Source organism: Phoenix dactylifera, chromosome 16 (assembly GCF_009389715.1).
Source record: "Phoenix dactylifera cultivar Barhee BC4 chromosome 16, palm_55x_up_171113_PBpolish2nd_filt_p, whole genome shotgun sequence".
Taxonomy (NCBI): Eukaryota; Viridiplantae; Streptophyta; class Magnoliopsida; order Arecales; family Arecaceae; genus Phoenix; species Phoenix dactylifera.
This window is the reverse complement of record NC_052407.1, coordinates 10615491-10676121: the sequence shown is the minus strand read 5'-3', so window position 1 is coordinate 10676121 and position 60631 is coordinate 10615491. Positions and strand designations below refer to the sequence as shown.

General features: G+C 37.3%; 3 protein-coding genes across 5 annotated transcripts; all 3 read left to right on the top strand.

Annotated features, from left to right (window-relative positions):
- The first annotated feature begins 200 nt into the window (after positions 1–200).
- LOC103719298 (DExH-box ATP-dependent RNA helicase DExH6-like) lies at positions 201–30300 on the top strand. Of its 3 annotated transcripts, none has more exons than XM_008808481.4 (14): positions 201–487; positions 9885–9975; positions 13614–13929; positions 14054–14128; positions 14794–14838; positions 17804–17894; positions 17991–18049; positions 19613–19774; positions 24427–24479; positions 25977–26010; positions 26139–26228; positions 26320–27324; positions 27404–28477; positions 28689–29029. In XM_008808481.4, the coding sequence occupies exons 1-14, from the start codon at positions 367–369 to the stop codon at positions 28770–28772; spliced, it is 3300 nt and encodes a 1099-aa protein (XP_008806703.2). In that variant the 5' UTR covers positions 201–366; the 3' UTR covers positions 28773–29029. The 3 variants fall into 3 exon arrangements, with proteins under 3 accessions (XP_008806703.2, XP_008806702.2, XP_008806704.2); XM_008808480.4 differs by lacking the exon at positions 28689–29029 and adding an exon at positions 29141–30300 and having other exon boundaries at positions 203–487; XM_008808482.4 differs by lacking the exons at positions 201–487; positions 28689–29029 and adding an exon at positions 29141–29570 and having other exon boundaries at positions 9885–9953.
- Positions 30301–33652: 3352 nt separating this feature from the next.
- On the top strand, positions 33653–37421 carry LOC113463539 (protein argonaute 2-like). The gene is made up of 3 exons (XM_026809319.2): positions 33653–33970; positions 34069–35209; positions 35639–37421. Exons 1-3 carry the CDS (start codon positions 33664–33666, stop codon positions 37101–37103), a joined length of 2913 nt encoding a protein of 970 aa, XP_026665120.2. The 5' UTR covers positions 33653–33663; the 3' UTR covers positions 37104–37421.
- A 13329-nt stretch (positions 37422–50750) lies between these two features.
- Positions 50751–57463, top strand: LOC103719294 (BTB/POZ domain and ankyrin repeat-containing protein NPR2). The gene is given in 5 exon segments (XM_008808475.4): positions 50751–52028; positions 52877–53627; positions 55752–55946; positions 56840–57102; positions 57104–57463. Coding segments are annotated over 5 exon segments (1821 nt in total). The 5' UTR covers positions 50751–51467; the 3' UTR covers positions 57155–57463.
- Positions 57464–60631: the final 3168 nt, after the last annotated feature.

Below are 60631 nucleotides of genomic sequence, written 5' to 3'. Positions count from 1 at the left end.
AGCCGAGCCCGAGCTTGGCATGGTCCTCCCATAAATGAAAAAAGATTTGAAGACTGGAAGGAGGGGGGATCGAGCCGGTGGGTATTTCCGGTCCAGACCGGCCCGGTCCGCTGTGCAATCCCTATTCATCACGGTTTTCTGTCCCCTCTTTAGGGCTCTCTTTCTCCACATATAAAAGGTCGGGAGAGAGAGAGAGAGCCCTCCTTGTTCTCTAGAGACGACGACTGGGGGGCCGTAGAAACCCTCGAATTCGAAGAAGCCGAGAACCAAGCAGGCGAGACTCTCGGAGCTCCCACTCTCCCTCTCGCGCTCGCCTCAGTGGCGAAGTAGAAGCGAAGAAGAAGAGGGAGAGAGGAGGCGAGAAAGATGGGGAGGAAGGGGCAGAAGAAGGGGAATGGAGGGGAGCAGCAGCCGGTCGTCGTCACCGAGGCCACCCGCATTCAAATAGGCAAAATCCTCGAGGAGTTCCGAGTCTCAGATGCGAAAGGTCCTCTCCTTATCTCTTTCTAAAAGAAAAAGTTCGATTTTTGATTCTGTATGTAATTTTTCTTATACTTGGTTGGCTGGATTTGGTATTGGGTTTTGAATTCAACCAAGGAAGTCCGGAAAGTTTGGGCCTTACGAGTTACTCGAATACTTATTTCAGAGTTTTTTTTTTTGGTGAGTTTTGATGGGGTTTTTGTAGCTTTGCGGGTACTAAGTATATTTTGCTGGTATAGATTCTTGCTTGCTATTTTTGTTTCTTTTATTTGTTTGATGGAGTGTATCTTTCTTACTTTGGCTGTGTACTGGATAATTAATTGGGTATAGTTCTTTTTGTTGTTTCTTCCCTGTTTTATTAGTTGCATGATAATCTTCTGGATGCTCGTATAGCGTTTGAATTAAGAAATTAAACATTTGGTCATGTGGGCATTTGGCATATTATGGGTTAAATTGTGTTATTGAGAGGGGGAGTCAGAAAAGTGAATTCCTTCTAGTTAGTGGTGGGAAAATGAGGATACTGGTTGTAAATTGCAAAGAAGTGCATCCCACTTTCTGTGATGAAATTTTATGGATATATGCTTGAGTGATGAGAATGATTTATTGACTTCAGTAATATTTTAGTACTTTTTGGTCAAGCAACTCGCTTAATAATATCTTAATTATCAATAGACGGCTTATGCACTGAGAAGTTGAATTACGGGTTATGCTGATGTTTAGAATGTCATTGATGTACTAAGAAGCCTCTCCCTCTAAAATTATTGACCATCCAGTATGGAGTAGAAGAAGTATTAAAAAGTGTGGAAAACATCTAAAGCATTGGACTTTGGTGGACATGGGTTCTGACATGTAGTTTCAAAAACTATTATGCAGGTGGGTTTGGTGCTAATATTGACACACTTGTAGATATTGCAGGGAGACTATCGAGATAGTATGTTGTGTTTGGTAGTTTGAATTGGTCAAAACACTTATCCACTGTTAATTCACCCATCCTACTCATTTGTTGGTGGAATGACACTTCAAGTATTTTTCTTGAGAGGTTGTTGATCAGTCACACGCACGTACATGCACTCCACCATCAATTTGTTTTGGAAGATCAATCTGGTCATACTTAAAGAACCATAATATCACAACTAAAGTGGTGGATCACAGCCTTGCCTTGTTCATTCAAGATTCACCAGGTTAGATTTGTAATATGTTGTGGTTATGCGGTATCTATCCAAGATAGTTTTCTATGGAAATGTTTCCATGTCCATCATAATATTTTAGATTGAATTGCTCCAGGTGCCACCTATGTTTTCGAGACTGCTACCCATATTTGTCACCATCATCGGGCTCCTCCTTTTTTGTGGAGTAGTCCTAAGCCAGGTTTGCCGAACTGGTGCCCAAGATCGTACCAATTGATGACCAGTTCAGTACAATATGATTTTGTACTTGCTGCACTAAGGCATACTGAAAATACGGATAAGGAGGAGGAGAGGGGGAGGGAGAGAGAGGGAGAGAGAGGGTGGGAGGGAGGGAGTGAGGAAGGGGGAGAAAGGGAGGAGGGCCAAAATCTGGGTGGGAGGGCCGCCGTGGACGCGGGGGAGAGAGAGATGGGGAGAAGAAACCTCTATTTTGAACCCTATCTTTTCCTAGTGGCGAAGAAGCGGTGGCAGCCGGAAGCCGTGGACATGGGAGAGGGGAAAGTGAGAGAAATAGAGATTGGGAGAAGAATCCCCAATTTTTTCGAACCCTAGCTCTTTCCGATGGAGAAGTGGCAGCAACAAAGGAGGGAGCCATCATGGATGCAAGGGGGGAGAGAGGGGGGAGGTTACCGGTTAAACGAATGGCATCTGGCAGTGAAGGAGACCCTCAAAGCATCGAACACGAACGGGAGAGCCCTTCAAGAGCCATCGAACGGGGTGAGGGAGATGAATTTATAGCTGAATTGACCTGACTTGCTGACCCATTCTAGGTCAGTGTTGGTTCGGGTTGGTACGACAATCATTAGTCCTGAAGCTTATCTTCACCTCCCTAGTCGACCTACCTTTTTTTCTTGTTTCCTCCAGTAGATTTAGACAACCATCTCTATAAAGGACTTGTTTTGGTGTATTGTGGGACAGGAAATTTAAACACTACATAGATCAGTTCTGAATTTCTCCTTATTGGGCAACCTCCTCTGTTTGGGAACTACCTAAGGAATCCTCTCCATGTCTCATCTGCACCGAGACGATCTACATCATGAGAATGGGATCTTTCCAGCTATAAAGTTTAGTTGAGTTGTGTCCGTGATGAATCTTGCAATTGTCTCACCTACTAGTGCGGACTGGGAAGCATTATATGGGCTGAGGCAGGCAGCCATATTGTGGCATGTGCTGACGTATTCGAAGGATGGAATTTGTTAGAGGCTGAGGTGAAGTTTATACTCCGCGGAGTGGAGTTACCTCTTGGAATCTGTTTCACTTATCTATAGGTTGGAACTACCCTGCCGTGGCATGTAACACAAATTCTGGCCAATGTTTCAGCCATTTGTCGTTGGCTTGTTGCTTTACGGTATATTGCCTCCGCAACTGAAGCTCATGAAACTTGTAGGCTGACTTACTAATGTGGCAAAGACTATTATTCTGTTATACTGAGTTTCCTTTCCTTCCTGTAACCCAAAGAGTTAGTTAGGGGGAGCCCGTAACTTATCTCCAATATTGCAATGAAAGCATAATGGCCACTTTTGTCAATAAAGAACAGGATATTCTTATGGAAAGTGGTGTCAGCATGACATTAGCATTTATTGGCTGGCTTGTTAGCTAGAAGTCAGCTCAAGTGTCCTCATTCCAGTCTTGGATAAAGTAAGGTTAGAACACCACGTGGAATTCTGGAGTTGTTAATAGAGTAGGACCTAAATCCTGTTAGTTAGATGTCACTAGGATCCATACCAATCTACCGTGTTATAGTGTTATCTGATTGAAAGTGAGCAAGAGTTACTTCTTTGAATGATTTGGGTAGATTTTCTTACTACTTGTATGAGTCACAGAGCTACAACAATTCTTGGAAAACCACAGCAATAACACTATATTTTAGTTTAAGAGATATGTTAACTGAAATTTAGTTTTGCGGGCTTTTTTTAATTGCTTTTTCTTAGTTCGGTTTTGATGTTGTATTGCACCCTTTTGCATCAATAATGTGGCTGTGTAAGAACATCTTTGTGATAACTCTAACTTACATCATGTAATATCAACTTTTTTAACATGAATTTGCTGTGATGGAGATCTTGGTCATCTGCTAAATAAAGCATGCAAGAAAGCTGCAGAATTCATGGCTCATGGGATCTAAAGCTTGGAGTCCAGTTGACTATGATTAAAGGATCTCATGCAATGGCATAGGCTGGCTTTTAGAAATTTTAATTGTTGCCGTGTGCTCATATGGAATTGCTGTAATTTAGATACCATGTCAATATTTATTTGCATGTCATGTTGATTATTCCAATGGTTAGGTTATATAGATTCCACATGTGACTTAGATACTCCATTTAAAAGTGACTCTCAAGCTTATTTATGTATGCTTTGATACAAGGTTAACCAAACTGATACTGTGACCTATAGAAGTCGGCTTCTGGTTCAGCACGGCATTGGTTCAGTACCGTACCAACATATGGTACGGTGTACATGCCAGTTTGGAACCAACACGCCATTTTTTTGTTTTTTATTTTTTTAAGATTTAATAAAAAGTAATTATTTTTATTTTTTGAATGATTTTAAGTCTCATTTGATATTTTTTAATGTCTTTTGATTTTTTATCATCTGATACACCTTGAATGATACTTCTTGGAGAAATTTTCTGCATTATTGTGGCATTCCTTTGAGACAATGCTACCTTGGGAAGGCAAAAAGTTGGCAAATTTGTGCTATTAGGTTTGCTACCTTCAGCTTTTTGTGTGAGTATCAGGTCAAAATCAAAATATAAAGGAAAAAGCCAGAAATCCTAACTTCGTGAGAAGCAAAATGAAATATGCTAAAATTAATTAATGAAATACAAAATATTCAATGATACAATCAATTAGATGTATTTAAAGTACGCATACATACCAACATCTAAAATCTCGTCGAGTGGTGATGTCTCTCATAGATATCGGGATCATTAGCACAATCATAAGGCACATTAGCCCATCCCTCGAACCAAGTGGTGCTGTAGCCCTGTACACTCATTTCGTAAGATACGCGCTTTAGATTATAATCGGTCTTGGATCTTTTACTTAAGCTCTGGCTTTGGAATGTATACTCTGATTGATAATACGGCCGTGGAGGGGTCTATTTGAATATGCTGGTAGCAAAGTCCGATCTGTAAGGTGCTCCCGGCTACGTAGGATAGTAACAACTGGAAGATGATGCCACAGATACACCATATCTATATCTATATGGATCATAGGCTACCTGTAGTTGTCAGTAATAAAATTTAGCATACAACTCGGAATATGATACGTTTATAAATTCTACCCTATGTGCGAGATCATCTGTAACTATATCGTGTCCTTTTGAACAACCTCGAAAAGTCCGTCTTCTGTATGCAATCGTATTCTTGCAGGATCTACCAGCTCGTGCACCGTAATTTGTACTCTATGTGGCATGCGTAAACTAGAACTCACTAGTGACTCGAAAACTATCCTGTGGCCGTGTCTTATAAATGATCTCATGTTCTCTACTTCCTCCCTGGCCACTAGATTTATAATCATCAGAATTGTTATCATTGCTTTGCCTAGTCTAAGTCTGAGCGAATTGAATCCTTTACTTTCTCCATTAGGGCTGCAACTGCCTTTTTTTTTTCTGGTAATGCTGAGCAGGTGCCTGTTTTTTTTTATGCCCCTCTCTACCTGGCTATGATGGGAGCATAGACATTGTCCTTCTGATTGAGTTGATCGGATCGTGTGGCGGTCTTGTTAAGCAACTCTTGGTCATATTTCTAGGAGGATATCTCGGACACGGAGTTATGTGATGATGGCTTTTCACTAACCCTTGTGGCTGTAGTTCATTAGCTAGGAAGCATGTGCTGCATGTTGTGATCTGCCCATTGCTCTGCATCCATCCTAGCCTCGCTGGCTATGAAATTGTCCAGTTGTAGAGGCGATCTTGGCTCATCGAGCTCTGGCTCCTACTATTGGCTTACAAGCCTTCCAATCATGGGATCATCCTCATCCTGAACAAAAGCATTATTGATTAGATCCGTGTACTTCAACTCTACTTCTTCCGGATATACTTCAACCTTAACTTCAGATTGTAGTGGATATATACAAAGTTGTTGAGGCATCTCTATATCTAACGATTCCTTTGGCTGTGGATGAAGGCAAAGGTGGATCAATTGTGCTCACAACTACTCAAGAAGACCATCTTGGAGAGGATTCGGATGGCTAGCCACTTAAGACTTCATGCCAACAGACCAAAATGAATCCACTATTCATCTTCAAGCATTGAAGAAAATTACACATAAGATAGTATCACATTACTAACTATAAAACATCAAGTAATAGTTGTTGTTGATATGTAATATATTTGGATTTATAGTTTTCATACTTATAACAGTTGTTGAGACTCCAAAGTTGTTAGTGTCCTTCCTAAATATTTTCGTCTTTAAAAAGAGACCGGTTAAAGACACGAGTTAACTTACGCATGCCACTTAAGTTAACTTATCTCTAATGGACATAAAGTCATCGTTTTTAGATCAGGCTCCATCTTATAGATCACATTATATAGGGCAGTCATAAGTGCCTCGTCCATATCGGTCCTAGGTACGGTGTACTAGAATCTCAGGTTTAGGTAATAAGCTGCATATAGAGTTTATAATTATTTTAGTAAAATTTTACAAGTACAGAGGCAATCAAATTTTTAATGTTTTTACTTACCTACTAGATGTAACTTTCTATCCATTTGGTAATCCCACATTTGCTCAATGATGTTGATGTACTCTTGTGCATGCTTTGGATTTGCCTCCTTGATCTGAATTTTTGCCCTCTACATCATATAATATAGAAAGTCCATGTGGGGTTATCTCTCGCTATCCATGATCCGAAGAACTTCATATAATGGCTGATAGCCTTCGCTATCTTCTCGGCCTATTGTTAGAACGTCTACCTTGTCACCAAGTTCTCCACATGGTGTCCTTCAATGCCAACCCTTGCAAATATGCTCTTCGTCCATGCGATATCGTCAAACATCTGACGCAGGTCTACTTTCCTTTTAAGGAGGCTATCAAGTGATATGTAGTTAGTAGCAAATTGCACCATATCTGATCTCAAGGTCTTCACCTTGCGTACCTTCTCATTAGTTATAGGATTCATGTATGGTTATAAATAAAATTGGTGATGGACTAGGCTATCTCTACTATCTGCTGTACTCTATGAATCTTCCCAATCTTCATTAGTACGAGGTTGATATCATGTGTAGTATATGGGGTCCAGAAAATGTGGTTGCCGTTCCATCAAGATTTTGTTGGCAACTTTATATTGTGGTCTGTTATTAGTGATGACCCAAACGACATTTTTCTTTCCAATCGATTAATCACCTTCATCTTTCCGAGGATGTACATGGTGGCGTGCACCTGAACGAAAGTATCAACTAACTTCTGGAAGAAAGTTTTTGTGTCACAGTATGTTAAGAAGATGATGCACTATCTGGTAGGATTGATCCAACCATCACACATTACCGTTGATCCATATGTAGGCCACTTATTTTGGTATGAGACAATCTATTTCTGTAGCTTCTTATTGTTGTCAAGAAGCTCGCCATCGATATTCTTCAGTCTTAAAGGATCTACACCCGATCGGTAGCCTATATAGAGGAAATGACAGATCTATAATACGTGTTGTCTGCCATATTCGCTGGAATATGGCTGAAGTAGAATCAAAATCCAATAACTTTTCATATATCCTTTATCTTATCCTTTTTCAGCATGATATCAACTCTCTGCTGCTTCAAATTTCTACTAGGAAAGGTATATGGATATAGATCAGGGATGGTGGCTCTTAGTGGAATCTCTCTAGAGAACTTTTTCATGCTGCCAAAAGTATCCAACATAGATGCAATACAGCTACCATCTCTATTGATGGCCTTCTTGATTGAAAAGTTCCTCTTGAACTGTGAATCTACCTCTTCGGTTTTGGAATCAAAGTCCGACTCGTAGTGTGGGGGCTCAAACCGAGCCTTATGTCTGGCTACCTCATCCTACTACCACTGATAATCTAAGCTCGCCTGAATGACAACTTGGATTTGTGCCTCATCATTTAGAGCGGAGGCCTCCTTTGACTCCCTAGAGTAATAAGAATATAGCTCTGCTTTTCGGTGGTCTACCTTTGCCTTCTTTTGTGCAATCCTCTTCTTTGTTGCTTTGAAATCAGCAAAGTGCTTTTTTATCAGTTGTCAGACCTCCTGTGAGTATTTTCGGGTACATAGATACGTTGGGATAACCACCAACCAGATGCTGCTTCAATCTGATTATTTCTCATCTCTTAAGTGTTGCACCAGTTGTGCCTTTAGCGGTGCTAATTTAAGAACACTTTTTTTTTTGATTCTAACTAATATCACTCTTTGGGTCTTTTTTTCTCGATTGATCCATCTCTATAGATTTATCAAACATGCTAGTTGTTAATTATTTAAAAATAGTAAAATTTTTATTATGATTAAAAAATATATTTTCTACTTTAGAAAATACTTTTGAATTATCTAATACGTAGTACTATTTTTTTATTTTTTATGTTATTTATATATTTTTAATATTATCTAAATTTAAAATAATTTTAGTTATCAAAAATTTATAAAAATATATTCTGTACTTCAGAAACTACTTTTGAATTATTTAACACGTAGTACTAATTTTCATATTTTTTTATTTATTATATATTTTCAATAATTTTTTAAATTAAAATAATTTTTAAATGCAAAAATTTCAGCATATTAATTTGTGCTTAGATCTATGTAAAATTCTACCATGGTTGCTATATAGTTTTTTCTCAGCCTATGGGTATGCGTCGAAGGTTACTTATTTTTTAATTTTATTCAAATTTGGGCCTAAGCCATTGTACGTATGATAATATCCAAATTTGAATAAATAGATACTAAATTTTTGTTGAGAGTAGCTTGTATGCCCCTAAACAAACTTCTAATTTTACAGTTATTTTTTGGATTTTATTTTATTTTTAATTTTTAATCCAAGAATATATTTTTAAATTTAAAAATATAGATTTAATGAAAATTAAAGGTTTTAGTATCATTGTGGAAATCACCCGTAGATCTACAACATATCATGAAATCATACCAAATTCAAAAATTTTGGCATAATTTCTCCTTATTTTCTTATTTTTTGGGCATTTTTTGATGTTAAAGAGAGAAAAAAAGAAGAAATGAGTGGGAGAGAGCCACCTTACCTTGTTTTGGGTTGGATCTTTCTTTATTGTTGAAATCACCTGCTTTTTGGCAAAATTGTTGGGGGGGCGGGGGGTTGGGTTGGGGTGGGGTGGGGTTTGAAAAGAAAAATGAAAATAAGACCTGAGAAGCCTCCAGAGGCCTGAACCGGTTAAAACTATCTAGTTCGTAGCGGTTCTCGTCATTTAGCCAAAAAAAGCTCCGAATCATGCTGGTTTCGCATCAGTTTGGTTCAATATGGGGTGAATCGGGCGGTTCAGCTTGGTTCGGCCCGATTCGGTAGACTATGCTTTAATATAATGCTTGTAACCTAGATTTTGGTTGAAGTAGGGTTGATGAGGTCCTGGGACCATTCTACTCTTTGCCAGAACTGTATTTGTTCCTTTGTATTTGGATTGATATGAATTTATTCATATATACTGAGAATAGTGGTGAGGGTATAACCCATGAGAATTACCTAAGCCAAACTCTTAGGAAACACTTCTCAGAATTAAGCATAGAACTTCTTCCAAGTAGAGGGCTGCAACCATTAGGCTATAGTCCAGTTTTAGTCTAATAGAAATTTTCAGTTGATTATTCTGTCTTTGGACATAATCATGATGCACAGTAGGCTGCACACCAATCCTGCATATCCTTTTTGTTTTTCTCAGTTTGAGTTTCTTTTGAGTATGTTCTATTTTTAATTTTTATTACTTCTTTTTCCTTTTTTTGTTGCATGTGTGGATCAATTTTCTAAATCCTCTTTTTTTCTTGCAAATTTGAAAAAGATCTGTTGTTGTATCACATTTAGTATGGCTGTCCTTAGTTTGACCTCTGATAACACCTATGCTACTAGTTTTCCTTAGACCATCAGTTAGTGAATAATTTCATATGCATATGCATCATAATGCTTGAGTTTATGAGGATTGCCATTCTATATAGAGATTTTAGTCTTTGAGATAGCTTATTATACAAGTCTACTTCTCAAGTCCATATTTTAGATTACCATCTTGTTTGTATGATGCAAACTTTGCCTTGCAGTTTACACATTTGAACCTGGTTTGTCGAAGCATGAACGAGCTGCAATTCATGAAATGTGCAGAAAAATTGGTATGATATCAAAAAGTTCTGGGTGAGTGTTAGAGTACTTTTGGCAATTTCGAAATGGAAGATGTCATACATAACCACACCTTTGAGCAATAACATGTTTTGTTTATTTCTACAATGCAGTCCCTGGCTTACACCAGAATCTTTGATTTCATTGTCACACTTTGGGTTTAGTGATGAAGCATATTTCTTATCTTTATTTTCCCTGAAGTTTGATTTTCCTGCTAACTTTGAACCTTCTTGCATATGTGTTGGGAATCTTTGCAAACTTTGCATTCCTTCAATTTTGGAAAATTTTAACTTAAATACTTGTATATTAAAATTTGTGGTCTTAATTCAGGAAGGAGTCCATTTCATTTTACTTTATTCTTTGTCTATATGTATGTATGTACGTATGTTTGGATGGATGGATATACACATAATTACATACATGCAAGATGATCCTCAAGTCTAGGACTTTGCTAATTTTAATGTCTCATGCATGGTTGGTATGGGAGATCCTCTAGTCTGGGACTTTGCTAATTTTAATGTTTCATGCATGGTTGGTATGGGAGATCCTCTCTAGTCTGGGAATTTTAATGTTTCATTTATGGTTGGTATGGGATCCTCAGACTACTTACCTATATCATTCCACAGCTTAATCGTGTAAGCAAAGAAATCCATAATGCTAATCAACTATACTTTTTAACATGTAAATCAACTAAATGTTAGAAGATTGTAATAATCTCAAAAGAGTAGAAATAATGATGATAAGATAATCGGGCACTTTGCACCTCAAATATGCTTAAAAAAGTCAAATCCACCATAAAGTTCTAAGAAAATTCATACTCATTGACAGACAGTCTCATGGTTTTGGCTGTCTTGTATTATATGCTAGATTTGTGGATGAAGTTTTCAATATTCAACTTTCCATCTTCCCCTCTTTTCTTTCTGAGTCTAGTGCATCTTAGATAGTTGTTCAATGTTTTCAACTGTTAGTCACTTTGGAACCACTATGTTTTTGCCTATGATTTGTTGATATTGTCAAAGGCAGCCACCTATTCATTTGCCACTTTCGTAGTTATCAAGCAGGAATTTGGTCCCACCTTGGTGCTTAAAGGCCATCTGATGCTCAGCCTGCAGCTTTGTGGTTGACTATTTAACAGCAGACCAGTAGCTCTAACTCTTGTTTTTATAGTATGGTGATAAAGTGACTTGCCTCCTATTTGATTCTCTCTAAATAATGTTTTAGATAGAATCAATTGAAGTATATAATTTAAAAGTGAGTCAATTAATCCATACATTATTGGTTAATGAGATATTGTGATCATAAAATTCTCCATCTTCTCCTTTTCCTTCTTGAATGAAAGATATTTCTTTATTTTCTGTATGCAAAATATAATTACAAATTTAACATAAATTTATGTGTCCCATCATATTTTAGCACACTAGTGCTATTGATACCACTCGTTTTTATACTCAGTTGATGTATAATTAGAGGCCACCAAAATACATTAATTTTGGTTTCTAGTAATTTGTTGCAGTATAGATCATTGTTAATGGTATGAAACTTCAATTTTTTATGTGCACGTGTATGTATGAGTGATGTAGGAAGCCTTGATTAGGGAAACTTAGGGATGCTTAGTGGGTTGTTTTGGAATAAAACATTAGGTAATTGTGTAAGAAGCTAGGGTTTATGTTGGTATATGGATGGGGGCGACTTGGTTGTAAACTAGAGTCAAAAAGATGGATTTTGAGGGTTTTATGTGAGTTGGAAGTAGAAAAACAGGAATAACAAAATTGTTTGTTTTGTGAATGTGAAGGCTAATTGATGGATGGGTGCTATGGATTTTGTTGCTTTTGGTTGCAAGGGTTTAGTGGGGATGGAATCAGATCTGAATTTGAGATTTTAGAGTGCTGTAATTAAAGAGAAGAAGAAGAAAGAGAGAATTTTGTAAGCATCACACCTATGGTCAGAATTGCATCACACAACTCTAAAAGAAAGTATAATTGCTTAGAAAAATTCTCTAAAATTTTGACTGCTTTTTTAATGAGAGAATACGTCCCTATTTATAGAGTTCTAGTACTCATACTCCTACTAGGACTTGGACTACAAATAACAAATCTGTAATGTTGACTAATAAAACCCAACTAAAGACCATAACTAAAGCCCCAAGATACAATAGACCTAATATACAAGCCATGAACCATATTGCCCATGTCCAGAAAATCTGGACAATTAGAAAAATAACCCTAACTCCACATCATCCAACACATTCTAAATCAAGGCTTGAGCATTAGAACCAGCTTTAGGATGCCTTTTATAGGTTTTCAATGGCTGCTGCCAACATCCTCCATCAATATATATATATATGTATGTATGTATATGTTTATATATATATGTGCATGCATTCATGTATGTATCTATTTATATATGCATGTATAAAACTTCAAGTTCCCACCTAATTCTGTATGTGTTTCACCTATTCTTTTACAAGGGTCACTGCCTATGACAATATGAGTGATTTGACAACTGTGTGATTTATGACTAAATATAATAGTGCATCTTCTAAAGTCCCTTCACACATGAAACTAGAAGGACGCTCGAGGCCAACCTTTGATATAGGCTCAATTTAATGAAAGTCTTACCCCTTTAACAGCGACTCCTTCACTTGCTTCTGCCACCTCAAATGCATGTGTCTATTATTCTTGGTGTTACTTTTTGATGGACCTTTGGTTAGTGCTTTAAACCTGTCTAGGACATAACCTGCTTCTATAAACACAAATTCTGTGTATTTTTTACAATATCAATTTTGAAACGGAGATTGTGCATCTATTTGGAAATAATCCATGTGTTTTCTCCATATGCAAATTGGCATTCTGATTTTATACGTGGAAGCAAGGAAGGTGGAACCGTCCCGAATTGTCCAGTTCGGGGCGTATTGAGCCGTACCAGGAGCAGAGCGGGATGGTTCCAACAATGAAATCGAGAAAATGGCGAGGGAGAAGGAAAGAGAGGACGAGAGAGAGAGAGAGAGGGAGAGAGAGGAGAGGGTGGCGGTAAGGCATGGCTATTGGAGCAGGGCTGAAGGAGAAGGGGAGAGAGAGCTTTCAGAATAGTGGCTGCCGATTTCACTTAAAAAAATCAAAAAAATATAAAAAGGGGCCAAAGCCTTTGTTTCTTTTCGAAATAGGGGTTTCAAATGTCCTCTCTTCCCCCTCTCTTAGCCTTGTTCCGGTAGCCACCGCTCACTGCCATCCTCTCCCTCTCTCTCCCTCCCACCCTCTCTCTCTCTCTCTCTCTCTTTTCCTTTCTTTCCTTCTCTTTCGCCCCCTCCCTCCACCTCTCTCTCTCTCTCTCTCTCTCCACTATGCTTTTATGCTCCCTCTCTCCCTTTCTCCCCCTCCCTCCCTCTCTCTCTTTTTCTCTCTCTCCTTCTTCCTCTCCCCCTCTCTTGCTGGTTTCCATCGGTTCACACCAGAACGACACGGTATGGTGGTATACCGTACTGTACCGCCAGCCTACCGGCATAGGTGCTGGTTCCGGTATTGCGGATCTTGCGAACCTTGGATGGGAGGATGATAGATTTGGATGCATTATCTCTTGTATTCCATAAGCCAACTTGTATTGTGGAAGATTGCTAATCAAACTTTAAATTGACTTATCAACTTAAATTTTGATAGGTATGGAGAACGTAGATGTCTTTCTGTATACAAAAACAGAAAGAAACAGGGAGCTATTAAGAATGAAGAAGAGACTGTTACTTGCTTGAAATTTTCAGAAGAAACAAAAAATGTCTTACGGGACCTATTTACACGTTTTCCTCCTGATGATGGGGAGTTGAGGGAAGAAGCACTCAGGAGTTCTAGCAAAAAGGCCGGTAAACGGCAATGGAAGCAAGATAGTAGCTTTTTCAAACCATCAATGCACAAGTCTGAAATTGCAAAGAAGGTGGATCAGCTTACATCTAAGATAAATGGGTCTGCACAGCTGAAAAAGGTTATCCCCTTATGCCAAACTTAATTGGAAATTCCAAGTTCTTCTGCTTCTTATCTCATGTGATGTGTTGTAGACAGCTGTTCAAGGTTTTGATTTGACAAACTATGAATGGATATATATGCAGATCATGGAAGACAGAGCTAAACTTCCAATTGCATCCTTCAAGGATGTCATCACATCAACATTGGAAACTAACCAGGTCCCTCTATTCCTGTTGCTATCTATCCTCGTTTTTTATGAAGTTCAACCTTGAATGTCCAAACCTCTCAAATTGATCATGCCACCAATTTAACCTAGTTTTTGATGGGTAATTCTTCTATATGAATAAATCCTGAAACAATAGTGTTTTGTTTTACCAAAAGGAATCTAAAAGATGCTCATCCCTTCAGATTACACTATCTAAAAGATTACATAGTGGTGTTACATAAATTTACTAAATTGTACATGTGGTGCATCAATAACTAATAAATATGTACTTAATATTTAATTACTTTACTCAATAAAGTCCACATATATAACATAGCATGCGCATCTACACTAGCTTTCACAAGCTTATGTAGCAACCGAGATGAATAAGCCATTAATTTAGAGCAACATCACAATTCAAGTATCAAAGGGTGAATAGTTCTGTGGGTAAGGACAAAATTTATTGATCTCACTTAAACAAATTCATGATGTTGCTGTTTCACAGTTTTATTTAACTGGCAACTTCTTTGAGTATTTTTTAACATTTTATTGCCTGAGCGGCCTGAGGTTATACTTTTTTCTTTTTATATTAGTTTTAGAATATGTAGAAGGGTTGATTTTTTGAACTTTGTACATAGCTGATGACAATTCTTCATTTTTCTGTTCGTTAATATCCAGGTGGTGCTGATTTCTGGTGCGACTGGTTGCGGTAAAACTACTCAGGTTGCTGGTTATTTACTTTGTCTTCTTTCTGGTACCTTTGTTGGATCTTGCATAGGAAACTACAGCAAAGATTGTTTCTTGTTACTTCAATGCCTTGTTTTCATGCATATATCTGCATCTCAATGACATGCGGGTTTTATCATTCTAGTCCGATCCACATTTCTAAGTTTGTTATTTTTTTCGATATTGCTTCTTGTGTACATTTTATTTTGTCAAAAATCTATTGCTTCTATTCAAGGAAATAAGAAATTTGTTACTTGAGTCTCTAGTTAATTCCCCACTATGCTAGATTGTTAGTCTTGACTATATAAATGTGCCGGCATGGAAGATAATGACATTCAGATGGATGGTGGCAGAAAATTAGATATTTCTATCTCAAGGAATGATTTATATCTTATGTTAATTTAAAAGTTTTTGGAGTACAAGTTACAATTACCAAGGATCGCCGAACCAGTATCGATAGGCGTATCGATCGACCACCGTATCGGTTTGGACTGGTACTGAACTAGCCAAAAAAGGTCACAGCGCGCGCGACGCGCTGTGGCAGATCGAATCAGACGAAACCGGTCCAGTTCTATCCGGTTCGCTCTTGTACCAGCCAGGGTCGGAATCGTTTTCTCTGTCCAAACCGACTCGGTCAGAGACCAGATCGGTTCGATATGGGCTGAACCGGCCGGTATGGACTGGATCAGCATTTCTTGACCATTACCCTTGGTAATACATCATCATTTATCATTATCATCTTTGATCCAAGTCGATCACGAGACTACTGGTGGACTACTTTGGGTAGGTCTGTACAGGGTTTAAGAGCAAGACCCACTACATCTGAGGCTAAATTGTGTGTTTAAACTTCTGAAGGCAATAATTTGGTTGTACAACGTCCTATTAAGGTATTCTTTTCTTGAAATTGGGAATTTGAGATGTATGAGGATACAACCACCTTCAAGACATTTGTTATACCCATCTGACATGGGTTGATGACAAGATTTGGGCCTCAAAATGGGCCGGTCAAAAAAGAAAATTTCTTTTCGATAAAACACTGACCATGCATATTTTTTAATCTGGAAGAAATTAGGTCGCACAATATCAGACAAAGTTGATGTAGATGTGGAGATCTAGCTTTAGAAAGATTTAGCTTTTCTGTGATAATTTCTACTGGGGAAAACTATAACCTCTTTTCATTAGAAAAAAAATATCTGTACTGGATTCCAAAAGGGACAGGCCTCACTAGTAACAATAGGGAACCTGTATAATGGTTTTACTCGTCCTTAATGAAAGTAAAGGGATTAACACCCCGCTTTCAGAAATTCTTAATATTCTCTATATTTTATTTTGAGAGATTCAAGTTGGTCAGGTTGAAGAAAATTCTTTCTTCTCTCTTACCAGATAAATCTTATGCTTAGTTCGATGCATGATGTTGGATAATTGATACTAACTTCATATTCCTTTAGGAGAAATGTCGTATTGCAGTTCAGCTATTTCAATGTTGGATTGTCTTAATTATCTGCTAATTTGTAATGTGAAGAATTAATCCTATTAAAGCTATTTCAATACGTGCATGAATATGAGTTTCAGTTAATAGTTCAGCTGTAGCATAATCTTTAACTGCTAATCTGCAAATTATATGGAAATATCGTCTGTATCATGTCCTAATGAACCATCCTACCTTCTAAATATCCATCGGCATTGCCCATGAATCATGATGCATATTTCGAATAAATAAAATTTCTTCTGGAGAGAACATAAAAATTAAAGTGTTTTATTGTTTGGTGGAATCATCATCTTTCAACAAATACTCCTTAAACTTGAATTGCTCACTTGCACTGCCTTGTGATGGGATCACTAAGTAAAACTGTGGTTCTCAACACAAGCAATTGTGGTATCTCGACAGCCTCAGCTTCTTCCAGTGGTTTAATAGGATTTCAGAAACAGTGGAAGGAGATTCGCTGGTACCCTAATTGTAGATGTGATGTTTGTGGCATTTAAGCTGACTGGGTTCATAACCTAGAATTCTGAAATCAAAAATAAAATTTTAAGCCCCATGACGACTCAAAACAAGTTAGTAAAATTTATCATGTAAAAATTTAAGCAGTGTCTGTTACACAAGTGAAGAAATTCTGATGCTTTCCCCCCATTAAGTAATCTTTTCCCTTGATATGTTTTGTTTGAATTTTTGAAACAACATGAAAGTTTTCCCTTCTTCAGAGATATACCTGAAACCTAACAACAAAAAGGATGCACTAGTGAGATATTGCAAATATGCCACTCATCAAGTTAGGTTCATCTTTTTCTTTTTTTTTTTTCCCTCTGCGAGTTCCTTAAAGATTACCTTCTTTAATGTCAAGTTTTAAATGACAAGGGCTAGAAGAATGAAAAACTAGAAGATGGTGTTGATAAGAGGTTCATACTTTTATTTAAATATCTTGGTGCATGCCATGTTAATATTTCACTACATAAATTTTATTCGCTAAGTGAAGCTTTCATTTGAGGGGATTTTCTCACTAGTATATATATTTAATCTGCTTTTTACGAAAATAACTTTGAACCGTCCATGTGCTTATTAAGGTGTTCTTTGTCACATGTGGATGTATCTAAAATATCTTAGCTTGTTATAAATTGGTTCTTACTACCTTAAATTTTTTATCAGTGGATGTAGTAACTCGATATAATGAGTACCATTTTTGTAAAACATGCCAAAGTTCACCTAAGGGCATGTTTGGTTGCCTGTAAGTGGATAAGTCAGCTACAGTGACTTCAGCAACCCACTAGCTGAAGTCACCTTGGGAACTTTTAGTTGGGTTCCTCTGAAAGTGGGACTCCCCCACCCTGGGCCACTTTGGGACAACCAAAGTGTGCTTATTGTCTTGCACAATTGTGCATACACACCCTGAAGATATTAATGGATCTTTGCTTTCCGAGATTGTTTTCTTTCTAGGCTGACTAATTTATCTCCAACAAAATTCAGGTCCCTCAATACATCTTGGATCATATGTGGGCAAAAGGTGAGGCATGTAAAATTGTGTGTACACAACCCAGGCGCATATCAGCCATTTCAGGTGCTTTCACCTTATGATCTTGTATTCGATATAATTCTCCTTTACATGTTTTTTTAGCAAATCTTGTGCTTATCTTTGAACTTATGAAATGAGCAGTTGCTGAGAGAATTGCTTATGAAAGAGGGGAAACTATTGGAGAAAATGTAGGATATAAGGTAATTGATTTTACTTAATATACTTCGATTTCTGCTAATTTTATGACCAGTATATTTATCTATGTCCTTATCAAAAAGGTCTCTGAAACTAATGCTCCAGTTTGTTGTTTATTTAATTCTAATATTTGTGATACTTATTTGCAAAGATTTTTGGAATTTGTCCAGGAGAAGAAAGTTTTATCTTTTTTCAAAGATAAAGATGGGAGTAACTTGCATTACTTAAGTTGATCTAGAATTGAACATACCGTTGCCAAGTTATGCCATGCATTTATCACAATAAAGTGAATTGTGCTAAAAATTGAATATAATGACTATATAGAAATTTAGCTTGACAGAAATTGTGTAATCAGGTATGTTATATAGCAATTGCATACTTCTTTGTCAACTTGAGAGCTAAACAGCATAGCACAAAAGATTTTCATTGTCGCAATGCTCTAAGGTAACCTCGATTAGGAAGTGTAGGGATTCAAGGATCCCTATCTGTAATTTTTAATGTTCAAACAGCGGTTCAAGGCCATGGTAGATGGATTAAAGAAGAGTAGATGATAAAAGAAAAATAACAGGAAGGAGGAAGGAACAAAAGAATGGAGGGATCAGTGACACCAGGATGCCATAAACACCTGAGGCATCTATGTAGTATATAGGTTATTATTTATAATGTATGAGCTATGTAATTAAGTCTAAAATGCAGTAATAACTAATCTACAATCCTCTCGTGCCCATAATAATGTAGATTATCATCACAAGAAAAAAAAAAAGAAGTTAGTGCACGACTGTGAATTATAATTGCCTGCTTCTGCTTAAGCAACTCATAACCATATGCCTTTTGATTCTATAAGTTGCCTCATGTCCTGTGGAGTAATGTAAGAAAACCGCAGCTCATCTTTTCAAATCAACATACTAGGTACTCCTTGATTAAGTATAAGGTGCTGTCGAAACTAAGAATCTATTATTTATGACCAAGCTTTCAGGAACTTGTTCTTTGCAGTCTATCCCGGTTGCCCCAGATTGCGCCAGTAAGGAACCGCAGCCTGGGACAAATCCGGGTCCCCAGGACCTAGTAAACTGGGCATCCTGGTTGATACCAATCTCTTCCAGCCAATGGCTAACGTCTCATATGTCAACCACCAGGCTCCATGAACTATTCTATATCAAGAACACATCATTCTATATCAGTTGCTAATGGTCAACAACTCCTGTATCCACTACCATAAATTGTAAGCACTGGCATGAGACACGGAAAATGCACTTTATTTATGTTCCTGACTGTTACGTCGTGGTTACAATTTTGAAACTTCTTTTCTTTAATTTATGTATGCATCTTGAGTGCTCCACGGATAAGATCTTGTTGGTCAGTCAAATATCTAAAAATTGGTATTTTTCATTCTGTCTTCTTTGAGAGGTTTTTTCTCTTGCTTTTTCTTAAAAAAAAGTTCCTAGCATGTAATATAGTTCATTCCTCAAGACTGATATAGATTGTGTATTTTATAACCGTATTTAGTCACAACTGTATCTGCAGTTGATATATGCTCAGCGATTCAGTATTTGTTTCAAAACTTTTAGATACGTCTGGAGTCTCAAGGCGGAAAGAACTCATCCATAATGTTCTGCACTAATGGAGTTCTTTTGAGATTATTGATCAGCAGAGGTGCAAATTCATCCAAGGCAGAAATGGGAAACAAGAAGCTGGAGGATGGTATCATGGGAATAACCCACATTATTGTGGTAAGTTTAATTTCTATTTCATGTGAAATTGTGAAATCTGTTCCAATGAAGCTATTTGAATATTTGTTGTTATTTGGTTTAGAATTAAAGCTTTTGTAATTTAGATTGATCAGATCTACCTGAACTTAATCGGGGTAATCTATTTCTTTTAGGATATTTGCGTACATACCCGTCCAAAATTGATATTTGCGTAAATACCCGTCCAAAATTGATATTTGCGTGAATACCCTTATCAAACACTTGTTTTGTATGTATACGTTTCTATTTTTTTTTTTTGCATATGTAGCTATGCCATCTAACACCATTAAAAAGTTAGAGTTTTAAAATTGAAATGATGAAATACCAGTAATGAATAAACATGCAAAAAGAAACGTTTATAAGGGTATACATGAAAATAGCAATTTTGGAGAAATTAATATAATTTTATATATTTAAGAAGGTATATACACAAAAATTTCTTGGATTTTGGCATAAATATCCTTCAAATATTGGAATTTGCATGAATGCCTTCCAAATTGATACTTACGTGCATGCCCTTACAAAATACTATTTTTGTATGAATACCTTTGACATAGCGATTCAACTAACGTGATTAGTCAAAATCATATTTATTTAAATTAAAAATTAAGAAAAATTATGAAAGTATCTTTTTATTCTTGAAATGGGTAATAGATTAACAGGTCTCATCGGAAACTAATATCTCTACCTCCTTTGAGAAATTTTTTGATCCCTTTAGACCTTTTTCACTTCTCCATTTGGAATCAAAACCATTTTCTTGGCTCTCTTCACCACCATAGACAGTCCTTCATTATATCCTCTTTTACATTAAGATGGTCAGATCCTGCTTTTAGCTTTATGGATTATTTAAAAAAAAGTGTTGGGACTTGTGAGAGATTTGCATCGTTTATCTTTTAGTGTATGAGATTTGCAATGCTTATCTTTTAGAGTTGGAAAATTTCTCATGTGCAGGCTGGTGGTTGATTTAAAATTACTGAACAAGATGGGCCCCATATACTAGATTTTTTTTCTAGAAAATTGAAGCTTCAAAGAAAAGTGGCTTAAGGTACATAACGTAAGGGGTGACCTTCTACCACATAGCCGTGGAGGTTGTTAATAAGTCTGAAGGGTTCGATCATTCAATGATTTTGCTTGGGGATGATTGATATTGTTCTTCCATTCATGAGCATAGTAGTAGCAAGGAAGCTTGATCATTGCAATCTATTGTGTACCTTTAAGAGATTCTAATTTTTTTTATATTCTAATACATGCCCTCATATATGAATCTATAACAAAAAATATTTTAAGCTATATTTTGATGAAATAAGATATAGTGGTTTTTATAAATAAAGAAGAATAAAGTAGAATAATCCTATGATTAATGAAAGAACTTTCATAACTCTTTTTGTTATCTAATTGTCGAATCAATCTTTTCTTAAGCAATATTTTTATGAAAAATATTGAAGAGCAGGCACTAGACAAATCCATGTGTTAAAGCAGGTTGAAATAGAAAAACATAAAATTAGATTTTTTTTGCATATAAACCCTCCTAAATATGTGAAATTGCATGAATACTCTCGCAAAGTGTTATTTGCATATATACCCTTATAAATGTTTCTTTTTGCATATCTACCCATTGAGGGTATTTCAATCATTTTAATTTTAAAGCGCTAATTCTTAATGACGTTAGATGGTGTGGGCATATATGCAAGAAAAAGAGAAAATGAAGGGTATACGTGCAAAACAAGTATTTTATAAGGGTATACATGCAAATATCAATTTTGGAAGGGTATTCATGCAAATTTCAATATTTAGAAGGATATATATGCAAAAAACCCTTTCATTTATAAATGCTTAAATAAAAATTAATTGGTTTCTAAGAGGCGGCTTCTGTTTGACAAAGTCTTCATGTTGGGTTCATGCAACAATCTTTTATATAAAATTTTCACTTTATCTTTTTATAACAATAAAATAGAGAATTAGATTCTTGTTTAAAGCTTCACAATAAAAGGCGAGGCTCATTTGGAACAAGTTGCAATGTGATCTCGAAAAGGCATACGACAGTCTGAATTTGGACTTCCTTGAGACTATACTATATAAAAAGGGATTTTATTCCCATTGGATTGTTTACCACTCAACCGAGGAATCTTCTTATTTGGGTAGAGGAAGAGGAAAGCTATTAAGACGACTTTTAGCTACAAGCGCCCATTCTTGAAAAACGTACTGAACGGCTTCGGATGCTACACCTGCCTATACAAGAGGGAACCAAAAAACGGGAGGGTACCGCATTGGGCGTCTCCTTGTAGTTGGATCCCCAATTTTTTGAAATGTTCCAAATTCCACTTGAGCATCCAAATCTGGATCAATACCAGCAAAAACATCTCTGAACGATTTCCGGTAGTCATCTATCACGACAATGGATCAACCCGATTTCGAGCGATTGCCTTCGCGGATCCAAACGTGCTCACAAGGCGCACAATAAGAATAAGACCAATAGAGACTCGAATTTTCATTTTTCGCTAGTGGCTACGTGATGTGGAGTTCAGTTTGATTGTGTCGAGACAGCTATGGCTAAATCATTGTTATATTTGTTGGTGAAGGAAATCGAGTTTTTATCTAAAGCTTTCGCTAATAAGTTAGAGTTTTCTTCAGCAGAGCTTTCCCGAATTAAAAAAAAGCCTCTTCTGGTAGTGCCCCTGCCTTTGCTTCAGAGTGAAGCCGCTGGTGGATCAACGCTAAGGGATGCTGGAAGAGGCAAGGATGCTGGCCACAACAGAGAAGAGGGGATGGAACTACGTCTTTCATCCCGTATAGGGTGATTGAGGGATGGAGCTGTTCTCTTGATGGAAGAGAGTAGGGCCGCAAAGTACCGGCAGATCCTACTGAGCAAGAGGAGAAAGTGCCGGGTGAGATAGGCGACAGGTAGCTTGCTTCCAAGCCGGCCCGGCCGCGAGGAATCAAGAGATCTTTGCCGGTGCTGACTTGGATCTCGGGTGACGGCAGAACTTTGAGTTTATCCTTACCGGATCGTTACAATTTTTTTTTCTTTTTGTTTGGAAGTGAAAAAAAAAAATTTGATCTGTATAATTGGTACACCCTATTCCTTTTTCGTAGCAGGTGTCATTGTAGTAGGTAGGGGTGGCAATATATGACCCGACTTGCAACTGACCTGCTTTAGGTAGATTCCTGTTTGGCATAAATAGGTTTGAGTCGTAAATGGGTTGATCTGACCTAACCCAATTATTGAACAGGGCGGGTTCAGGTTTGGAGTCCTTACCTGTTTAACCCATTTTGACCCGTTTAATAGTTGGGTCAGGTCATGGCTCAACTCGTTTAATGACTTGATCTGTTTAAAATGCATTTAACCCATTCAAGTTCTGCTTAACTTGTTCAAACCTGTTTAACATACTTTAACCCATTTATTAAATGGTAATACAGGTTGGGTTACCTTTTACTAAGGGTTGGTTTTTTGTTTTATGATCTGTTTAATGAATGGGTTGGTTTAGGATTGATATATAGTTGACCCGACCTGACCCAATTGCCACCCCTAGCAGTAGGAAACAGAAAAGCTCTATAATATCTAGCAAGAGTCACTCAGGACTTAAAAACTAGCTGATTCTCATTTGTGCTGCTGCGGCGGGCGGCGGGCGGCGGGGGAGGGGGGGGGAGTACCTTATTAAGTATATTTTCATGTCATGTGATATAACCTTTTCTATACACATAGTAATTTACCTGTACATATGCCTCTTGCTGTGTGCTGTCTGGTTTGTTGGTAAATGTCTTTGGAATGTCTATGTAATGGCTTGATGCCTTATATAATGTATGTATGTATGTGTGTACTAGTGAGATGATATGTTGGGAAATCTCCCTTGACAATGATAAGGTCAGATAATTGACTTTTTAAATAGATACACATCCTTTAGCAAGACAAGCATATGCGGTAAGTTGTGTTTTTTCCAAGGTCGGAGGAATTGGTATGGAATGAGTCGGTACGGGCCGTGTCGGGCCTGTACCGAGAGAGGAAAACGTCTGAGCTGGAGAAGGAGAAGAGAGAGAGAGAGAGAGAGAGAGAGAGAGAGAGAGAGCGGGGGAGGGAGAACGAGCGGCGGCGGACGCCGACAGAGGGTCGGTCGAGGCGTGATCTTGTCCCCTTTCGAAACAGGGGACGCGGCCGTGGCCTTGGCCTCCGCCGGCGTCCGCCGCTGCTCGTTCTCACTCCCCCGCTCTCTCTTTCTCTTCTCCTTATCCGGCTCCGGCAGCGAGCCGTTTTCAATGGCGGAACCGTACCGGTGAGCCATTGGTACGGCTTGGAATGGGCGAAACCAGCCGGTTCGGCTCGGTTCCGCATTCCTTGGTTTTTCCAAAAGGGGGAGTGCAGTATTGGTGTCTAATTCCATTTATTGGAGATGGTTGCCCAAATACCTGCAGATACAGACAGAACATCAATATGTGATTTTGCATTTATGAATTGGTAGTGCTAGTTTTAATGCTAGTGCTCGTTTTAACAGTCCTGGATCTGATTTTGTTTTGTAACTTGGAAACTGTCACTGTGTTAGCTTGCAAAAGATCATGCATTGATTGTTGTGTTTTGTTATCTTGTGACATAATATTCTATGACCATGAATGATCTCGTTCTTCTTCTTCTTCTTTTTCAGGATGAAATTCATGAAAGGGACAGGTTTTCTGATTTTATGCTGGCAATTCTCAGGTACTTGAAAAAGGACCACTTTATCTGGTGTCAAGTTACTTCACCATGGTCATAAGTGTCATTATTGGATTTTGTATTGCATTTTATATTATGTATATATAGATTTGGCATAACTTATCTTTATGGTGTAGAAACTTAAAGTTCTGAGGTTTATTGGCTCCTTTATAGGAAAAGAAAAGGGTCATCATGACATAAATTAATATGTTTCGACAAATTACTCAATATTTTTTAAGATGAATGCCCTTCTCCCTTCCAGGTTTGTATATTTGTTTCTAGAATAAGGAGTGTGATAAACACCAAGGCCTAGGCTAGGGGAGTGCATTCATCAAGTAAGAGTTCTGTACTTTAGGATTTGTGATCTTATATCAAACTCTGCATGATAATCTCAGAATGGCTGAATCATCATTGCACCCATATGGGTTCATGTACAAAATATTTAGGTAATGCTTTTCTTTTATTATTAAGATTAAAACACATTTAATCCACCTTTTTCTTGATCATTGAATTCATTGACAAAGCCTTGTGCCATTAATCTTTGCTACTGAATCCAGATTGAGAGGATGATTTGGTGAACTTTTAGGTGTTCAAACACCATGGATGGCCCATTTGACATTAATGTCACCGTGACTGTTGATGCTTTATCATATTAAGCATCATGATATACTCTGTACCCATCATTTGATCTGCTAGGTGCTTCTTTACTGCTAAGGTTGAAAAAGGTGGTTTAGCTTTTGGTTTTGACTAGGCTAAATGAGTTACGGGTTAATGCTTTTGGTGGTTTCAGATTCAGTTTTGGAAGTTTTGGTGGAAAATTATAAAAAAAAAGAATATCAATTGATAATAGAGAAATGGTTTGAAACAATTAAAAAAGTCAAGAAAATAAATAAGATATCATTTTAATACATTTTTTCAGACCTTTAGATGTATGATTTCACTGGCTTCTCACCAAGACAGTCAATATTTTGTTTAAAAGATAATGCTGAAAATTTAACATAGAGAAAATAGTATATCATTTTGATTTTTGATGGCAATCTAACGTATGAAAGTCTGGGAAATAAGATATGAGTCCAAGAACTGCCATACCTTTGTCATAAATTTTATTGTCCCCTAAACCCCTCTGGAACATGATTCTGCAATGGTTCTCAATCCTATCAGAACCTGCCAAATCTAAGTTTAACATAGAGAAAATGTTTTTCCTCATAAAACAATGAGAGGAGTAATGAGAAAGAATGGCATGCATAACTTGTATATGTGAAAAATTTGTCCTCATAAATTAATTTCAGCCAAAAAATTTGGTGGAACAGTTTCAGGTGAATGCATTGGTTTTGGTTCTATAATTTTCAGGCAGAGCTTCAAAGTTTAAACCATGGTTATGACCACCATATGTTGATCAACTTGAGCATATGGTCACAAGAAATTGCCTTTTTTTAAAGTTTCTGTTTAACAACAATTTTGGTTCCCTAACTTCTTTCAATGCCATACGTGGTTTACTTGCAGAGACATCCTGCCTTCATATCCTCATCTTCGAATGGTAAGCACAATTTTTTTATATCGTAATTTTCTTACCAGATAAGCTAATTGCATAATTCAATTATAATTATTCTTGTAAAATAAACTTCTTTCATGTAGTCTAATATTGATCAATGATCTATTCCACAGGTACTCATGAGTGCTACTATTGATGCCGAGCGATTTTCGCAGTACTTCAATGGATGCCCCATTATTCAGGTCCCCGGCTTTACGTATCCAGTAAGAATCGTTCTCATGTGCCTTTGAACTATCTATTCAAGCTCGTAAGCTATATTTAGTCTTTTATAATTCTATAGTGTCTCTTCTTCAGGTCAAAACTTTCTATTTGGAGGATGTCCTTTCTATCTTAAAATCTACAGATGATAATCATCTGGATCGTGTGGCCATAAGTGGTGTGGAGGAAGGTACTTCATTGACAGAAGACTACAAAAATGCCCTAGATGAATCAATCAATCTAGCTTTGTCAAATGATGAATTTGACCCACTGCTAGAACTGATTTCTTCTGAGCAAACACCAAAAGTCTACAACTACCAGCATTCGTTGACTGGTGTATCACCATTGATGGTGTTTGCTGGAAAGGGCAGAATAGGAGATGTATGCATGCTCCTGTCATTTGGTGCTGACTGTTCTTTATGTGCCCAAGATGGAAGCTCCGCTCTGGATTGGGCTCAGCAGGAGAATCAGCTCCGGGTCTGTGAAATTTTAAAAAAACACATAGAGAAAGATATATCAAAGTCAGCAGAGGAGGAGGAGCTACTTGGCACATACCTAGCAAGCATTAACCCGGAGCACGTTGACACTGTACTGATAGAGAGGTTATTAAGAAAAATATGTACTGATTCCAAGGAGGGAGCTATCCTAGTGTTTCTTCCGGGATGGGATGACATAAATCAAATCAGAGAGAGATTGCTTGCTTCTCCATTTTTTCGAGATCCATTGAAGTTTGTGATTCTCTCTCTCCATTCTATGATTCCATCTGCAGAGCAGAAGAAAGTTTTCAAATGTCCACCTGTTGGTGCCCGTAAAATTATTCTCTCAACAAACATTGCAGAGACTGCTGTTACCATTGATGATGTTGTGTATGTGATAAACAGTGGTCGGATGAAAGAGAAAAGTTATGATCCTTATAACAATGTATCTACTCTGCAGTCTTCTTGGGTTTCAAAAGCTAGTGCAAGGCAGCGTGAGGGACGTGCTGGTCGTTGTCAGCCTGGAACTTGTTACCATCTGTACTCGAGAACACGTGCAGCATCTCTACCAGAGTACCAAGTTCCTGAAATAAAACGGATGCCAATTGAGGAACTCTGTTTGCAGGCAAGCTCTTCACTTTTCCTCATCCATTTATGATTTATACTAACATTAAGTGATTTGGCTAAACCTTTTCCCCTGGCAGGTCAAGTTGCTTGATCCAGATTGTGGAATAGTAGACTTTTTGCAGAGAACTTTGGACCCTCCAGTTCCAGAAACTATCCGTAATGCAATCATTGTTCTTCAAGACATTGGTGCCTTAACAGATGATGAAAAGCTTACAGATCTTGGGGAAAAGCTTGGTTCCCTTCCTGTTCATCCATCAACTAGCAAGATGCTATTATTTGCTATCTTGATGAATTGCCTAGATCCTGCATTAACACTAGCATGTGCATCAGATTATCGAGAACCATTTATTCTGCCAATGGCTCCCGATGAGAGGAAGAGAGCTGCAGCAGCCAAAGTTGAACTGGCTTCCTTGTATGGTGGCTATAGTGATCAGCTTGCAATTGTTGCAGCATTTGATTGTTGGAAGCGTGCAAAAGACAGGGGTCAAGAATCACAGTTTTGCTCCAAGTATTTTATCTCTTCAAACACCATGAACATGTTGTCTAACATGCGGAAGCAGCTTCAGAGCGAATTGGCAAGAAATGGTTTTGTTCCTTCAGGTATATCTAACTGTAGTTTAAATGCCCAAGATCCAGGCATCCTGCGGGCGGTCCTCATGGCTGGTACTTATCCAATGGTGGGAAGATTGCTCCCCCCTCGCAAAAATAGTGGTAAAAGAGCTATTGTGGAGACGGCTAGTGGTGCCAAAGTTCGCTTGCATCCACATTCCTTGAACTTTAATTTATCATTTAGCAAATCAACTGGTAGCCCACTTATAATTTATGATGAGGTTACCCGTGGAGATGGGGGGATGTACATAAAAAACTGTTCTCTGGCTGGGCCATATCCATTGTTGTTACTTGCAATGGAGATGGTTGTTGCTCCTGCAGATGACGATGATGAAAGTGATGAAGATGAAGCTTCCAGTGGTGAGGAAGATGAGATGGAAATGAACACATCTTCTGGAAAGAGTGGAGAGGAGATTATGTCTTCTCCTGATAACACTGTATCAGTCGTCGTTGACCGATGGTTAAGATTTGAATCAACAGCACTCGATGTTGCTCAGATTTACTGCTTACGAGAACGGCTATCTACTGCTATCTTATTCAAAGTAAGATTCACTTGTCTGTCATTAACTTTGCATTATTTAGGGGTGGAACCATCTGCTAATTTGTCCTCTTCTTTTACTGCTAGTATCTTCGAACTTTCAGATTTTTGACGGAGTAAAGTGATTGTTAGGGAAATCCTGCTATTTTCCTGTCACTTTTTTAAGTATTTTAAAGTTCTGTTTAATTTGCAAAAAGGTTTGAACTTATTTGTAGGTCCTGTTGCATTTAAGCCCACTGGTTGTGAATTACTATGAGAATAATTATCGCGACTTTATCCGGAGAAGTGTGAACGTTTAAACCAATTGTACTCTTAACAATGTGAACTGGTTGATGCCTTGATGGTCACACCTCCAGTCCATGGAAGACATTCCAGTTTCCAGTCTTATTTACTTTTTGGATGGTTCAGCTTGGTCTGTACCTCATTGTAACATTCGTCACTTGGTATGAAGCTGGTCATAGCAATGAGGCCATATGACACCAAGTTATAAATAAGTGTAGCTTTTCCATTGTAATGGTGATGACTTGTATGCTTTAATGAATTCAATTTACATGCATATCTGTACGATCTTCTTGGCTTTTCTATGTATGTGTATTTTTTGAAGTTACACGGGTCTCATTATTTTTCCCCCTTTGATTGAATCCTTACTGAAGGTATACCTTTGCAGGTCAAGTATCCACAGGAAGTCCTACCTCCTGCACTTGGGGCATCCATGTATACCATTGCTTGTATTCTTTCATATGATGGATTGCCGAGTATAGTGCCTCGTGAATCAATGGATCCCCAAAAATTGAAGGCAGATGCCACTGACATGAATCCGGGAAGGAGAGCAATTGGATATATTTCACCTGGCAAATTCCTTATATCTTTAATATCAGATAAAGTCGGAAATAAATCGCATTTCCACAAGAACAGGGCAGCAGTGCATGGTAGTGCCATCTCAACAGGCTCCCTGCCACATGCCCCAGTTGACAGGTTCCAACAACAAGGGCCTGCCTTAAATGGACGAGGTTCCGGTGGTGCTGCACCAAGGGTCAGGTCTTCTAAACGGCAGCGCAAGAGTGGGTCCCAATGAGAAGTGATAGGTCCGAAGCCCATTTTTAATCATTTTCGATTATATTGGCTTGATACCTAGGCCCCATTGAGGGATCCACATGATGTAAAATTGGATGGGTCTATTCAAGGGTTATCAATGGATTATTCTTCTATATCTAACCAGTATCTTTGGCTCTCTCCTGAGGTACGGCAGGACTTCATTCAACATCAATGATTGAAGCAAAATGTTTGTGATGAATGCTTTGAGTTGCTCAGGACACTGCCTGCTGCCACGTAAAGCTATTTTTCCCTGGACATCATTTCACCAGATGTGTTGTACTCTATGGCTATTGATTTTTAACTCTGTTGCATCTTACTGATCTGGTGATTCTGACCGCACCGGTTAAGAAGTCCATTTTGTGGCAGCATGCTAAAGGTGCTGAGAAGTTGGTTGAGCTTTCCACTTTATTTAGGAAAGTGCTGGGATCTGTACCACTAATCAATTTGTTAATGCAGTGATATAATCTACATCTTTGCGTGGATTGCTAACTGGTATGGAGCCTTTGAGCATGTTACAGAGCAAATAACACAGTAATGAAACAGAGGAACAGAGAAAAGAATTGAGGCAATTGCTGATTTCGACGGGGCTATTTCAATTGGGAAAACAGAAATTACTTGTAGAATAATATATATTCATTAATCCCTCATCAGTTTAGTTTTTGTAAAATTGATTCTCCTGTCTAGGTGATTTTAAAGATGATATTTATTAAACTAGACATTCTTTGGCCTAAAGATTGATCTGGACATTATCATTTTTTAGATAGTGTCATTTAAAATTGTTCTGAGTTCTGACCAAGTTTTGATTGGTGTCATATGCAACCCTCCCAGACTTTTAACCCTCTGTACCGGGAGGTTGTCTCTGGTCCATGCTTTATATAAGTGGGTTGTCTGTACATGAATGCTAGGGCATGGCATGTGCATTGCACAAAACTAGTGCAAGCTTCAAGCTGCTTAAGTTGAGGGATTGCCATAAGTTCTGCATTGTGATCTTTTCATCGGGCACAACTATAGTGTATTTTGTCATAAGATTTGAGCTAGGTGGTGTTTGGTTGGTACTGTTACAGTTTTATTCGACTCGATCCGTCCATCTTGTTTCCTATCTAACTTTTCTGCCTCATATTGCCTCGAGGCGAGCACAGGTCAGGTATGGGTAATGACTTACCTGATCTATATCCAATCTGTTGCCATCTCTAAGTCAGGCTTTAAGGCAACCACTGTTGAATGCCTCAGAAACTCTAGCAACCTTGCTCTCTCTCCTCTCCTAAAGTGATGAGTCAATATGTCACTTGGCTCTGCCTCCTTTAGAAAAAGGATTTGATGCTATAAAGGCCATAGGTTGCCATGGATCAAAGGAAAGGACCAAGTATTAAAAAATTCTGCACTATGAGAACAAGAATTTAGTGTAAGACTCCAAGAATGATAAATTGACAAGATGATATATTCGATTTGTTGTTTGGTTGTGGAATAGGCATTGAAAGGGATATCTCTTGCATTTTTTGAAGAGATAGGCTTATTCTACAGGATATTGGTGTTTTGATGTATGGTTGAGGAATAAGTGCAGGGGATAGGCAGAGAGAATGAGCTGATTTAATGTGCATGGAATTTTGTGATAGTTTAAATTTACATATAAACCAAATTATCCTTTCACGCTTTTATTTCACAGTATAAGTTTATCCCACCATTTTGGTGGAACATATTTGTACCGCTAAGAGCAAATATTTATCTGACTATGTTTTAAAAAAAAATCTAACTGTTAGTATAGTTAGTTCTCACCATATGGATTGTTGCATATGGTACAAATATGGAATTTGAAATATCGAACTTGCTCTAAATCCCATCCAAAAAGGCTTGCTAGAAGGTATTTTATGGATTCCTTAGTCCTGTTTAATTATCCAAAATCTCTCCAATGAATAATCAATGCGGGACTAAACACATGCCCGCATATATCCTCATATAAAGTTTGAGACTTAAGTTTGATTCCTGCACACATAACATTATTAAGTGGGGCTTCCACCCCCACCTACTTTTCTAAAAACAAATCTGTGTTTTCTATTTGAGTGTGCTCGTTGCCATCAAACCAACCAAACTCATCTCCTCCACCATAACAAGCTAATCCCCAATTGCTCAGGATTATGCAAAGGAAGAGCATACCAAGGGTTTCAGAGTGTCCACTTAGTACAAGTTGCCAACTGCCGAATGGAAAACAGATGATCCAGGAAGCATGAAGGAGCAAATACAAAGAAATGGACAAAGTGCCTTTTGGTTTGAAACTCGCCAACTACAAGTAAGGTGATGGTGCATGACGTTTAGTAGTTTGTGGCATGGAAAGGTTTGCAAAGATTGCAACCATTGGACAAACACAACACCTGAAAGTCCAGAAAATAGCATCCTTCCAACAAGGTGGTGGCTGATGATGGAGCACCAAGATAAGGGGTTTCAAAGGTTCTGACGAGATTGGGCAAGCCACCCAGTCCTCTTCAACCTTTCTTTCTTTCTATTTTTTATTTTTTTTGGGAAGATAACCTTTTCCTTTGATTGGTCCTTGGCATAATGGGCAAGTTCTTTCTCCATCACAAAGTCTCAAAATTGTACACTAAGTCTAGTTTCTTATCAGAAGTCACATAGGGACGCAATGACTTGTGAAGTTGTTCTGGAAAGCACATCCAAAAACTTATCTGTCCATCCTTGAAGATGAACTTTACTTTGGTCAGAAGTGTCAGCCAGTAAAAGATGGCAATATGGTTACTGCATGAGTACAATACTGCATTATTACTTCGAAAAATGTTAAAATGGCAAACAACTCTCAAAAGAATTGTTTCGAAGAATCATGGTTATCGCCTGAGTTTAAATGCAAAGGCCTTCGTGCCCGCGTGCTTTCGAGATGGTAACCCTAATTCCCCGGATGACTTTTAAGAGTTGTTTGCTACTTTAGGTGTGCTCTTCTTGCTTTGTCAATGCCAGTAGGATCTTTTTTCTCTTTCAATTCTTTCAAAACATGTTCAAGTTCGATATTTCTCAAATAGCAAAGGTCTTGCTTGAACTGTTCTACAAATGGTAATTGCTTCAGGAACACCTTTGGTAGATTTATTATCTTTCATTTTGACCTTAGAAGGACTTCAAGCCATAATGCACCATTGAAAAAGGTTTGTGAATAGTTAATCCATGTTCCCTTGTGATGCCTTCCTACTGGCCCTTGTGAGGTGGAAAGTCATTTTCCGTGTGGGGAAGTGATGCAACATCAAGGCAGCTAATTTTGTGCAGGTGACGACACGATCATCGACGGACCAACCATTGACATAAGATTGTGCATTCCATCTGGAACTCAGCCATCCTTAATTTCACTGCAGAATCATCAAAATTGAACAACCAAGAAGGAATCTCCATCAACATCATTTCATCAATATATTTTTATAACTTGAAAGACCCACTATAGGTATTATAACCAAACTACGAGCAATATTAGAACAGACTGGATTCATTATTGACGTCAAGTTGATCGGCTAAAAACAACGAATTGAACGCTAGAACCAAGAAGAACCATTTAAGTATAAAGGCCTAAGCAGAGAAAACAAAGTTTGTCTCAGGATTCTTAGGCATCAGGATGCTTTCCTATACATGAATATACCCAATTTTTGGAACCATTATCAGAGGATACCTTTCAAGCATAACATCCGATTATTTCCATAGACATCATGCAGGAATACCATAGGAACTCTTGTGAAATTCCACCTATCTGACTGCATAAAAGATCAAAAAAATAACTCCAGCCCTGTCGATTAGGCCGAGCTCTATTGCACTGTAATCGGAGGAGTGGACAATGACACATTTCTATGACTCTTTTGAATCTTCAAGGAGATATGGTTAAATTTTATAGGAAGGAGGCCATCAATTGGTCTACTTTCCCCCTTCCTGTCCTTAATAATTCTCTTATTTCTGCTTCTGTTCTTTCCCTTCCTATCATTGTCAGCATCTTGTTCTGAAAGGAAAGGGTGGTTCTGTCATTTAACACCCTTTGGACTCCCCGCCTGCACTTTGTATGAATATATATATATATATATATATTAAGAGCCTCCTCTCTGGTGCCTTGTGGTGCTGATGGATGTCCAAGCCAAGGGAAGAAAAGGAGGTGGAAAGGGAAAAGAAAGAGGAGCTGGAAAACATGGCTGTTCTCAAAGTGATGGCTCCAAGCAAATGCATGCACCAAAAAGCAGTGGCCATGGACCTTCAGAGATCACTTTTCAGCAATTAGGCAGGAAAACAAACTACGGTGGTGATGGCATACCCTCTGAGGAGGCGAACCAAGGCCAAGGCAATGCAGTTCCTCCTACTGATGGACATGGCGATGCACCGCCACCGCGAGCTCCATCTCCAATGCTGAATGCACCAAAATTACCAGATACTGGTGAGTGTCAAAGAAATTTCATTCATCTAATTATTTATTACGATCATGTTGAGGCATCAAGTTTCTAATTTTCTGACATCAAGTTTTTCAACACGCAGAGTCTTCAGCATTAGGCCTGAAAAATCCATTGGAGGAACCACCTTTACCAGAGGAGGAAAGAAGGGTGCCGATGCGAAGGCCAGACTCCGGTGGATCATCGGGCATTTGCTCCATCAAACTCCTTGCCAATTTTTTCCTTATTAAGTACAATGAGGAAGGAGTCATCTTGCACTATCACATGGATATCCAGAGTGAAAAGCCAACCGGCACTTATGAAACTGTGCAGATCTCAAAGTCATGCTTGCTGACCATCAAGAACAAGCTATTCAAGACCGAACCAGAGAAATTTCCGCCGTCAATGATAGCCTACGACGGCGAGAGGAATCTCTACAGTGCAGTTCAACTGCCGGCAGGGAAATTCAGAGTGGAGGTACATCGCCGAACATACTACGTTGTCATAGAATTCAACAAGCAACTAGAACTCGGCCACCTTCGTGACCAGCCTCTCCAAAGAGAGGTCTTGCAGGGCTTAAATGTGATTGCTCGAGAGGCCTCGATATCACATAGGATCACCTGCGGCAGAAGCTTATACTCCAAGACCATCAATCATGCCTTCGACCTTGGCAGAGGTATCACAGCTCTAGAGGGCTCGAAGCAAACACTCAAGTGCACCGAGCAGGGCCTGATGCTCCGTCTGGAGCACTCCCTCATGCCCTTCCTCAAGCCTGCACCGGTGCTCCAATTTCTTGAGGAGAACCTGGGGATCTCATTTGATGAAGGCATGCAGCTAAACAAGCTTCAGAAGCTGGCAGTGGAGAGCGCGCTGAGGGGATTGCAGGTTACGGTGCTTCATCGGAGGGAGAAGCAAAAGTTCACGGTCTTCGGATTGACGGGTTCGACTGCGAAAAACATTGCATTCAAGGATGACCGTTCTGGAAAGAAGGTGAGACTTGTGGAATACTACAGGGTTAAGCACAAGGTTGAGATTAGATTTCAGGGTCTTCCTTGCCTGGATCTGAGCAAAAACCAGATGAACTATGTGCCCATGGAGTTTTGTGAATTAGCTGAAGGGCAGATGTATCAGAAGGATGGCTTGCTGAGAGAGGAAGAGAGGAAATTGATGCATATGGCTTTAGCTCCTCCAAACAAAAGGAAAGAAATGATCCTTAGAATGATTGCTGCAGCAGATGGACCTTGCAGGTATTGTCCCAAACCATCTTTTTCGCAGTCTTCTTTACATACCTGTTTGGAGACCTCTGAGAACAGATGCTAACTACCACATGGAATCCCCTGTAAACTTCCATAGCTTAGCTTCATAAATAAGAGAATTCTTCTATGAAATAATCTGCAAACTTCGAACAATTTGAAGAATTATTTATGTCAAAGCCATGCCGTCTCAGTACTAAGCCCCGTATCGGTGCCACCCTGTCACTGTATCGGTACGCTTGGTACGGACCAGTTCAGCATATCGATCATGTACCGATACCGAGTCGGTATATTATGGTATGCTCCGTACTGCCTCGCTTGGTGCCGTATGGCGTGCCATGCATACGATGATGCAGGAACCATCAGAACTAGCAGCACTTGCATATCTTCCTCTAATCTCACCACTCTTTTACTTCATGACAGTGGAGAGCTTGCAAAGAACTTTGATATATTAGTCACCAAAGATATGACGCAGGTGAGAGGTCGAGTTCTCCGGCATCCTGATCTAAGACTCGGAAACTCCAAAGGCCAAAGCTGCAAATTTAAAATTCAGAAGGAAGACTGCCAATGGAATCTGCTCAAGAACAAGCTACTGAAAGGCCAGAAGCTGGATCATTGGGCGATTATCGACTTCAGTGCAAACCCATCCCACCGGAAGCAACAGAGACTCAACACTGGTGCATTCATCCATGACCTAGTCAGGCGGTGTCGCGATCTAGGAATCCAAATCCAAGAGAGACCGCTCTTCGTGCAAAATTCCAGCATGGCTGTGCTCTCCAACTACAAGTGTCTCTTTGAAGAGCTATCCAGAGCAAAACAGTCGCCTGAGGGCTACCAAGTCCAGCTTCTCATCTGTACCATGGCAGACCGCCACACTGGATACGGAAGCCTCAAGCTCATATGCGAGACAGAGCTTGGGATCATGACACAATGCTGCCTGACCTTCCATGTCAACAACAACCAAAAGAAGGGCCGATATCTCGCCAACCTCGCACTTAAGATCAATGCCAAGCTTGGTGGAACCAGTGTCGAGCTCTTCGATGTTCTCCCTCGCATGAAAAACTGCCCATTCATGTTCATTGGTGCAGATGTGAACCACCCGGCGGGCTCGAACACCAACAGCCCATCGATCGCAGCAGTTGTTGCTACGCTCGATTGCTCGCAAGCAAGCAGATACGCCGCAAGCGTCCGTGCACAGCCGCACCGCGTCGAGAGGATCGTCCACTTGGGCGATATGTGCAAGGAGCTCGTCGAGATGTACTCTCGATCTAATGGAGTGAAACCAGAGAAGATTATATATTTCCGAGATGGTGTCAGCGATGGCCAATTCGACATGGTCCTCAATGAGGAGCTCCAACATCTCAAAGCAGCAATTGAATCAGACCATTACTCACCAACCATCACAGTTGTGGTCGCTCAGAAGCGCCACCACACGCGTTTGTTTCCAAGAGATGATGAAAAGCCATGGAACACCAGCACTGGAAATGTTCCTCCAGGAACCGTAGTGGACACAGGCATTGTTGATCAATCTACTTTCAATTTCTACCTATGCAGCCATTACGGGAGACTTGGGACGAGCAAGCCAACACACTACTATGTGCTGCATGACGATAATGGCTTCACATCTGATGAGCTTCAGAGACTTATCTACAATCTCTGCTTCACCTTTGCTCGGTGCACCAGGCCAGTTTCCCTGGTCACACCAGTCTACTACGCAGACCTCATGGCATATCGAGGGCGGCTCTACTACGAAGGGATGGCAAATCTCAGATCACCTGCATCAACAACATCATCTACTTCATCATCCTCATCAACACCAGCTTCTTTTGACCATGTCATCCTCCCTAAGCTGCACAGAAATGTACAAGACAAGATGGTCTTCTTGTAACGCATTAAATACGGCTTGAGTTGCCGAACATCATGAAAATGAATGATTTAGATGCTCCTGTTGAGGAGTGTTACTTGCATGTACTGTCATGTTACTTCAGGGGAATGTGATACAGTGCTATGGGAGCACTCTTGGAGATGAGGCTTGCAGCTGGTCTTTTTTATGTCTACTTAATCCAAGCAGATTTAAATTATAGATTCGCACGCTACTCTTATTTTTTGTAGTTATAACGGGTGCAAGACAAAGGTTGCAAGTCCCAGAATGAAGAGTTGTATTTTTTGTTTTCATGTTTTATTATGGAGGGAGGGTTTATTTAAATTTTGAAAGGTCTTCACCTCCTTATGCTGTCCCATAATTTCACCTCCTTATTTCACCCTGTGTTAGGTATAGGCAAGGTGATCTCTTTCTGGCACTCATAAGCTTATATTGGAGATGAATAAATTCATGTGGTTATGGCAAAAAAGTTCCCCCACAAAAAAATAGTGACAATACCGAAAAGGATCAAAACTCAAGGTCTGCCTCTCACTGAAATGGCACCATTTGTTTTATTCATGATATACCATACTATACGGTACCAAACCATATCGGTTCTGTACCAGTACCGGTGGCATACCAATTCTCGGTATACTAAAAAAAAAAATTTCATACCATACTGTACCGATACTTTGCTAGTGTAGCGCACGGATACAGGATCCGGTATCGATACAGTGAATCTTGATTTTATCATGGTCAGCACCATTGTTGCCATTTTCATGATCACCGTATGGTTAAAGTTTTCAAACTTCTTCAGATCATGGCAGCTTCACAAAGCTACATCGATATTGATGTTTTGGACAAGATGTATCACCTTTGGCACTCTAAGAACTTGATCAGGGATTTGAGAATGAATGATATACTGACTGAGAAAGAATGCTGATTCTTTAATTAACAAATTTGGGTCATTCATCAAAAGTCAGTCCTCTAGAATGGTGGGAGCAGGTAATTCAGTGTTTATTCCCTTGGGGTTCATCTACATGCGACGACTGACAAATTTCTTCCTCAGATAATTCAACATTTCACTAGCTGCTAACTTTGTCTCATGATTTTGTCAAAGCTGTGGTTAGATATTTTCCTGATATATGGATATCTTGAATTAATTGGTCATGATTCATTAATTCACCATTACATTGCACAAGATTCAGGCATGCGCTCATGTATGTGTGACAATATAATGAATGATGTATAATATTAATCAATATACACAATGCATTTTTACATATTATGTGAAGCACGATATGTGAAAAATATACAACGGAATGCTTATGATTTCTCCTTGACTTGGAAATATGGAAAGATATTAAATATGATGAGGCCAAACTGTTGAGAAACCTGTCTTAGATTGTAAGAGTAATGTTCAATCCATTTTGGTGATGTAGATATAAAGCCACTGGAACTTTGTGAGAAGAGAGTATTCAACAGAGACGTAGATTGGTTAATCTTCAAACTTTCTTTAGATTTGAGACTGTTTAACACCAATGTAAACTTATAATCCGAAACTTCCTTATGATAGATTTACCAAATTTTGGCATAGACCGATTGGCTGCGAGACAGAATCTTGAGATGCCTTGACTATTGAATCACAAAGTTAACAAGGAATTCCATGCAATGATGAAAAGACAAATCTAACATAGCACGAGGGTGCAAGGAAGAGAATTCTCAGTTTAATGGATGCCACAAGAAGATGAAAAGAGAAACAGTCCTATTCATTTTACTTCCCGAGTCCAGAGAAGCATAAAAATCTTGATATGTTATGGTGAAGCCCAAAACTTATAGATATGCCTGCTAACATGGAGTGGTTCATGAGATTACTCTCCATATATGCAATTCAACCAAAAGGTATTGCAGTTTAGGTGCATCTATAAACACACAGCAACAAATATTTTTAATGTCAGAAGATCACTGCTTCCCACTCGATCACTGAAGAATTTTATCCTTATGACTCAAGGGGTTGCAAGACACTGAAACTACTTTCTTTATGCAATACATGCTTGCCTACAGTGCTTTATGAAATATTGATTATTGAGTTATGAACTACAAATTAAGTTTCATATCTTTAAAAAAAAAGAAGAGGAAAACTCTAATACTTGGGGGAGCCATACAAGTTAGTCGTCTATAAACAGTATCTGCATTACTTAGAAAATAAAGCATCAGCAACAATGTGACAATAGAATCAGGAAAGGAAACCAATGGCACATAAACCTATTGTTGGAGAAAGCCTAAGCACAACTATCAATTTCTCTAAACTAAGATAATAAATTTACTCTAAAATAACTTGTCAAGCATGCGAAATAGCATCACTTGAAATAAGTTTCCCAGTAAAGATCTCCAGATCAGAGCAAAGCTATCAAGGTTACAAAGTTGTTCTTAATTTAAGGTCTAAAATTCTTCCCTTTCTTACCAAGAAAATTAAAGCAGGGTGGTTCCATTTCCAATAGCATCAATTACACAAAGATTTTACAATTTCATAGACATAATATTTGAAAGTGGACAGAGTAGCTCAGCTTGACAAACAACCAGAGCTTATAGTTTGCTTCATTTGAATGGTTAAGTGGAAGGCAAACAAGAAAGGAAAAAAAATAGGCGCCAATAACAAGAACTCCCAAGCATAACAAAAACTCAAAAGTTTATTCTAAAATCTATTACCCGATTTGGCGATGAAGCATAACAAAAACTCAAAGGCTCTCATTTTGAAAAGCCACCAGCCAACCAACCACTACAATTGTTGGCTAGTTTTGATTTAAAACAAAATGTGATATCTTTATTATTTTGAAAATATCTAACAATCCGCCATCATTTTCAAAATAAGTTAATTTTATTAGATCAATGATAATTCTAGAATTTTATGCATAAAAAAATCTTGCGATTTGAATTTTTACTTAGTGAGGATAAGTTAAAGCTAGTCAGAATGGCATGGTAGACTAACCTTTGAACCAATGATTCTGTTTTGACTAGTTGAACATATCTTTACACATAATATTGTGCACTAATGAATGCTCAATATAAGCTGACACTTTATGGCCTTGTGTTTGTATCCTTTTCATGAGTGCTTTTTTTTTTTTTTTTGGTACAACTCATAAGTGCTTTAAGAACCAAGCTCTTAGCTTCGAGAAGCATACTCACTTCACACTAACATAGGTAGACTCTATCTGAAGTGCCCCCATAACTAAAGCATTTCAATAGATTTCTATCATAGGTACATTAAGAGCATCTAGCTCATCCTTCTCTTTATACATTGTAGATACTAAGTACTTTCACCTTGGGATGGTATTAAAATTAAATTATAGTGCTTGTATATCTCTTATGATATATCTCATTGAACTCAAGATTTGATGCTGTATCAATGTTGAGTTAAAGGTTCCAACATTGGTGATCTTGAAATATGCGCCTAAGTTCCATCTCTTTTGATGTTTTAGACACCAAATCCCTTGCAAGCCCTTTGTTAATGGATACACCAAATTTTAACTTGATCTTACAAAGTTAACAGTGATCACTCCATTTGTAATTAATTGTCTTACATAGTTATGTTTTAGTTCCACATGTTTGGACTTTTCGTTATGTACTTCATTATATGCTTTTGACAATATGACCTCACCATCACAATATATTGATATAGGTGATAATGGTTTAGGCCATAAAGAAATCTCATATAAGAGATCTCTCAACTATTCTACTTCTTTTCTTGTTGAAGCTAGAGCAATAAACTTTGTTTCCATAGTGGAGTCTTTTATGCATGTTTGTTTTTTGAATCCCCAAAATATTGCACCCACATCAAGGATGAAGATCCATCTGCTTGTTAAAGCATGATCTTCTTTATTTGTAATCCAACTGACATCCGTATATCTTTTTAAAATGGAAGGATATTCACTGTAATTAATGCTATAATTCATAGTTTTCTTTAAATAAATTTAAAATTCTACGTATACCATGCCAATGTAAATCACTTGGATTACGTGTATATCTACTTAAGTTTCTAACAGTAAAAGCAATATTAGGCCTAGTACAAGTTATAGCATACACTAAGCATCGAGTAACTTTTGCATATTCTAATTGTGCAAGTCATAGTATACCAGTATTTGAAACTAATTTAAAGTTAGGATCAAAAGGTGTAGATGTAGAAGTACAATCTAAATAATTAAATTCCTTCGGTACATTTTTATATAGTGAGATTGAGATAAAATTAAACTACAACTGTTTCTAAGTATTTTTATTCCTAATATAACATCAGCTACACCCATATCTTTCATAGCAAAATTACACAATAAAAAGTTTTTAGTATTCTCAACTTGTTCTAAATCAGTATCAAAAATTAGCATATCATCATATTCCATTACTAAATTTACTATATACACATTTATCAGATTCATTTATTTTATAGTCATCAGCAAGCACAATTTAATCAAATTTTTTATGCCATTTCTTAGGAACTTGTTTAAAACAAGTTTGCATACTTTATGTTTTTGTCCAGGAACTGCAAACTCCTTGGGTTGTTCCATATATACTTTTTCATCTAATTCACCATTTATAAATACTATTTTTATATCCATTTGATGATGTCCAACTTACAAAGTTTTTTTTATATCTATTTTTTATCAATAGTCTCGGACAATGAAGCTTCAGCACAAACAAAATGCACCCTACCATCAAAATTAACCTTTTAACATATCTAACTGCCTTGCCACCAATTAAAGGTTTGGAGAGAGTCCCATCGACAAAGTCTCATCTTTCTTTTTTTCTTCCACTCAAGGGAGAACGATGGAGCGCCACTCCACCCACTAGCATCTAATCTCTAGTAATTTCATCACCACCTCTTGTTATTGTACTTCAATGTCATATCTTTATTTGTGGTCAACAATGACCAGACTTAGTCGTAGCTTTTGCCATATGAAGGACATCAAGGAATGAACAAGATTTCTGCACAAAATTAATTTTTTTGTAGGACGGCATGCTATCCGAAGTAAATTCAAGCCTAGATTTCCTTAACCTTTTATGAGGTCCCCTCTCCCTTAAGGTCGAGTTGGTCACAGAAAAAATCAAGAAAAGAAAGTATTCGTTTCGTTCGGCTTCCAAAGCCTCACTTCACTTCTTAATCGAGGGTTATTTTCCTAGAATAAATTACAGCTTGCATCACTAAAGGCCATAGCGGGTAATATCTAATATATAGCAGCATCTTGCAAAGTTAGATGCAGTTCGTGAAACAATTAGAAATGTTCCATTCTCAACGACGATCTTTGCCGATTCATGGATTTTTCAGAATGCCAGTTGTAGTTGTGTTGTTAGGGGAAGCAGCCCTATTCAATAAGCCAGAACTGAAAGAGTGAGCGAATGGACTCATTGCAGTAAATTCTGAGGATCAAGGCGAGGCGCAGGAAAGGGTGTGGTTGTTTAAGCATCCAGAAGTTGAACTTGCTGTTCCAGAGGTGCTTGTACCCCATCTTGACGGCACTCGTAGTGAGATGCACTTTCTTTTCTCTGTTGTATTAGCTTAAAATATCCATAACAAATATCAAACATAAAAGAAAATATTTGCAGAGAATTATGAAAAAAGTAATTATAAAAAAAAAATTTAAGAGAGAAAAATAAATTTATTTATAAAAAAATAAAAGCCAGCTGCCTTATGAAAGAGGCTCCACACATACACACAAAAGATATTACCGAATTTCTCCTCAACTCTTTATATAAATCCTACTCTCTATTTATAAAAATCACAATGTCTCCCCTATGATAAGATAGAAAAGTATCGCTATCTCATTCTAACCAAAAAAATAAATTTAAATATATTAAGATTAAGACTCAACCTAACTAAAGTAGACCAAACTATTCCAACTAGTTTTGAAATAAAAATAAAAGATAAACAAAAATACAAATAGGATAAGCAATGGACTGCCGACAACTTTATGCCAGTAATTAAGGGTGGTACCAAGTAAGCAGGACAAAATAATCCCAACCACTCACCTTCGCCATTTGGCCAACATGGAAGAAGACTTGTCTTTTGATTTTGATGTTAAGCTGGCAAGTGAAATGCATTCAAAACAGACGTCTATGTTACCCCCACAACCAAGACAGCCATCACAGTCCTTCCCAATTAAATATGGTTTTCCTCCATCAAAATTCTACTCCAACCAAGAAGCCAACATAGAAATGCACATAGAAGTCACTTAATGAAGATGATATAGTCCTTCACTCGCCCTTCTGCAGCTCTTTTTCCGGGTCTGACGAGGAATTTGGGATGTATACGACGGGGTGGGATAGGATCCATGCATGTCCCCGTCACCCATTGAAGAATCTATTCCAATTGCCATATACTGCAATCCAAAGTCCTACTTCTGAAAAAAAAAAAGAAGATTGAAAGCACCTCAAAAATGACCTAATGCCAGCTTTAATGGACTCTTTAGTTCAGGCTGTTGGAAAAATGAAAGAGGTTGGAAAACAAAATTGTTTCTTATATAACACGTGTTGTTCACACGAAGAATTTTGGAATATTTTTTCTAAAAAAGTTGTATAAAATATCTAGATAAATCTTACCCCATTGTATAAAATTATCCTAATTTCAAGCCGGTGGAAATTAGACTTTCTCATACTCCACATAAACTCTTTTTTCTATAAAATATGAAAATCTTATTTCTAACATGATGTTTTTTTTTTATTTTTCTGCTGACCGTACTTTTCGGCCTCTTTTTTACGTGAACCAAACATGCCAAAATGGCCCATAATTATTATAGTGAAAACACCATGGAAGAAAGGATATGCTTTTCCGTTTCTTATTTTTTTAAGAAAATGAAGGATCTAAAAATGTTGGAGATTAGAGGCATCCCATAAGATTGAATGGGGGAAATTTGAAAAAGTAAAGAAATTATAATAATGATAATGATAGTAGTAGCCATGGCGGTATTGGTAATAATAATGTATTGCTTATAGTATTCTTTCATGTGGAATATATGGCGGGGTATTTCAATGCATTTTGTTCAAAATTTTTATATTATATTGAGAAATGTTTTTTTAATTAAAAAAAAACTTTAAAGATAAAATTCAAAGTAAAAACATGCTTGGGAACACAATTCCTCGAGACTATCCAAAAGCTAGCTAGATCTCAACAACCCATCGTTGGATATGAAACCACCGCATGGTTTATTTATAGCCATAAGTTTATGTGTCTACGAACAATTTAATTTAATTTATTTATATCCATATTTATTTTATTTTACGTATATAGATACCGATACAGATGTTAGTCGGATGCAAAAATTCATATCCATATTTATTTTAAATGTATATAAATACAAATCGAATATCAAAAGTATGGATATAAATACATATATAAATTGGATAATTAAACTTTATGACCATAGAATCAAATATATTACTAAGTGAATAATAAATTAAGTTAATAGCATGTCAATGTAATCATTTATTTTTTTTAAAAGTTTATAAGTATATATAAAATTAAATAGAGTTACAAATGGAATCGGATATTTGGATACAGATTGAATAGTTGTCTATGCATATCCATATCCATTTCTTTTTAACGGATATGGATACGAATTTAGATATTAATTGGATGCTCAAATTTCTATCCATATCCGGATAGATTCAAATACGAAAATGGATCCGGATGGATATTTTCTGATCCACTTTTACCCCTAATTCAGTTGGAGCCTTGAGGCAAATAAACGGACTTAATAAAATAATTACAAAAAATAAAAACTTAATAGTTAAACCATAAAATAGTAACAAATTAATGACATAAGATAATCAAAATATTTCATATACTTGGAAGAGGCAAGAATAATTAAGAATTTTAGAAGTGATGCAGTCAACAAACAACATCAATTAAGCATTTGTAATTTGTGATTTACAACTGTGTCTTGAGCAAGTTTTGTTCAATTAAATAATGTATGAAGTGAAATCACTCAACATTCGAGCAGGACACGAATAATCTGTTTGCTAGGAATAATTCAAAGAATCAACAATAATTTAACTTATCCAGGCATCATTATCATGAATTCAATTCTACTTGTATAGGTCATTAAATTCGTGTACATCTTCTAAATTGGCCTGAACTTGACTCCAGCAATTAACATGACCAATTGACAATGAACCCAATTCAGAACTTTGACCCACTGTGAGCTGGGTCCCGGCCAATGTTACTAAAAGTTAAGATAACAATCATCTCAATGGATGATTGTTGTTAAGATGAGCCCAAATACTATCTTTGAGATGGATGATAGGAAAAATTCGAAAAGAGATATACTCCAAATGATAGTTCTCAAGAGAAAATAAAAAATCAAAAATGTTTTGGCATTAAAAGAATAAAAGGTTGGTATACGATAAATCTGAGATATAGTACTTTCCATATTTTAAAAAATAAATATTTTTTAAATTTTGAAGAAAAATACAAAAAGTGCAATTCATATATTGGTATTATATTGAGCAATACATATACATATATATATATATATATATATATATATATATATATATATATATATATATATATATATACATGGGGTTCTCTTTCTAGAATTGTCTCTTGGAGGCACATCTCCTGGGTGTTAATTCGAAGAGACACATCATTTGTAGGTACACATCAATTGTAGGTACATGTCGAGAGATACATCTTTTAATTTAAACCCAAAAGTGATATATCTTTTTGTTGAAGGGATGCAATGCATCCAAGGGATACAACTATTAAGTGAAAGGACACAACCCTTTACCATGAGACACCTATTTCGATCTCACACCTATAAATAACCATGATATAGATTATTTGATCCCACCCAATTTAAGATCCAAAAGTGAAAGACAAGAGTAGGTTATCGCCTAGGTAAGATTAGAGAAGTGAAAATGAATTAAAGGTGTATACTTGTTGGGCTTGTCATCCGATTAGAGAAGGCATTTTTTAAAAAAAAGATGTTAGAATTTTTGGAAAAAGTTTATAGGACATGTGAAGGATCCTATTTGAGTGCACATTAGGAGACTCGTATTTTATTGAATCTTGAAAATAGATATCATTCATTTATGTGCAATCGGCAGTGAATTATATTTTGAAAAGGTATCTTCTATAGCATGGTTCGTGCCTTGCATGGCATGTCCTATGCCTTGAATCATGTTCTATTTTTCTAACCTTACCCTATTTCTTTATTCGATTGTAATTGCTGCAAAAATTTTAGATTTTTGAAGTATTATTTCCAATATATTGCATCAGCATGCGACTAATAGCAAAACAATCTATGCCCCATGATATATCTCAACCATCAAAACCTTGGTCCAAGCCATTATAAACATAGTCACACCTCATGTTTTGGACTTTGGAAACCTTGTTCGAGCATTGGCTAATTTAGTGTCCGCATCATGGCTAGAAACTACAGATCAACTATAGATTGAATCACTGATGGATGATAATGTAAATAAAATAAATATTTAAAGTAATATTTTTAAAAATTAAAATTATAATAGTAGTAGTAGTAGTAGTAGTGATATTTTAGTAGTATCTGCATAAAAATAATGAAATCTAACAAGTTGCTTTTGTAGAAAAAAAATAAAAATTAACAGTCTAGAATCCTGTGCAGATGGAATGCGGTTGGCTATTCAAGATTAAATTTTATTCAGGTGGAATTAGAATAAAAAAAGAACTTCCATGATCCATTTATATGTTTTGTGCTGCAAAGCCTTGAGACAACTAGCCCTTTTTTCAATGTGGACTTATTTGATTCATAAGAAATTTTTTTTCATTGGAATATTTTTATTGAAAAGTTGATACCAGAATATATGATGCTTGAGAAACTAATTTTACATTCCGGAGTGGCTTATATTTAGTTAAGCATTTACTTTTATAAGAAAGTTGTATAAAATACCTGTTATGTTCTTAATAAAAGAAATGACCTTATCTATTCAATCTACAAACTTAAGGATACTTTTGAAAAAAAATTTATCTCAATTCTAAGCCGATTAGAATTCGACTTTCTTATGTCCCACATGAGTTTTACTTTCATATGAAATATGACAATCTTATTTCTATAGTAAAATTATTTTCTATCTCTCTTCTTTGAAAACTTCAACCAAATATGAGGTATTTCTCCCTTTCTTTTTTCATTGATCTCACTTTTCTTTCTTCTTTTCCATGAACCAAACGAGTTCAATGAGTTTTTCTTATCTACAACGAACTCCTTTGAGTGCCCTTACTTTCCATGCATGTGCCACAAAGTCGAGGAGGCAACGAGTCATCACCTTTTACTACGCAGAGATTTCTTTGTCTATCTGGAACTTATTTTGGAGTGTTCTCATGGATATTGGATCCATGGATGACATGTTTCTTCGTGGACTCACTAGGGGATTAGGTCTTTAATCCTGACGTTTTCCACAGAAGAGATAGTCGTGGTGGCCGGAGAATTCTGGGGAAAGAGAATAACGGGTATTCGGGAAGACCTCTAATGAGGTTGACCTTGTTTTCTTCCGGGAAGCGAGTTAAAGTGTATTGTTAATTAATAGGGTCGTCATGAAGAGGCTTTTAAGGATGGTATATGCTTTCTTTTTTTTTTTTTCTTGTAACTTGAGCTTTCTTGTGGCTGTGAGAGAGCTTCCAGGTTATTTGCTTTCCTTTGTATATTGCATTAACGAATGGGATCGGATCTCATCTATCCTCTCTAAAAAAATAAAAATTATATATATACAGAGAGAGATTACGCAATAATAATACATGCATGTATTATTATAATGTAGTCTCTGTCTCTCTCTATATATAATTCTTATATCTCTTATCAAACATATCTTGAAAATTATTTAGTATTGCAATGATGATGAAAATTGATCTTAGGAGATCATCTGGCATGGATTGACCTGTGCACTCCAGAAGATAGGTCTAGGCAAGTTTTGAGAGTAAAGATTCCTGCCTCCAAAATTCAGTTGAGTACCAATATTTTCAAAAAGGCACAACTTCTAGTTCATGAAGAATTTGATGATACAATTACAAACAAAACAAATATAGAAATCATGATCTAGCTTCTATCTTTCATAATTTTTAAAATATATTTTATTTTGATAATTTGCATCTTTTGGGGGGCAATCCAATCTAATTTAGATGAGACTTCACTTGTCTAAGAAAGAAAAAGTTTTCATCGTCTTGTAGCTATAGAAGAGTAATTTAACTTAAAAAGAATCCAACTAAAATGAGAGAGTAAAAAATATATGGACTCTAATTTTCATTCATCATATATATCACAATATATGTATTATTCGGAATAGAGCTCATTATCCTACTCTGTAAAATTCTTATTATTTATTGTTTTATTCTAGAAATTTGAGGAACAAAATTCTTCAATTTTTTTTTTGTCATTATTTTGTTTTTAGAATTTTATTTTCATATCCTTAAATGATTGATCTAATCAAAATCAGGTCAACCAAGCCGAGTCAAGGATTGGATCGCCAAGTCAATAGGTCACACGTCCTTTCATCAAGTTTGGGATTAAACCAACTGATATATATTAAAAAGAAACAACTTATGTGCTTGCTTATATACACCGTATGGTCACCGTCACCAGCAGTAGTACTCGCAGGTTTTCGTTCAAACCCGGGTGAATGCTTTCTTACGCTCACGCAGGATACCGTAACCACCTACGCAACTTGCAAAACACGAGTGACGTGCGGCCAAATTCAGCTACCCGGCACGCGAGGTTACCTTCCGCCAGTAACGGCTACTTTCAACGTCACGAGACGCAAGGTCGATGCGGTGACATTAATGACCCCAGCTTTATCTTTGATTCTTTTTGATAGGAGTATAATGAGATAAGCAAAATGACAAGTGCACTCTTTGACTTTCTCTTAGAAAAAAATCTTTCTTTTCTCCTTTATCTTTACTTTAGTTGTAATGGTGATCTTGTGTTTTATAGTAAGACGTAATGGATGGTACTATTTAATAAATATTTTATGATATCAAAAGTTATAATATTATCTATTAGTTTATATATCTTATATGTGAGAAGTATAAAGAATAAATATACAATTTATTCTTTGAATGGTAAAAGGTTTGTATATCACTAATGCAACGTAGAGTTCCTTGTGTTAGAGTTTTAATTTTAAAAAATAAATTTTTTTATTCTCTAATCTTTACTTATTTTAAATATTTTAAAATATTTTTTTGGGACATCTCTTTCAAAAAAGTTGTGACTTTTTTAAAGAAAAAAATGGCGGACTGAGTCGAGTTGTTATACTTTGGGAATGAAATTGCCACAAACCAGCACACAGGAGTCGAATCATGTTCTTAGAACAGTGTATATCACATGCTTCGATGTGGACAAGCTCTTTTCAAATTTTTGATTTTATTTTATAAATTATTTTTTTATAATACTATTATAAAATAACGATATAGCAATTTCTAGGTAATAGTTTTCCAATACTTTGTCCCTTAATGCATCTAGAATTTTACCAATATTACATATACTATCTTCTCTTACCCTCATTTACAAATTGACCCACATAAAGTTCCAAAGCTCTTGAAAAAAAAGTACATGCAATATTGATAAATTCAACATGCGATATGTAAAACTTTAAATATAACGACGTCTACAAACATTTCTTTATATATATTTTGCCATTATATTGCAGATTTTTCTAAGCAACGATCTGCACAAAAGATTGCGGTTCTTTATCTCTCAAGCTAATTGTTTCTAACTCTAAATAAGCTTTTTTATTTTTCTTTTTCAAAAAATATATTAAGCATCATGAATTTTTCTCTTTAATTAGATAAGTAAAAGAGTAAATATTTATTAGATATATTTTAAATAATTTTACGAGTAAATAAAAAAATAGAAGCAAATTATACTTATATTTAATGATTTCAAAATTCTATACCTACTCTTTTTATATTTATTTTTATTTAATATTTTTAATATATAATTTAACAGAATATTAATTAAATGAGATATAAATATCAAGTCAAAATAAATTTTAAAAAATATTCAAAATAACCTGAAGTAATGAGGAGAGAGGGGTGATGGGATTCATCTGCCACTTGAGGGAGGAAATTAATCAGGAGGAGCTCCGTCCATCGCATCGAGGGCTTGGCGGCCATCACCATGCATCATATATTACGGATATGGATATAACCAAAAATCGAAAAATAAAAAATCTAGTACACCAAATAGCCCTCATCACTGACCATAGACCATGGACCATGGACCATGGACCAGATGCCTCTAAATAACGAAAAGCAGTCGCCCATCTCATTCACGTTCCGCTGGATTCGGCCACCGACTATCACCAAATTACGGTCGTCGGGTCCCTTGAGGGAGAGGACGGCTATGGTACAAGAGACGTCACCGGCCAAGACCTGGAACCCCCCACCCCCCCCCAAATACTTAGTTTTTCCTAATAAATCACGTGCATTGCACGTGTCTTGCGCCGACTTGGTACGCGCTTCCTCACCCGGCGGTGAGCCCAAAGCGAATAAAAAAAGACTCTCAGCGGCGAAATTATTGGAAAAAAGAGGACTCAGAGCAGTAGCGGTAAAAAAAAAAAAAAAAAAATCGAGGAGGAGGAGGAGGTGGAGAAAAGTATAAGTAGAAAAAGACGCAGCGCACGAACGAAACTTCCAGCTCAAGCGATGCGTCTTCGGCGAAGAAACGCGTCCTCACGACAAGCCCCACGTCACCCATCCCTACCATCGCCCGGTGACGACACCCCTTGCGTCACCCATAGACTTCAGCATCTATCCGCAGCCCAAAAGGCCCCAGCCACCGTCCCCCGATAGTGGAAGCCAATTCCAATTCCAATTCCGCCTCCTTGCCAATTTTTTTTTTTAGGCCAGAAAAAGTTCGGATTTCTAAGATTTACTTCCTCTTTTGATGATCTAATTGCTCGAGAAGGATCTAATCGTTTCGTTCCGATCTTTTTTTCCTTGGATTCTGCTGGAATTGGAGGCTTTGATCGGTTTTTTTCTCCTTCCAATCTGGTGAAATAATGCTTTTCTAAGGAATTCTGGGAATTTATGTGTTTTTTTATTGGGAGTTAGAGTTCTATGGGATTTTTCTCCGAATTCCTTTTGTGAAAATCTTTTATTTTTGTTTTTTGTTGTCTCTAATGGTTGTTTGAGGACCTTCATCTGTAGGTAGATTGGTTGATGTTGTTGGAGAGATAGATTCTGGTGAATTTAGGGTTTTGGATTGGAGTAGATGCCTTCTGGAAGGAAATTTGCGGAAAAGATCGATCGGCAGAGTGGGTTTTTTTCAGTTGATGTCGAGGTATGTCTCGGATCTCGGACCCTAAGGAGACCTTGGCGATGGGATTATAGGGTTTTCTTCCTTCGTTTTTCTCTTGTTGGCGTTGCTCCGGTCTATGGCCAATCTGGCGGAGCCCTCGTCTTCTCTGAGCGTCACCTCCTCTTCCTACCTCTCCAATGGCACCAGCGTCTACGCGGCTTCCCCTCCCGCTCCTCCGCCGGCGCCGCCGGCCGCCGGGGCCAGCCTTGAGGTGGTGAGCCTGAGCAAGCTGAGCTCCAACCTCGAGCGCCTCCTCCTCGACTCCGAATTCGATTGCAGCGATGCTGAGATCGTCGTCGAGGGCGCCCCGGTCGGCGTCCACCGCTGCATCCTGGCGGCGAGGAGCCGGTTCTTCCACGACCTCTTCTCCGGTTGCGGTGGGCGTCGGCAGGAGGGAGGGAAGCCGAGGTACGAGATGAGTGAACTGGTGCCGTGCGGCAGGGTCGGGCGCGAGGCCTTCATGAACTTCTTGAGCTATTTGTACACTGGGAAACTGAAGCCGGCTCCGCCGGAGGTGTCGGTGTGTGTGGATCCAATGTGCGCTCATGATGCTTGCCGGCCTGCGATAAATTTCGTGGTGGAGTTGTTGTATGCATCGTCTGTGTTTCAGATTTCAGAGCTGGTCTCTCTTTTGCAGGTTGATCCAAAGCTCTAATCTTCTTTGATGCTAATTCTATGTTGTGTTGGTTGGTTTGTGAGAAAATTTACTTCTCATAGGTGCATCTTTGACATTCTATGGTAGAACTAGTTGCAAGTTAGATTTTTTTTTTAAAAAAAAAATAATGGCTTACAAGAAGTGATGAGTTTCTGAGTGTTAGGTAGCTCTGTCGAAGTACATCTGAGCAGCCATGTTTGGTTTGTAAGTTCTGAGGAACGGATGTTTGTCATTTTGATGGGAGATGGATTGTTGGTTGACTTCTACATCTAGGGTAAAAGCTAGAAGTAGCATGATTAATCATTTATTGAGATGATACTGTTATGTGCATCGAAATTAACGATGGTTTGTGAAAAGATAAAAGTCTTGACTCTTGATTTTAGATCAGCCCCCAACACTCCATGATAAATGTTTTAGAGAGAGGGCTGCCTGATTTCAGAATTTAATAATTTATATAATTGAAGGAAAAAAGGATATGACCATACCATTATCCATTAAAGTTAGTGCTTTGTAAGAGTAGGAAGTGAATTTACTCTGGTACCATTTTGTTAGAAAATGATTCTGTTATATTATATTCGAATTTGTTGTGTTGAAATTAACCCTACAAATACTTTTCAAATGAGTACCTAGGATCAATTGAATATAAAGTCTTCTTCATCTATGGACTATAAATTTTAAACTTAGAATGTTAGTTTTTAGAATTAGGTCATATTCTTCTTTATAGATAAAGATATTGTGTTTTATTTTATTTCTTTTTTCATTCCATATCATGATAGTCTTAATAAGTGTTGAGGCTGCTTCTTCTGACATGATGTTATGTATTCATACAGCGTCGCCTTCTCAACTTTGTTGAGAAGGCTCTTGTGGAAGATGTAATCCCCATCCTTCGGGTTGCATTACACTCACAACTTAATCAGTTACGCAGTCACTGTATCAAAAGGGTAGCAAGATCTGATCTTGACAAGATCTCTCTTGAGAAGGAGCTGCCGCATGAAGTTGCTGAGGAGATTAAATCGATCCGCTGCAAAGCCCAGCCTGATGAACCAAATTCCTTGACTGTGGACCCTGTGCATGAGAAAAGAACTAGAAGAATCCTTAGGGCCCTGGATTCTGATGATGTTGAACTTGTGAAGTTGCTTCTTAGTGAATCAGATATCACTTTAGATGATGCCAATGCTCTACACTATGCAGCCGCCTACTGTGATTCCAAAGTTGTGGCAGAGTTGTTAGAACTGGGGCCGGCTAATGTGAATCTAAAGAATGTCAGAGGATACACACCCCTCCATGTAGCTGCCATGCGAATGGAGCCAGCTATCATTGTTTCTCTTCTTACCAAAGGTGCATCTGTATCAGAAACAACAGCTGACGGGCAGAGTGCTGTTATGATTTCTAGGAGGCTAACAAGGGCAAAAGATTATAATGCAAAGACTCAGCAGGGTCAAGAGTCAAATAAAGACCGGATATGCATTGACATTCTGGAGAGAGAGATGAGGAGGAATCCCATGGCGGTGGAAGACTCAGTCACATCACCGTTATTAGCTGATGACCTTCCCATGAAGCTTCTGTACCTGGAAAACAGAGGTAATTTTTTTTAGCTTTCTGCCCTTCTAATCACTTCCGCTTTTGTTTTCATTTACTTTAAGAATATTTTCAAAGTCACAAACAGATATTTTAGGTGCCATTTGTTTTTGAATTTCTAAATTCTCCTTTTTGTAGAAAATAATAATATAGCCATGCAAACAGTCTCTGTCTTTGACGTTTGTCTCCCTAATATGACTTTGATAGTGGAGACAGTGAAGAGTGAGAATTGCCTCATCCCTCTGTTGTTGTTAGTTGGGTAAAGTGTGGAGGACTTGCTCCATTGAATCCACCATTTGGTTGTAGTTATATGATAGTTGCCGTTATCTGAGTAGGTAAAAAGATGCTGCTGTAATTTTTCATACTCTAGCACAATACGTTAAGTATTATTGCAATTCCTGTAAACTGCTTTGTTATCAATAAAAAATTTTATTCGTCCGTGTATATCAATGTTCAAGCATGATTAGGATTTGACAGGTCTATGTGCATGAATTCTGATTTTGATTCCTTTCTTCTTCATGATAAATATCTAAATTTAGTCATTTAAGTCATGACAGCATGCTCATTTGCTTGTCAATGTTTATGTAGCTTAAACAATGCTATTTTGTAATATGATCTGATATTCGGCAACTTCAATTAACAATAAAAGAACATCAACAAAAACATACCAGTAATGCTGCATGAGTATTTGAATTGATGAAGTTCACCTGAATTTATCATCTCATTGTCTTCTTGTTTTACTGCACGGTTTTGATGATGTCTTTATTTTAGATATCTTGACCTCGAAAATTGGACATTAACTAGTCTACTTTAACAATATCATGCACAATTTTCTACTCTCTTACCCCAGAGAGAGAGAGAGAGACAGAGAGAGGACTCCACTACAGATGGTGGGATCACCAGATAGAAAGTGCCATGTTGGCAAAAATTGCAGCATGTGCTGCATTATGGAGAAAATAATAAGTTGTCAAATCTTGATTTTGAAGTAATAATGATGCCTCAAATTCCTCTAACACTAGAGGAGCAATGATGTTGCTATTAAGACCTCTGTTCTGGTAACTGTGATTCATCTGCTGAGTCATGAATCTGCTAATTATGGTTGCTAAACCAAGAAGCCTGTGAAAATGAAAGTAAAAACAAGATGCAAAAAATGCAAACAATTAGTAAAAGCAATTTATTTCAGGATATTTCTTTGGAATTGATTGGCTAATCAGTATGTGATTGTTCCATTGGTTTTTATATCTACAAGTTATCTTCTCTCCCCATGCGTATATCATAATTTCTTTTTTTGTTCCTTAGCATGTCTCCTTCCAGATCTTTGATAGTTGAGATTCATGTAGGAGCACTTGAAGACATGCGAAACATGTCTCCCAATGACTAAAATACTATTTCAATTCTCAGTTCTCTTTTTGATTTGATGTTTCGGTACAATTATGAGTATGAGCAATATTTGCAGAAATAAATGGCATTCTAACTGCTAACTCATATTCATGCCGTCTGATTTCTGGGTCAACTAGTTCTTGAATGAATAAGCACCTACTTCTTGAATGAATGAGCAAGGATTTGATTAGATTTTTGTTGGGATCGTGGTTAGTTAAGTAGTTGATCAGTAATTTTCTCTACATCAATGGCATTGGCAACATACAAATGTCAAATACATATTGTGATGATTGAGGCTCTCAATCATTCTATTTATAGATATTCTTGTAGTGTTTGTCCTGATATATCAGATGCACGTTTTTAGGACTATCATATTCCAGTTTCCAATATGGAAGCTATTTATGTGTGCTTCGATGCTTTAGCTGTTTCCTAGATTCTGCATTCTACAATAGGTAAACACGGAAAGATGAAAAGGAAGTAGAGAGAGGTAGGTAAAACGTTTTTTTTAGGTCTCAAATATTTAATACAAGGTTGTTAACTTTCATTCAGAGCTTTAAACTAATACATACTGTAGTAGCCTGTGCAAATTGCTACCTTTGCTAAAAGTGATGTTGAAACAGATACTGTAACAGCCTATGCAAATTGGTTTGATAATTTTTCCGATTTTGACTATCTGAATTATGTGAATTTCAGTTTAATATTATATCATCCTTATGATTCCTGACATTGATCAATCTACCCCTTTAGTTGCATTTGCAAGATTATTCTTCCCTGCTGAAGCCAAGGTAGCCATGGAAATTGCACAAGCCGAGACAACATCAGAATTCACAGGTCTTTTGACATCAAGGAGCTCAAGTAACCTGAGGGAAGTTGATCTGAATGAGACACCTACGATGCAAAACAAACGGCTACGTTCGAGGGTTGATGCCCTCATGAAAACAGGCAAGCTCGATTTAGTTGCTGCTCCCACAAACTGTTATTTTCATTATAAGTAGAAGTTTTGAACTTTATGCAAATCTTTATATTTTCCAGGTCTAGTTTGTATGCATAGTATTAAAAGTTCAAATCCTGCACAGATGTTCCCAGACATCCACAGAAACAATTCTTTCTTGTTCAGCTTTACCTGAGTATTAACCTAGGCCTTTTAAATCAGCTACTGACTTCCCAGCAGAAAAAAAGGCTGAATACTAGCATAGAAGGGTTATGCTGAGCATTCAAATATCAGATATTCTGGCTGTGGTTAAGGATATGAAGGTTTTGAACTATAAATTAAGATACATTCCATTAACATGGATGTAATTTTCAATGTCTTCTTGGAATATTCTTTCATAACCAATAATTTCGCATAATGTCTTATTTATGTTTTGCCATGCCTTATCTGTGTTCTCTGCATGTTAAAGCATGGGAACCAACCTTCAAGCACATCCTTGTGTTTAATCTAGTGCTCATGTAAAATTCTTAATTATTTTCCATATTTTTTATTGTTCGGATCTTTTTCATTTCATATGACATCTCTACGTACCATGTGCTGTGCACCCTGATTTCAATTGAAGAATTCAACACAGAACACTGGGCTTGGCATGCTTTACATACTACACCATCAATTTGGCTGTATGGATTCCTCTGCAAATTTCATCTGAGGAAGTTCAGATAGTCATGGGAACTACTATAAATCCCTTCTTTTATACCATATCTCATTCCACAGTAGAACAACTCAAACATTTGTGTAATTACGGTTATAAGGCATATTGCAACTTGCTTCACTGAAAATAGTCAGTGTTGATGAGTTATAAGGTCTTGATAATTGATTTTACTGTTGCATGTTTGTTTAACAGTGGACCTGGGCAGGCGCTATTTCCCACACTGTTCACTAGTGCTAGATAAGTTTCTCCAAGAAGACTTGCCCGACCTGTTCTACCTCCAGAAGGGAACGCCTGACGAGCAACAGATCAAGCGGATGCGCTTCTGCGAGTTAAAGGAGGATGTTCGGAAGGCCTTCAACAAGGACAAGGCTGAGAGCGTGCACTCGGGGCTGTCTTCTTCATCATCATCATCCTCCTCGCTGAAGGGTGATACAAGGCATTCCAAGGCTGTAAGAAAATGAAGTTGCAGAATTCTCGTGGTACATGTATTATAGATGTTCGACATGAGGTGATATTGGCTGCCTGAAATCTAAAACCACCAGGAGGGGCTGCGCAATAAGAGTAGTTGCTTCTTTTCGTTCTGCAGAATGGTGTTGTCGAGCGTTTCTTTCTCGCTTCCCCGTTTTTTTTTTCCTTTTTTTTTGGCCTTCAAGTAACATCGTTATGAAATATTTTGATACCAGAACCAGAAGCATGCTTTCAACTGATAATGGCATTGGATGGTATCACATTATTGCTATAATAACATTATGGACTGTGATACCATTGGTTGTAAGTGATATAGAAGTGCTAATAGCAAACTTATTTTCGTAGTTCTGTCCCTCTCCCAGTCTCCCTTCTTATTTAACATGGCTTTTCTGGTTTTAATGCCAAGCCCATTTGGTGGTTCATCTTTTTGAGGAACATGTTTTCTTTCTCTATTTGCTGCAGCTAACTGGATTGTGGGCAAAGGCCTCCATTTAATATTTAACGTGGGATGTTGCCTTGCTGGTTTTCTGGTGCTATGGCCTATGGTTCTCACAAATTGGTGGGTCAAGCATTGATGGTAAAGTGGATAAGCTTGACGCTGTTTGCTTGTATTTTGGCCTCTCTGGCTCCTGTAGTCCACGTCAATGTCTTGGTCCCGTGGTCCAAGCCCATTTGGTTTATCTTTTTTTTTTTTTTTTTTAATTTATAAGAGAAGAAGAGGGGGGTGAGGTTCTCCTCACCCACGTGGCAATCTCCAATGAACCCTCCCCCCAAGAATGTTCAATGCGAGTAGATAAATTTTACTCATATCATTTTCAATCTGTGGAAAATCTGCATGTGAGTACGTCACACCAGCACCATCTAAGCATCCAACAGACTAGATAGCGACTCCACCGGATAAACCAGACGGGGGGCATCCGGTCTCCACATTTAATCGATGCTTGTGCGTTTTAAATTTGGGCCACTCTAATGGAATCAAAGCTCCGTTTCTACCGTGCTACCACCTCGATGGTGGTGGTTCATCTTTTTGGGGGACATGTTTTCTCTCTTTATTTGCGGCAGCTAACTGGATTGTGGGCAAAGGTCTTGCTGGTTTTCTGGTGCCATGGCCTATGGTTCTCACGGATTGGTGGGTCAAGCATTGATGGTAAAGTGGACAAGCCTGACGCTGTTTGATTTGTGATTTGAGTTTTTATTCTTTTATTTTGGCCTCTCTGGCTCCTGTAGTCCACGTCAATGCCTTCGTCCCGTGGCCTTGCCTATCAGGGGACCAAGTGTGGGCTTTGCCACCGACCAGAGGACCAAGGCCACAATTTTTTCTTTAAGAGTAAATTATAAAAAACAGCCAATTTTATTTACATTTAATAATTTTAAAAAATTATGCTCTTTTTTAGAAAAATTATTTTTATCTAATAATTTAATCCAGAATTTAAGATAGCCTTGGCCGGACTATTAAAGTATTAATCTTAACGAGATGCAAATGCCATGTTATTTTTTTTAAATAATCAAAATAATCTTAAATGATATTATGAGTAAATTATAAAAAAATAAAATTTGTAATAAATTATATTTACAATCAATAATTTAAAAAATCTACGTTTATTTTTTTGAGATTTATTTTTATTTAACAATTTAACTTAAAATTTAATAGAACCTTGATTAGACCGTTAATCTTAACAAGATGCAAATACAATGTCATTTTTTATTAAAAAATGATTAAAATAATTTTAAGTGATATCCATCCTCCTCTAGGAGCGATATGGATTTTTCGATATAATATTGTTACATATATAGTAAATAGTTTAACTAATATTGTTACATTAATAATTAGGTCTAAGTGTAAATTTTATGCATTATTATTATAGCAGTATGGTAAACAAAAATCTCAAAATAAATTTTTGTAATTTTATTATTAATTTTGTAAGTTGTGGACTAGTGGTTGGCACGTCCATGGCACGTAGATGATTCTGGGCGTACCTGATGGTTGTCATTCCATAGGAATTCTTTTTGCTGGTTCTTTGTTTAATCTGTGTATGTTTATAGAGTGCCACTCGTTGGGTCCATGGATTTCTCCCACAGTTAGAAACTGGAGATGAGATCCGATTGATAGGGGGAGTGGGGTTTATGTCGGAATAAAATTAAATGACAATTTTCTTCAACAGTTCATGGATGCGTCATGCATGGATCCGGTTTTAAGACAAGAATCTTCTTTTTGATAATTTGGCAATAGGAAAATAAAAATGAAGCAAGAAAAGAAATAAGGAGAAGATAAAGAGCAAATATTTTCTCCAGTAGGTATAGAAGAAATTATTCTTCTTTTCAGAGATGGTGTACCGATCTAAGGTAAAGATCATGATTTTGAGAGAATAAGGGGCAACTAGATGAGAATAACCACACTTCAATTTGATCACATACAGAAATAAATTTATTTTCTGCTTGTTTTTGATTTATTCTTTCATTTGTTTTATTTTATTCCTAGTAATCTAAAGGAGCCTAGGGAAAATTTATAGCCATGTTTTTAGATATACTCTTGTTTTTATTATGTTTATCCTTAATGTCTACTTGACTTCGAGTCTGCGGAGGAATGTATTCTTGCAGAAAGTGTGTGCTCAAAGAAGTGATACTCTTTGAGTTTATATGACAAGGTAATAGGACAGCTGATTGGGTGGTGGCACAAAACTTGATCATAGTTTTTTTTTGGATGGACAGTTTGTAACTACAAACTAGAAAATAATAGAAGTTCAAGAAAATACAAACGAGTCCTTAGTTTCTGGTATTAGAAAATAATAGAAGTTCAAGAAAAATTATCAAAGTATGATCTCGCATGGGGAATTCCTAGAATTAGACATTAGTTATATTATTCGATCATCCTTTCTTCATTACAACTCCCACCCTTGAGATGCTTGTGGCTTGTGGCTTTCAATCTACCCATCATCCTGTTTTGAAACTAGATACGCAATAGACTTGCAATTGGAGGCGGCAATGTTCAGGTCAAACCGGGTATGGGTCAACAAAACACTTGGCTTATGCGCTGCCCATTGACAATTGGGCTGGAAAATTTGAACCCATGTCCATCCACCAATATATTTAAATATGTATGTATGTATGTGTGTATGTATGTATGTGTGCTGTTATAAAAACGACAATTTGGAAATCAATGAATGCCCTCTGTTGACTCCGTTTGCAATTTTTTTCTGTTGAAAATGCTTCTTCCACTAACTTTCTGACCGTCAACCACCTCACTTTGCTCAACGCATCTTTCATGGAACTCCAAATCAAATCGGACTTTATCTCGACTCTTACATTCGATTTCCGAAATTGATTGAACTCTATCGCTTCCTCTTCCTTTTTCGTTTCCTCTCTCAAATGTGCATTTCAAGTATAATAAATCAAAACATAGTATTCAAATATCACAAACAACAAGATCCAATTTAGCTTCAATAGATATCACTACTATAATCACAAAACATTTAAAAATATACTATATATATAATTATTAACTAAATAACGATAAAA

What these genes read in the sequence shown, in the direction of transcription:
- LOC103719298 (XM_008808480.4), top strand. Translation starts at nt 367, where the DNA reads ATGGGGAGGAAGGGGCAGAAGAAGGGGAATGGAGGGGAGCAGCAGCCG. An exon ending in CCGAGTCTCAGATGCGAAAG is followed by an intron (nt 488 to 9,884) that starts GTCCTCTCCTTA and finishes TTTGCCTTGCAG; the next exon opens with TTTACACATTTGAACCTGGT. An exon ending in CATATCCTCATCTTCGAATG is followed by an intron (nt 26,011 to 26,138) that starts GTAAGCACAATT and finishes TCTATTCCACAG; the next exon opens with GTACTCATGAGTGCTACTAT.
- LOC113463539 (XM_026809319.2), top strand. Translation starts at nt 33,664, where the DNA reads ATGGATGTCCAAGCCAAGGGAAGAAAAGGAGGTGGAAAGGGAAAAGAA. An exon ending in ACCAAAATTACCAGATACTG is followed by an intron (nt 33,971 to 34,068) that starts GTGAGTGTCAAA and finishes TTCAACACGCAG; the next exon opens with AGTCTTCAGCATTAGGCCTG. An exon ending in GCAGCAGATGGACCTTGCAG is followed by an intron (nt 35,210 to 35,638) that starts GTATTGTCCCAA and finishes ACTTCATGACAG; the next exon opens with TGGAGAGCTTGCAAAGAACT.